The sequence below is a fragment of the Sitodiplosis mosellana genome, unplaced genomic scaffold (assembly GCF_009176505.1).
Source record: "Sitodiplosis mosellana isolate CC-2019 unplaced genomic scaffold, AAFC_SMos_1.0 Smas_scaffold_6257, whole genome shotgun sequence".
Lineage (NCBI taxonomy): Eukaryota > Metazoa > Arthropoda > Insecta > Diptera > Cecidomyiidae > Sitodiplosis > Sitodiplosis mosellana.
The window spans coordinates 46,393-117,126 of record NW_022601498.1 but is presented as its reverse complement, the minus strand read 5'-3'; the positions used below and the strand labels follow the sequence as shown (position 1 = coordinate 117,126).

The following is a 70,734-nucleotide window of genomic DNA, read 5'->3' as shown; positions in this document are numbered from 1 at the left end:
ACAAACAACAACAAAACAAAAGTCACCATTTTTTCGCCAATCGCCCAACAGTTGTAAAACTAAAATAACAAATCTCCCTTGTAATACTAAACCAATATTTGAAGCTGATTTTCTTTCAAATTTCTACGAGAACATTGATGGCATCTCTGAACACAAATGCGATGATATTCTAACATCCTCTTCGTCCTGTGACTACGATACGATTTCTTTCACCGAGACGTGTTTGAATGGTTCAATCAAAAACAATGAATTCATGAGTGACCGTTATCTAGTCTACAGAAAGGATAGAGAACAATCAAAAGTCAAAGAGAAAAAAGGGGGTGGTGTTCTCATCGCCATCCGAGCAAAAATTCACAGCGAACAATACACAAATAGTAAAATGGATGATTTGGAAGCAGTATGTGCGAGAATACCGTTACGTTCGGGTTACGTCTATCTCTACTGTCTCTACATTCAACCAACCGCCACAATCGAAACGTACAAGGCCCATATCGAAGCTGTAGAACAACTTCAAAAAGATTCTGGCGTCAACGATATGCTCTTGATTCTGGGTGATTTTAACTTGGGATCTGCAGCATCGTGGGAAAGTAACGACGATGGTTACGATTTTATTCCTACAATCGGTGAATCAACGTGTAAAAAAGCCAATATAGCAAGAGAAGTAACCTCATCGATGTCGAATTTTTGCCTTTCTCAAATGTCTGACTTCCAAAACAAGTTTTTAAACGTACTCGATCTGATATACTCCAACATGCCCGAATTGACAATCGCCAGTCACCAAGGCCGGTTTTCTGTTGATTCCAAGCGGAAAGAGCGATGTCGCTCATGTGCCACTGATGTGTACCATAGAATGTTCTCCGAAAGTGCTACCACCTGGAAATTCAAACTCAACTTTTTGCTTCAAGAAGGCAAATTTCGAACTAATCGGAGAGCATCTTACTAATTTAGACTTAGTAAATGTGATGAGTCATACAATTGAAGTAAATGAAATGACGTCGATTCTTTATTCAGCCATTTACAATGCATTTGAACTATTCGTTCCCCGAGCAACAATTCGTTCAAGAAACAAACCAATTTGGTACAACAAGGAATTATCCAGACTCAAAAACCTGAGAAATGCAGAGTATAAGAGGCTATGTAAACGTCGTGAATCCTGTTCGGACGCTGACGACCATCAATTCCAAATTGCCAAGGATGAATTCGAGCAATATCGTCGACAGTTACACAACGATTTTATTCGCGAAAAAGCATCCAGTTTAAAATCAGACCCGAAATCATTCTGGAAGTATGTAAACAACAAACGTACCTCAAATGCTCTGCCTAGTATTATTACATACGGTGGTGAAACGGCAACAAATGACGCAGAAAAAGCCAATTTGTTTTCTCAGTTCTTCCAAAACGTGTACATCCAACATGATGCGTCGGATATATTAAGTGATTTCATCGCTAAGAGATCGGAGCAAAATTGCTTTAAAATTCATATTACAAATGAACACGTATACTCAGTCTTATCCGCAATGGACTTAAACAAGGGAAGCGGTCATGATGGTGTCCCATCCATATTTCTCCGTCAATGTGCTGATGTTCTATGCCAACCACTTCGCATGATCTTCTCCAAATCTTTTTCTGACGCATGTTATCCGGATCAATTTAAAATGGGGCAAATCACTCCCATCTTTAAGAACGGCAAAAAATCCGAGGTAACGAACTACAGGGGAGTTAATGTTTTACCAAATTTGGCAAAGGTGTTCGAACGTGTGGTATACTGTCAGTTAAAAATGATCATCACTCCACGTATCTCGAAAACACAACATGGATTCTTGGCGAACAGGAACATTGAATCAAATCTGATGGAGCTTACAACACTAGTTCATGAAGCATTCGAACAGGGTGCTCAACTCAACATCTTTTATGCTGACATCGCAAAGGCGTTTGATTCGGTTGATACATCTTTGCTAATAAAAAAAACTAGCGAACTTCCCTGTATCAAACGACATCCTGAGGTGGTTCACTTCGTATCTACGCGACAGGTCGCAGTATGTTCGTGTCAACTCAGCTAAGTCAAATACGTTCAGTGTTCCATCCGGTGTCGGTCAGGGAACTATTCTTGGCCTTTTGCTTTTTCTCATTTTCTTCAATGATTCCGACACAAATAAAGACGATTTATCGAATATTTTTTACCTGAACTTCGCCGATGATAAAAAGATTGCCGCCATAATCAAAACCAAAGAAGATGCCATAAAACTACAAAAAGCCATTGATAACTTCATGGATTGGTGTGAAAGAAACGGCTTACTCGTCAATACATCTAAATGTAAGGTGATGATCTTCAAACGTGGCTCGAAACCTGAATACACATATACTATGAATAATCAGACCATCGATAATGTCAACGAAATTCGCGACTTAGGAGTATTGATGGATTCAAAATTGAGTTTTTCCCCACACATTGAATACATGACAAACAAGGCGAGAATTGCGTGGCAATTTGTCAAACGTCAAGCGCATCATTTCGATCGTGATACCGTGAAAATACTTTATAGTGCTAACGCACGGTCAGTGCTGGAATTTGCAGCTACAATTTGGTCTCCCAATACTTTCGAATATCGTAAATTGATTGAATCCGTACAAAAGCAAATGATGATTTTCTACAATGGTGATCACCTGAATCGCGACCAAAATAACTATGTCCTAAGACCATACATTGATAGGTGTGACGAAGCAGACATACAAACCCTCATTAGAAGATGAGTGAATGCCTCTGCTCTATTCATTCATAGCCTAGTATGCGGAAAAATTATTGCTCCAAATTTGCGAAATAAAATGACGTTGAATCCAGGGACCAGGTGTCTCAGGAACTCACAATTCATCAAGTTAAAACCATACAAACACGACTATTCATATCTTCAACCCTTCAACGTAGCCTGTCACATATTCCATTTGGCTTCTCTACGTATCGATCCCACACTGCCACACTATGAGTTCAAAAGAAAACTAATAAAATTGCCTAACGAAGCCTTTAGCTCATGGACGAAACTAAAAAGTGATACATAATGCAAAATTAATGCTAATGGTAATTACTAGTCAAGATACCTATCTTTTTATTATTTATCAAATTATTTATTTATTTAACATTTATTTATTGAATTTATTTAACATTTATTTATTGAATCTACAAACCTACAAACTTATATATTTCTATTCAAACCTATTTATGTAACTACTTGACTGCCTCAATCATTTATTGAATTAAACCTACGAATCTAAACAACTGAACTAAACTAGAAACTTAAAACTACACGAAACCAAAAATGTAAACCTATCATACAGCCAGTATTTGGCGGTGTCAATAAATAATAATAATAATAATAAAAATAACCATTGATCCACGAAATAGCGAGTGAAGTCGGCTTCCTTTTTTCCCACTTTTTGATGAAAAGTTCAGCAAGATCATCAAATTGATCCTCAGTAGCTGCTTGGTGCAAAACGCCGATGTCATCAATGATTAATTTTCGGTGGTTTTTAGAGTCGATTAACGGACGTTTATTGACGTTGCGAAGCACATGAACATAACACATTATCATCTTTTCGGTGCTGATAAATGTGTTTTCGAATGCATTTCGAATCGCACGATCTCCATCGGTGATTAACGATTTTGGGCTTAGCTGTTTGTTGTGGATGAGCTTAACCGCATCGATCATGGTTTGAAATGAAAATGAGTAATCCAATGTTGTTTCGTTGGTAACACATGCGTAAGCCAGGACGGGAAATTTACGAGCACGATCAACTGTACCAACCAGAGACTGAAATAAGAAATTTTTAGAAGATCCGAAAACGCGATAAATTGTGTTCAGAAGATCCGAAATTCCGAAAAACAAAACGAAACGCTGAATTCCAGATTAGTTTATTGTATAATAAAGAAAGATTCAATTTGTTTTACGAAAAAAACAAAATGAAATGTTTGATATTTCCCATTGATTTTTATCATTCATCCATAATTTTATTACCGATCTTGGGAATTATTTTTTCAATATGAATGCCTTCTCAGCACATTAGTGCATGCTATTGCAACGATTTCTTCACAATTGATGTTTTAGGATATTCAATTATTCAACTTCGATTTCCAGTCGAAGTCTTCAAACAGTGAATTTATTATGTGAACGCAGAACGGTTCCAAATAACGATTAAAATTTTTCAAATTCATTGAAAAGCTGACGAACTTTAGGATGCAGTTGTACACAAAAAATTCAAAAAATAGTTCAACGGTTTTTGCGATAACGAATTTGATATTTCCCATATCTTGACCAATAATTTTAGTGTTTGTATGGCGAGCGAAGCGAGCCGAATATTTCGCAGATGTGTTTCAGTCTTGCCAAACATCAAATTAAGCGCGAATTTCATGACGTCAGCTCAATTTTGTTTACGTTTTGCTCACAGGGAGTTCGCAATACGCACGTTATGAGGTTTTTGACTTCGATTTCGAGGAGTAAGAGAGATAGATGTATACAACTTGTATTCACCATCTCTTTTGATGGAAGTCCAAAACCTTATAACGTACGTCTTGCTAACTCCCTGTGGTTTTGGTTTTGCTTCCCAAATAAAACCAATTTCATTTTTTTGATATTTTGGGACAGGAAATTTTTGGGACATTTGTCTTTATTTGTTGTGTTTTTTTATGTTTTTTCTGTTTTTGGCGTGATGAAAGTGCGAAATAATTATAGACGCACTCACAGTTTTATGCAAAAATGCAGACTGTTGACATGTTTGTAATTTGAGTAGTCTGGAGCGAAAATGTTATACAGAAAAGTTGAGCGGAAAAATGTCGATGATGAATGAGCGGAAAAGGGATGGCTATATAGTAAACTATAGTGAACTATATAGATATCTCTTTTCATTTGACATTTTTCCTCTCAACTTTTCTGTATAACATTTTCGCTCCAAACTACTCATTTGTAATCATATTATTCATTGTTTTTGGTACTCTTTAGAGCATTTTTGCGTTTTTATAATTATCTATAAAGCTGTTGGACGCTCTGAATACGGCCAATTTATTAAAAGTAGTTTTGTGCACATTTTCTTGCACCTATAATTCTGGTCATTGTTGGTATTGGCTTATGATCGTTAGAATTGGCTAACAATTTGGTTCCATTCTTTAAATATCAGATGGTTTCGTATGCATTTACAATCGCCTTCAGTGGGATTTTTCATCATTTTTCCACGCATGAATCGGAGTACATATGGCATGGCCAATTGGCCGTATTCAGAGCGTCCAACAGCTTTATAGAAGATTGTAAAAACGCAAAAATGCTCTAAAGAGTACCAAAAAATGATATAACTGCAACGATATACGTGTTTATTTCCAAGAAAATTGAAAAAATGAAAGTGCGGCTATAGTTATTTCGGGCACTGTATTTGTCACAATTATGAATTTTAATTTTGAGATATTTTCCAATTTGAGCCAAGCACACTAAAAAGTAAAAAATAGCTCCAAGTCAAATGCCACATATATTTCGGGGGTATTTGTCCCCAGGTCGAGGCGCCTGAAAGTTATAGCACTAGGTAAATGCACAGAAGAACACTGGACATCGAGGTGCGCGAAACGCGCCGAGATGGCTAGTTTGAAATAAACCTCAATTGTATGATATATTTTCGAATAAATAAATCAGATTTTTGTTTATTTTGGAGATATTTGAGATTTTTGGCATTAATTCCAAGTAAATGCATTTGAATATCATTCATAATCACAAATATCCACCATATTTCATCCGACAGATTCTTAGAGATATATTGAATTTTTTTTACGGAGAAACGTTCACAAAGCTCTTATTTTGAAAACAATCATATATTTCAGTTTGTGAATGCGTTGTCCTATGAATTGAGCAACTGGTGTTAAGGTCGGTATACTTTACATAGAAACTAGTTAAAGAAATAGTAGACAAAAATACATGGCAATACTGAACTATTATACAGTATGCACCTGACATTGAACAACAAGCACAATTTTCAGTATTTTTGGGAATATGCCGGGAATAGCCTCCGCATCGGTAACACCGGGTAACCCAATACAGGTAACAGAGGTTTCAATTTTAACTTGAATCATATTCAAAGAAGTCGTATAAAAAACTTTATTCAAATTGATTGTGATTTTTCCTGCAAAAGAAGTGGCTTCAAAAATGTAGATGATACGATATTATGCTAGTGCGCTAGTATCACCTACATTATCTCAAGTCGCTTAATTTCACAAGAACCAATCATGTTACCATTAATGACTGATTCAAGGAAAGATTTTTGCATGAAATTCCCAGCTTGAATAGTTGCTTGGTGACATTTCGAACTTTCATCACATTTCCGATAACATTTTTGTACAGATTTACATTTTCGATATGTTATCAATATGTTATTGCCCGACATATTTATTATTATGTTATGTTGGGATTTTTTTTATCTTAATAACGTTATTAAGATTCAGCATAATAATAACATAATATGTTATGCGTTATATCGGGTGTTATCTTAATAAATCCTAAGATTCGGCGGTAATAACATTTTATTAACTATAATAATAACATATTATTAAGATGGATTTATTAACTCAATTAATAACATATTATTAAGATGCAATCATAATAACGCTTTTTTCGCTTATTCTTTTCCCTAGCTGGAGAGAAAAAAAGCACTGTATGATGTACACACCTATAACAATGCAGACAAAATATGTTAAATTGATTCTTTCAAGGTCGGGACTGGCGATTTCCTAAACTTAATGGTTAAGTTCAATACATGATAATTCCGTTTCAAAGAGTCATTTTAATTTCATTACAACAGTGCAAAAAATTCATGTGTGTACTCCGCAGAGAAAAAACAACTTGTCAGTGCTCCGGCGAAAAAAATGCGCGAAAAAAGCGTTACTAAGATTGTATCTTAATAATATGTTATTAATTAAGTTAATAAATCCATCTTAATAATATGTTATTATTATAGTTGATAAAATATTATTACCGCCGAATCTTAGGATTTATTAAGATAACACCCGATATAACGCATAACATATTATGTTATTATTATGCTGAATCTTAATAACGTTATTATTATGTTATGTTGGACCAATATATCGGCTGTTATTATTATGTTATTAAGTATAGTTAATAATATGTTATTGCCTGTAAATCTGTACATTTTTGCTTCATCATAATTGTTCATTGTTGTTTTCTTCAAAATGTAAATAGCTAAATAGAGTTAAATCATTTATAATTTAGCTCCAACTGAATTTGCGTGATTAAGCTCCACAGCGTCAAGTCAAAGAAATCAAAATTTGGTAAATCCTCCGACGAAAACTTAATTGATGTTACCTTTTGCATTTTTTATACGGTTCGATTTCCTCGAAAAAGATATAAATACTAAAGAATCTCTGGAAATCGTGTTCAAATCAAAACTGAAAACATTTTCAATATTCCAAAAAGAAACGCATATTTTCTTTCATTTGAGATGAATCAAAGAAATATGAGGGCGTTCTATTCGCCCACAAGACTTCCATTTGAATTCATTTCGAATATGAATTTTGAGTGTTTTTGATGATCTTTTTACTGTATTATTCGTCCTCATTCCGTTTTGCTGTAATAATTGCTCCTAATTGCTCAGGACCGTAAAATTATTGATTTTTGCTAAATTATTCCATCAAATGTCAATACATTGTTGATGATTAAGACTCTCAGAAATGTTGAAATTATAGATTGGATATTGATATATTTTATAGCTCCTATATATACTGATTTCATGAAAAGGCGTTGCATTTCAGTTTACCAGAATCGCTGGATAATAGCAAGATGATGGTTTTTTAGGTATGGTTTCAATTTCAGTGCAATTTCATGTTTTCCATATATAGAATTTCCTCAATTTGGCTGCCTGAAACACCATAAACTGCTTAATTTTGTAAAATGATAAGAAACCGAGTAAGAAACACAAATACTCGTTACTATTATGATCAAGAGTTCAATCAGCTGTTTTAAAATTACTTATGCAGAACATACATTGATTAGGGAAAACCATTTGAATGTGAGCAATTTGATGCTCTGAATAAAACTGATAAAGATATCGAGTTGAGTAATTTGATTGTTCATTTCGAGTCCCTTTTCTTCCATTCTAAAACCATTCATTCGATGATTCCCGTTTATTTTCACGATTCGAAGAATGGAATATTCGAAAAATGTGCCATATTATGACGTTATGGGAGAGAAACCATGAGATTTGTCTTTTTTCGACATTTCTCTACCTCTTCTATCTATATTTTGAATCCCTTGAGCAATGCATTAGTATCACCGACGCAATTCCGGTATCGTCCGTTATAATCATTCAATATTCGGAAAATAGAATGTTCGTAATGAAAAATAATCAGCAAAAGCAAAGAAAGAAGGCCATTTCAAAAAAGGATCATCGAAATTTTGTCGCAGTAAATGGGTCAGCTACAAAGACAGCGAGAATAAAAATTAATCTGAAAAATCCTTAAACATTGAAATTTAATTTCTTCCCATTAAATCAATCGATGTTTAGTGCCAATTTTCGTAGATTCAAAAATGAGTGTGAAGTTCACATTGTTACAATCAAACGAAGAAATAAATTGATTTCAGTGAAATGTCAGAGTTATTACTTTAATTTCCATAAGAATTCATCCATAAAATGTTTATCATTGAAGCAGAACAATTGCCTATTCAAATAAGGAAATTCATTTATCAAATGCAAGACTCCGTTCGATGAATTCCGTCGCATTTAAGCGATGATTACAAATGAGGGGAAAAAACCCTTGATAACAAAAGGTTTCAATATTTTGCTTGATTAAATTGCTGAAAATAATTTCGAATTTGAATGGGTGCGCTGCAAACAATTAGTGAAATGAAAGTCAAATAGAAAGCCGATTCAATAAATCATGAGCATTTCAACGAGTTGATTCGGCTTTGGAATTGCAATAAAAGGCCCTCGGCGAAGCCAAACATGAATAGTTTGTGTTTTCTCCCCCGCCGTACGCATTGAATGGCAACCATTAAAATGGAAATCAATGAAACCACAATGACCCTGACTAGGCTGTGTCAGTTTCTCGGTTTTGCACCCTATAAAATTCTGCGAAATAAAGTGAATCAAATTGTTGATTTTAAATTGAATCGCGCCATGTGTATCTATGGCATGATAATAATGATTATTTTCAGTGTGTTGTCGAACTACGCACTTTTCTATGAATTGTATTCAGACCATTCGCTCAGGTAATTCAAGCAAAGTTTAACAATAAAATTGAATTTAATCACACGTTTAAATGAAATCAAGAGTTTTTTTTTGTTCAAAAAAGCTTTTTCTCTTCATTTCTAAATACCGGAGTATCTTCTAACTCACAATGTGAGTGTCACATCAATGTGACTGCAAAACCCGAGTCTCTTTAAAACTCTCTTCCACCGAAACAACAAAATGTCTCTGGGTGGGTTGAGAGGTTTCTGATGATTTTGTAGGGGGGAAAAGTGCCGAAAGCACAAAAATAGATTCCAACTTCAATTTAAAAAAAAGAGCATTAAATACAGTGTGCCATCCGCCGGATGGCGCCTTATCCATTTCAAGAGCCTGTGGCTCTTTCGCTTCATTTCCATAAAATAGTCGAGAGTGTCGGGAAGAGAATGAAAGAAAAATGGGGTGGTTTTTCCTCTGGAATGACAGAATAAAAACAGTGTTTCATTTTGTTTACTAAACCAGTGTGTGATGATGTACTTGTTCTCATTCCTTTCTATAGAATGAATTCATTGACGTCTCGCATTGTGTTCTGGTTGGATATAAATACGGTAAGTGCGTCATCGCTGATAAATATTATAGTTGCCATGATTTCACTGGAAAATACCAGACGCGTCAATTATCTGCTGAACAAGGTAAGAAAATTATTATTAATTCATACCAACCATTCGTTTCGACTCTTTTGTCTACTCCACACATTCACTCACTCGATAAATAACGTATCATTTTTAGATTGATACCGATTTGAGCATGTTTGATAGCAAAAATGTTTTGCATAGTAAAAAGGCCAAACGACGAATCACCATATCCGTGGCATTCGGTTTCTTTGTTCTCACTATATTGTTGGGTAATCTAATTAAAATCTCTCTCTTTTTCTCTCTATTTCGATCTATTTACTGCTCTTTTTGTCCATCTATCTATCTCTCTTCTATTGCTCTCATTCATCCACTCTCTATCTCTCTCTCTCTCTCACTTTCATTCCTCTCTTTCTCTCCCACTCTCATCTCTCTCCTGCTCTCGCTTCTGCATTGATCACATTTTCTCAATTCAAAATTTTCATTTGCCATTTATCCAGCGACTGATTTCAGTGCATGGTTTCGCATTGGCCGTAAGCTACGTTGGAATGAGAAGATCCACGGTCAGCCGGGTAAAATTGTAAAATCGAAATTAATTTTCCGCTTCAATGTCTTTTAATCGCAAAATTTCCGCTTTTTCATCCAACCGAAAAAAAAACACAGTACATGATTTTGATTCGAATGTTTATTATTTGATTCCATTCTACTTCATGTACTTGGCATTTGTGCCGTTGCATGCAAAATTTGCGGTGACAATTTATCGCATTGGCCAACGGTATCGGTCTTTAAATAGCATCATCTCCATTTACGCTGCAGCGCGTAAGTTTACTGAGCTTTCTCTCTCTCTATAAATTCTGATACATAGTACGTTTGTTTGTTCACTTCTTGTTTCCTGTATTTTGCAACAGTCAACAAACACGGATACTTTCGATCCGATTACAAACAAGCCGAGGATGTTGTGCATCGATTTATGAGAATTTATGATTCTCTTGGAACTGCTTTGAATTGTGAATCAAAGTAAGCTGTCCGACACATACACATTTATTTTGATTGACTATATTTCCAATTTATCATAAAGCAGCTTATGTTTAATATGTTACTCACTCCCTTTCTTTCTCTCTCATCTCTCATTTAGCGAATTCGGTGTGACGATCATTATTCTTATGGTATCATGCTTGTTTCACTTGGTTGTTACCCTGTACCATATTTTCGTTGAACTTCTGGGCGAACAAGTAATTAAAAGCATTTACTCGAAATTTTAAATGCTCACGATTTTATAATGATTTTTATTGCAGGACTTTTATTTTTTGATAATGCAGGTTGGATGGGTAATATTCCATGGTGCACGAGTGATATTAATAATTGAACCGTGTCATATGGTGAGTCACCATTAATGACGTATTTTCAGCATGCAATCTTTTTTCCAACGTTTAATGTGCTTTCGTATGTTTTCACAGGTTTCCGTTGAGGTAATTTTAACGATTTAAGACCAATTTATGTTTCGTCAGTGCAAATTGGTACCCATTGAATGGTGTGTACCATCAACGAGCTTTTTCTGAATTCACGTCCTGTTTGTGGTGTCACTCAAATTCAGTGTGGTGGTTGGCCGTAAGCGAAACGCCGGTTGTCATTAAAACAAATTTCGCTATTTTTCCCATTAAATTGCGTTCGCAAAGTGCTATTTCTCATTATGGTGCAAGGCAAAAATGGTGTAGTTACATCATAGCCACCTGAGAGAGAGAGAGAGAAAAGCGGCAGCTTAACAACGTTACCATGGAAAAGAATATTCCACGAGCAAAAATAGCACACTGCAAAGCATTCACAGCTCATATTCACGGGCAAAAAGAAAAAAATAAAAACTTTTATAATTCATTGTCATTTTTATTCCTTTTCTCTCCATACAACCAGGGTAAAAAAACGGTAAAATGCGTTTGTGAATTGATGCAAACAAAGCATGACATGTTCATCGTAAGTCGTTAAAGTGCATTTTATCGAAAAAGTTTATAGTGTGTCATTCTCGTCATACTTTTTTCCTTCGTTCGTTTGTTTTAGTTGAAACATTTTTGGAAGAAACTATTGGCAGATCGTGTAATTTTTTCTGCCTGTGGAATTTGTCACATCGACCGCCAAATGTTGACATCGGTGATAAACGAGAGCAATGAAAAATCGAACCGAAAATTGTGTCGTAAAAAATTAATTTGTTTACTTGTTTTTTTTCTATCGTTCACTCCAGATTGGAGCTGCTATCACAACATATCTGGTGATTTTACTCCAGTTTCAAAAATAAATGGCCCAACAAACGAGAGCCTGCAATTGAATGCGCACGAAAACAATTGAAGGATAATGAATATGCACACAGAAAAATGGAAATCAACTTGTAAACAACAATTTAATAAACTAGAAAAATATTTGGGACATTCATTTATTGTGTTTTATTTATGGCGCCACACATGTTGATGAAGCACAAAAAATGCAGCGCATTAACTCGTTATAACCCAGAGCGAAAGAGGTGAGAGTGCGACAGAATGAGAGAGAGAGTGTGTGTGCAAGAACAGAATCGCCAATAAAAATTAAATGGTCAGTGTTTTCATGCTGCGCGTGCTACATGCATTGATTTTGGCTCATAAAATATAGATGCCGGATTTGTGTACTGGTCACTGTTTGTTCTGTATTTTTATTTGTACGCTTGTTTGCAATTACATTTCGGGTTTCAGCGAGCAAGAGCAAAACAATCACGCAATGTGGCACACTATGCTATTATTTTCTCACTTTAAAATGTTGTTATTACTTTCATTTCCATGGACAACCCAACGCCAGCCACACCACCATGTTCAGCTTGTGTATGATATTTCAGGCTGGTTTCGGTTGCTGTTTCAACACTGAATAGATAAACTACATATATATATATATCGCATTTATCCGGTGAACAGTTTTTTATTCTCTGCCCGGGGGAGGTAGATTAAGGGGTTTTGCATTTAAAACGGTAATTTTCAGAGTTCCAAGCTCTCTCTCTCTCTCTCTCTCTCTCTCTGCAATTGCGAAGCGTTAAACAATTTTTTTTTGTCCGGTGTTGTTCCAACAATGCCCAACATAGACCGAGGCAGACCTCAATGTATACTAGGGTGCAGCGAGACTGACTCTGAAAACGTGTTGAGTGTTTAATAACCAATGGTTATTGTAGAGCTTGACAAGGTCCCACTACTGTTGTAATAATTATCAGAGATTTTTACAATTAAAAAAATCAACAATTTTCAGATGCATCGGTATTTTGTTCCATGGGAATTGAAACTTTTTGTTGATGTCTGAGGCAATGTTTTTCAGTTTTATGTCGGTCACAATTTGTTTCAACATATCAAAGACTTATCTAGCTTTCAAAAAGTACTTATTTCCATCTGTTGATGTTAAGCTTCAAGTTGAGCGCGGGTGTCGCAGCTCCCTGGTGACTTTAATCTGTGCATGGTATATTCTGACCGAAAAATTCCAGAACAAAAGCTATCAGTCTCGTCAAGCTCTACAATAGCCGCTCTAGACAGTTTTTCACCGTCATTCACTCCAAATTCTCGCTGCACCCTAATTGTATACGAAAAACGTTGGTTAGACACGGAGTCGGCTGTTTTCCGAATGTATAACAGTGGCAAATTCCAATTTATTGTCGGCCACCGCAAATTATTTTTAAAAGAGACTAACGAAATGAACAGAAAAAAAAGCGAACACCGAATATAAGCCCGAAATTCCAATCGAGTGAAATGTTTAAGCGTGTTGGGATGGATGTCGAAGTTCGAGAAATTATTATATCACTCTGCTGCAAACGGCATTACAAACAACGAAAGAGAGCCAGCGAGCGTCTGACGGTTTTCGTCCGAAACTTTAACGTTGAGAACCGAATGGGGGAAAAAAGGCGTAGTTCATTTTTATTGAATAAAAAGTCATCAATAACAACGGCAAAGTCGTTGCACAGATGTGCCAAACGACGTAATTTGGTTTGAAATCGATTGTGCATCTCGCTTATGCCGAATTTTTTTTTCTCAATTTCCCTTTTGCCACGCATCCGGCTTGTGTATTTGGGTAAAAGCTATTTATGTCTGCGGATCTTTCAACACACTTTATGGTCAAACCGTAATCAAAATCATTTTGGCTGCAATTGCCTTGCTATGAATGTAATACAGACGTTAACAATTCCTCAACGACACGTATTTAAATCCGGACCGAGGACTTTATATGCATTGTTTTTTTTTATCTGGCGTGGGGGGCAGAGTTTTTCCTTTTCTATCGATTTGAACTGTGTGCGAGTGAAAATTGCTACTAACTGGCCGTTTTCTATCTCGTATATTTATTGAAAATCGACTTTAAAGCGAAATGTGTGACGATTAATCGTCACGTTTTGCAACGAAACCGTTTCTGCAATGAAAACTTGTGTGGTACAAAAGAAAATCGAGACGACAACTTGTGTCGACTGGTGCATGGCATCGTCCCATCGAATAGGGAGAAATAATCGACAACAGCAGTTAGTGCAAATACAGACAGTCGTTCGACGAGTTAAAACGAGTGAAAGTCATATAGATAAGCGTGTATCTGGTGTACGTATCAAGCTGAATGCATGTAATTTGGACCCCACCGAAATTAAAATAAAAAAAAGCAAGCGAAGAGACGAAGACGCCATCCAGCCAGCGTTCATATATTTTCAATCATAAAAATACCAGAGGGATAGAGACGAGATAACGAGGCGTCTGACTTCTGCCTCTTCATTTGCTATTGTTAGTGATTGATGGACCCAAGCAGCCGCTGTACACGCTGGTAACAACAGCTTGTCGATCTACATCGTCGTCGATGTAGTCACCCAATGGGAATTCTACCAGTGCAAAAAAAAATCCTTTGAAAATTACACATCAAACACACGCAGAACGATTCAAAGAATCATCGATACACACAGAGACGCATGAAAGAAATTTCAATCAGGTTTTGGGTGTGCGTTATCAACGGATGAGCGACAAAGAAAAAGAATGACGCGCTTGGTTGTTCTCCTTGGGAATTAATATTGTGAATTTTTTATATTCACTGTGTAAGCCAATGTTTATGTACGATGCAAAATATATTTTCCAAAGCGATAGAAGCGAGACCGAGTGAGAGAATATGTATTCGCTAACGATATTGCAATGAAATCCGGTATTCTGTACGCTTCTGAAACCGAAGCCGAATAGCATTCACTTCCTGAGTGGAATGATGGTTCTTTCTTTCTCGCATCTACACTTACACACACACACATGACACACAGTAAAGTTTTCAAGCGCAATTCCGCTTTTCCCCATCTCATACAATGCCGTTTTTCATTCGAATTTTGTGTCATCATGCGCACGAACGAGTTGGAGCCGTTGTGTGCTGTACGGTTGCTGTTACTGTTACCACCGTGCCGCCTCTGTCGTTGTTATCGGCGCCGCCGTTGCCGTTGCCACTGCTGTGCATGCACGTTCATCATTAACAAGCGACTGTGTGTGGAGCATAGAAAGAACACAAAAGACAACATTGTCGATGTCGACAACGGCATTGTTATGGTTCGGTTTTTGTTGTTGTTGTTGCTGCTGCTGCTGTAAGCGAAGAGACCGACGACGTCATCGTGGCGCATCCAAAATTGCACATTGGAATACTGGATAGAAACACGCTCGATGCTTGGATGGATGATTGGTTGGATGAACAACTGTGAATATTCAGTCGATGGTTGGCTTCTCATTGAACAATACATACATAACGTTCACCATACCGGGCGCCGTTTCGATATTTTATTAGTTCTTTACTGAGTTCTAGCGTGCGTTTCACTTCACACTCAGCGAACAAGACACACGAACCCAGTGTGTGTTGTTGTTTGAAAATTTTGGTCTATTGATTTGGCGAAAGTGGTACCAATTTGCCGAGAATTGAACGCGTTTCCACCATAGAGAATACACATAAACAACGTCTTTTTTTCGAAGTGACGAACACAATATTTACAAAGAATATCGACGAGTTCGACGACACCGATACAGCATAGAGGAAAAATAAAACACAAATCCAGAAAACGTTATGCAAGTGAAGCTCATTACGTAAAATTGACTGTATATTTCGAGTCTATCTACGTGCGAGTGTGTGTCTTTGCAAACAAATAGAGCCGAAATTTGAAAACGGCACAATTATTTATTCAAAATCTAAATGAAGTGCTCCAATCGCCAAGTGAATACTTAGTAAATAATTATTTTCGCTCTCAATCACAGTTGCTATTCCGTGGCTCTCAATCTCTCTCTCACACTCACATCGGTGTCGATGTGTAGATGTTGTGTTTTTCAACTTGAAAACTTGTCGACTTTCAGTTTGCAGACAGAGAAGAAAAGTGTAAACAGACTTGGATTCACATGCATAACACTCACAAAATCGCTGTGGAAAAGGCATGAGAAAACTTTTTTCCACGTCAAAGTAGAATCCTGTCCTGTGTAATTCATTGGAAAATAAACGAGTCGACCGACGAGTGGTTTGGGTTGTTAGTGTTTTCTTTCGCTCGTTTTGTGTAAGTTGTTGTATTCAACATTAGTGGTTCTACCTTTTATATAAGCCTGTATACTTTTGTTCTTCTTGTGTAATTACAATTTTTTTTCTTCTACGTGTGTATTTGTTTCTCCATTGTTTGCACGTGAAAAAGTTTGCAGCCATTTCAAAATCAATAAACAGGTAAATTTGCTATATATTTTATATGTTTTTTGTATGTATTTGTATTTTGGCATCATAAACTTAATAAGAAATCGAAAACGATGAAACGACACGAAATAAAAGAGGACATCACATGACATTGACAAATATCAGCTGTTTCTAAGCACCCAATTTTTCGCAATACACACACTCAGACACACCATATGCTGTTCATTAAACGAGAAAATAACATCGATTCTGCGACAATGAAATGATCAATAAATTTTACTGCCTATTTTCGGGGTGGAGAGAGACAGAAAACGAGAAAGAGAAAGACAGAGAGAAACAGAAACAGAGCGCGCACGGATGATTATTCAAAATGTGAAGGGCCTTTTTTGTGCTAAAAAAACACACACTTCACTCTATTTACGGTTCACTTACTTTGTCATTGATTTTAAAATGGGCATAGTGGATATAAATATGTTCGCTTTAGTTGAAAAGCCTCGTTGTTTTCCTCCTCCCTCTCTCTATTTCTCTCTCTCTCTCTCTCTCTCTCTCTCACACACTCTCCGCCTCTTAACGCGTTCCATTTTATTCATTAAAATCTCATTAAACATGCACGAAAAATTCCACAATTTTCTCTCTTGAAAATTATGCCTGCAAAAGCAATAAAAACGAATTTTAATTTTACCATTCGGAATACAAAGGAGTTTTTGAAATTGGTGCCGAGCAGGCAGCAGCAGCCGCAGCGACCGCGTTATTCGTGACGTTATTCGATAACAATTTAATAGAATTCACACTCAAGAAGAAGAGTCGACTATGGTTTTTAACATGATATGAATATTTCATGGGGACTGAGAATGAGAATGAGAATGTACGAAGTGTCACTGTTGACACCATTTGATTAAGGTTGATTTAATTTTGTTGAACAGAAGAAACTGCACATACAACTCACTAGCGCGCGTACATAAACACACACACACATTCATAGTCCATTTTCCACACAGTCGATGTTCGTCAAGTCGAGGAAATATGATTTCGATACAATGAGGAAATATGAATTAAAAACAATACGGAACATACGCATTTAGTGTCGTTCAACACACTAACGGCGTTTCATTTAGAGAACGACGAGAACACATTAAAATAAATCCGATTTTCGCCATAAATTCATTTTCCTTCGAATGCACGGCGCGGCATGGAATGGCACAATTTTCAGTTTCTTGTGAACATTTGTAACATTTAGGAGGCCGTAGATAAGGAAAAGGGCGCGTATACACAAAGCACAAACCGATTTTGAAAATCATGTTCACCGAAATGACATTGTTTCTACGCGATTTTGGTGCGCCAACGCCACTTTGCCATGGCAAAAATGTTGCTTGACGTGTATGTTTATATGAAGGAAAAAAAATGGAGCGAAATGAAATGTTTTCATTGTAAACTACACGCGGGTCTCCTCCTCCTCCTACCAATCTCAGGCTAAATTTACATTGTACTAGTTGAGATGCAATGGCAAAAATAAAAGCGCCTTTTGGTTGTAAAACAATAAATTCTAAAATTTGCGACAGAAAGCAAACGCTTAAGCATCATGCATGTAGCCCGATGGAATTTCTATTGCCAAACCGCATACACTGTACACAACCCGTTGGTATTCGCAATCTGGTCGATACACTGGGCTTGCATGCTTGCTTGACTTGACGGGTTTTAACTTTTGCTCGCCTATTTGCTTGTCTTTGCTCGCTCATTCATTCGTCGGTTTCGTTCGCCTGTTTGCTCGAACAGCCCACACTTTGTCGACTTATACAACCACCCCGAAAAATGATTTTTAATTTCTTGCACGTAATAAATTCGTATGGATCGAAGGGAGAGCCAGAGCCACAGAGACAGAGAGCACACAGCATGCGTATGTGTGAGTGTGTGGATGATGTTTGCAATGCAAGCTGAAACAAACAAGCACATTACACAACATTGTAAGTAGTTTTAATTAAGTTGTGATTTTCCAGAAATTCTACACGTCCATCACACATTCATTGTGGCGCAACCTACAAATTTTAATTAAAATATCCTCTCTATCGCACGCTGCTCCCTGCTCCGACTTTTCTGGAAAAATTTTCTGGCGAAAATTAGTACGAAGCTCTTCAGAAACGAAAAAAAAAATTAACGTTCTTTTGTCGTTGGGCCAATGATGGTGGTGTTGCTGCTGCTATTGTTGCTGGCGCGTTGACTCTGAGTTTCTCATTGCTACGATCCAAACCGAATGGGCTAACCGTTCATGTTATTTAGAAAGGAAAGCTTAAAAAAAAACTTCATTCGCACTTTTCCGTGGTGATCTCCATCAAGAGCAATTTTACACATTTTGTGGTTTTCTCCATTTCTCTCTCGTGTGGTGAACAAGCCCGTTTGCCTTCGCCTTTCACTTGGAATTGACAGTTTTGGTCATGGAATCATGTCTTGTCACTTACATTTATTTTACTATTGGCTTGACTACTATTCGCTTTCGCCCGTTGCCTCGATGCGGTTCGCTTTGTTTCATGTCACGTTGCCTGCAATGAAACGAAAATTGACAGACCCCATTTTTTCGTTCTCATTCATTCTCTGTGTATTTTTTTTTTCCACTTGTGGTGTTATGAATGCATGACATGCTTTTAAAATCACTCGTTTTTTCCCACGTATAGAGAAAAATCGCTTGGATTTAAATTGAAACGGACATTAGTTGAACACTTCCCAATTGGCAGCGTTGGTTTTAAAACGTCACACAATTTTGTCGACGCGCAATTGCTGTCTGGCATGTTTTTTAGCTCTCTCTTCATCGTCTTGTTTCGCCATTAAATGGGAAAAATGGTTGTAGTAAGTGGAGTAATTTTTTTGTTCCAAATCTTGGAACAATAACCCACCAGCAACAGCAGTAGCAGTTGCGGCGAAAAGAAAAAGGAGTAAGAAAACGTACGATGTCTTTGCCACACTTTGTATTTAATTCACCAGATAATTTACGTATCAAAAACGGAAATCGATAATGTGTCGCTTGAGTGGTAGAATGAGCGACGAAAAACGAAACGCTGGATTTTTTTTCAATACTGATTTTGTTACGCTCGTTTCTTTTTTTTTTTAAGAAGCTCGTTTCGTAACAATGTTGAGGCAGCTTTGTAGAATGAAAGAAAAAACGAAAGAGAGAAAACAAACGCCTTCAACTTTTTCTTCCCGCTGAAGCGAAGTCTATAAATTCAAATCGGTTTCGCAAACTTTTGACTTGTGATATTTTTTCGCATAAAGTTGCCCATTTCCCAGCGTCGTTTCGTAGAATGAGGCGAATAAAAAAGAAAAGCACATTCAAAATAAGTGGAGATATTTTTCGGAGACTTGAAAATGGGAAAGATGATTATGATTCAAGCGACTTCAGTATCCAGCGACGACTCTAACATCGTCAGCATCGTCAGGGACACACATAGACTTTAAAACTCTTTTACAAAATCAATATTTACATCACTCTAATCGCTAAAACAAACACCGAGTCATGGTCCAGTGAGTTTATTCTTTGCACGATTCCTTTGTTGGCACACGATTTTGTTCAAGCCAAAATCGCAGCTGGCACTTTTTTTTCTGGTTCGCTAAACTTTCGATTCGAGATTGTACCGAAGAGTAAATCGCGTGACTTTTGTTTGCATGAAATTCAAGAGGTTTGCGTGAAAATTGTGAACAGTAAATGTAAATTGTCGCACATAAAAGGCAATCAAGGAAATATATATTCCTCGTATATTTTGCACCAATTTTTCGAATCGATTTCAATCAAACTTACAAGTTTACCATTTCGCATTCGAATGAAATTACACTTTGACCTATTGAATTTTACCGAGAAACGAAACATTCATTAGGCTTGATAAGTTTGTTTGTTGCAAAGTTTTGCATCTGATGAACAGAACTCACATTAAACAAATTACAAACTATTTCTTTTTGGCTTACACATTCTTCTTGGATGTAGAACATTCATTTCATGTTCATTTCGTTTGTTTTTTTTTCCTTGTTCGTCACCTTAATCATTTCCGAGAGTGTTTTCGGCTCATTTAACCCTCTAATGCATACAACCGCCTCTAGACGGGCAACATTTGAACGCCTGTAGAACGGATCACATTGCTTCAAAGTAAATTTTTATTCGTCAATGTTTTTTCTTTATTTTTGTCTTTGGCAATATTTGTCTATGTAGTGTGATTGTAAAGTTATAAACAAAAATGTGTGCAGAAACAAAAATTTGACAATACAAATTATTCAAAATTCAAATTAGACACATTTTTGACACTTTTAAACAATGGATTTGATTGTTCTCTGATTTATGTCAATCGCATTTCCTGACTAAACCATGAGGAATCCAGGATTATGAATATTTTTTTTAAATATCTATGGCCAAAAATCAACCAAGTACCAGTACTCCTATCCCTGGGAAAAATTAATGCATTAGCGGGTTAATCTTCCTTGTCGTAATGATGAATAAGTGGTATATGAAGAAACCAAAAGCGTTCCTATCTTTGCCATTCATTTCACGCACATTTGGGTTGGCTAATAGCCAATGGCTATATAAATTCTAAATGTTATTGGTAAACAGCAATGAACAAGTAATAATTCAAAAATTTACGCGCTGATAACAAGTTTTTCGAAAATTTATATTTTTTTCGCTCAAGATGTCTTTGCGTCGTTCATTTTGCGTGATGTTTTTCCTATTACGGAGCGCGATAAGAGGTCGACAATCAACGAGAAATAGTGATAAATACGCTTTGGTTCGCAGAACAAACACTTCATGTGGAAAAAAAATCGCAATTGATATGATTTTTTTTTCTCGAAAAACAAATAATTGCGCGTTGTTGACTAAAAAAATTTCTGGGGAGTTTGTCATTTCTTTTTGAAAACTCATAATGATTTGTGGATGTTATTGTGCGTTATTTTTTTTTTTCTGTTCATGCTTCGAGTCTTTTTTTGGCATTACTTTTCAATGAATGGTATATCGAGTACCATATACATATCCACTCGAGTCGACTGCGTTGCTAATTGTGTCTCGAGCGCCAGATCGTATACTACGAAAATTTCGTAACGAAATGGTTCAACATGCCTTCAAATCTATTTTTAGTAACTCATTCAATTATTTCATTCAAAAATCAATTCAATCACAAGAAAAGTGGAAGAAAAGAAGCAGCAGAAAATAAAAACAATTGAAAAAAAGCAAAACAAACTGATAACAGAGACTTAAATGACAAAATCATAACAGACAATATATCGGGCAGTGTACGCAAAAAAAATTTAGGACGGAACTATCCACTTGAATGCCATATAAAATGATAACGGGGCATTAATTGGTGCGGCAATTTGCGACGGATAATCCTTTATCAGCATTTCAACAGACGCAATTTTCAGCACATGAACTCGACGACAATGATGATGCGACGTGATGATTTCAAATTCATTCGAATGTTGAATGTCGCCTTTTTTTCTGCATTGAACCACAAGAATGCTTTGAATGTCAGATTTATACAAATTAATGAGATTCATTTGCCCTTTTTTTTCTCTTTCTCTCTCTCTCTCTCTCTCTCCTAAGCAATTTCTCACCAGACAAGATTGAGTGCGACTGCATCGTGGCAGCAGAAAAAAATATTTTCCCACGATATCAGCAGTTTTTTTGTGTGTGTGTGTGTGTGTGTGCTTTAATGGTTATTTCCCATTCAACACCCATTCGTGACTTCAAGGGGTTGCGTTTAGATTACGGACGAGAAAAAAAAACAACAAACTATTTTCAATCGACGACCGGAAAAAAAACTGTACAACGCAGCAAAAAGTTTCATCATTCATAAAGAGAAAAAAAGAGAAAGGAAGAGAACGAGAGTGCAGGAGGAGAGTGAGAGAGAAAGTGGGAGAGAGAGAGTGAAAAAAAGCCATAACAAAAATGTGTGCAAAACCATAACAAACAAAAAAAAAACAAGTGGCTATACAGATGACGCTCGGGTGTTTTGAATTATCGCTTCGATGAAATAGGGATTTAGGGTTGATTTTATTTTTGAGCTTTTTGTGCAACGTGGAACGGTTTTTTCCTCTGGTGCACTTCATTGTTTTTATTTACTTTCAATGGAATTTTCATAATTTATTGATTGAGCTTTTATTTTTCATCAATTTTGTACCGAAATTGGGAAAACCACCAAAAATGTTTTTTTTTGTTTTTAAACGTAAAAATTCCATGCAATACAAAATGAAATTTAATCGATCAATTAGTCGAAAGCCCTTTATCTACAAGCGCTTTAAGAAAATCCCAGCATCGAGTGAGCAAAAAAAAGAAGACACATGAAAGCTGAAAAAAATAACAGTCATAATGTAATTTTATGAATGATTTCGTCGTACGCACTTTGCCAAATAACTTACAAGCCGGAAAGAAAAAAACGTGAATCTGAAGCACGCACACAGGCTATATTTTGGCACTGGACGGGGGGAAAAAGAGAGTATATTGTGAACGTGATTATATTGAGAGTGTGACTGTCATCATAGCGGACGTTATCGGCCAAATCAGAAATATTTTTTTGTTTTTCTACAGGCAAAAGCTTATGATTACAAACGTATTTTCAATATATTTAATCCAAAACAACAACAGGAATAACGGAGCCAAAAACGACGAAAAGGTCGAATCAACCGAGAGCGAGACAACAACCACACAAAAAAATGAATCGGCGTGACTATTCGTGTGCTAGCGATAGTATGGCCGTGTTGGTGTGAGGAAAAGGGAAGGAGAAAAGAGAGCAAATGTGCCAAATCGCTATGTCATTTCTTCGTTATGACAACATTTCGTTATTTCATTATTATTATATATCACGAAAGAAAACAAACATAATATGTGAGGCGTCGTCGTCGTTTGTGAATAATATTTAAGGAGATTCCGCGAAAGACCGACTATTCAGTAAAGTGAAATAAGTCAGGGTGCTCGTATCATCATATTTTCGCGAACTCTTTTCCCTCACAAATTTTCAAACAGCTCGTGCATTACAAGTCGAATGAAATAAAGTTAATAAAGTTATATCATATCACAAGGAACACGGGGATTAGAAGTAGTTGTTTGTGAACGACGGAATAAGACGAAGAAAAATATCGGGAAAAAAAGAAGCAAAAACAAATTTGGTTTTGGCTTGAAATATTTCTTGGATAAAGTGTCATAAGAGAAACGACAACGTACGAGAAATAGAGACGGCGTGATGGTGGCTGACAGTATAATGCAATCACGTTTTGACGGTATATCAGGCGGTGATGGAATGGTGCGTGATGGCGGTGTGGATCAATATGCGGACGGGCGAGCTGCCAGCGTTTGGGAGGTGTTCATCGGTGATAAAAGTTCTCGCACGGACAACTATAAGAATTTCTTGTTGGAATTATTGCGAAGCAAAGGCAGCCGTCGAATACTTGATGTGGCCTGTGGCACTGGGTAAATCACAGTTCAAAATACCGAAAATTACTTTTCGACAAAAACCTTTCGTTTCGCAAAGGACGAGACGGAGAGGAAAAGGCTTTGCATAAAATGCTTTCGGTTTATTAATTTCAAATTGTTTGGTTCGTTTTTGGCGTAACCGCATCAAAATGTTTGGATGCTTGGGCGAGAAGAGAGAGAGAGATAGAGAGCGCCCAGAACCGACAGTAATAAAGCCATAAAGTTGCATCAAGTTAAATTACTCGAAAATTCCTCTCTTACTTTTCTCTCCGATTAGAATCGATTCGGCAATGTTGGTGGAGGAGGGTTTTGATGTGGTTTCGGTCGATGCATCCGATAAGATGCTCAAGTATGCACTGAAAGAGCGCTGGAATCGTCGCAAAGAGCCCGGCTTTGATAATTGGAGTAAGGCACATCGTATACACATAACATTTTCACGACCACATTTTCATAGCCATTCGAATTAATTATTCGTTGGCTTGGTCTACTCATTCCACTTTCTCACCCTCACTCACTCATTCACTCTGTGTCTCTTTCCCTTTTCGTTCAGTAATCGAGGAAGCCAATTGGCTCACACTGTACGACGATATTGAACATTTAATTGGTGATGGTTTCGATGCGGTCATCTGTTTGGGCAATTCATTTGCACACATGCTTGACAATTACGGTGATCAACGCGAACAAAAGTTGGCCATTGCAAATTTCGAGCGATGCGTTCGACCTGGTGGCCTTTTGTTGATCGATCATCGAAATTATGATAATATCATGGATACCGGATCAACGCCAGCTAAAAGCATTTATTATAACGTAAGTCATATAACACCGTATATGAAATGACGCCAGAAAATTGTGCGTGTGATTTATTGTCGGTGATTATTGCCAAACATAAAAAAAATTACAGCGCAATTTTTCAAGTGTTTTACTCTCTCACTCGTCGTAACATGATGACGGTGACGGTGTGAACGAAAAAAAAAGGTCAATGAATATAACATTTTACCATTTATTTCGATTTTCGTTTTCCTGCACAGAGCGAGCACATGACAGATATAAAAACGTCTGTTCTCTATGTTGGCGGCAAACCCGCGTTAATTACTTTAGATTATATCATTAATATGAACAATGAAAATAATGAGTTTCGGTTATCATACTATCCGCACAAGCTAAATGTTTTTAGCCAAATGCTACGACATAGCTTTGGGACCCGAATGCGCCACCAAATTTGCGGTGACTTCAAACAGCTCAATGAGAATTCCAATCCAGCCTTTTACATTCATATCGTTGAGAAGTTTTAATGAGGGGTTGAGTCGATGCTGCTGCTGTTGCTGTTGCCTCGGATGCCGGCGGCGCAAAAGGAGATTGAGTTGTTATCTAACAAATTTAATCAAACCTCAACGCATTTCTTAATGTCTCTTTTTGGCTTTCGAAAAAAGGAAGAAACGTTTCATTTAATCGTTTCGAGCTGGACACTAATTTATATTTTTTACGGTTTTTTACTGATATTAGTTTTGTAAAATAGAGATTATTGCGTATTTTATTAGAAGAGATTAATTACGGTTATTTTAACCGTAGCAGATAAGATGTTTAATAAATTAAAATAAATACAGAAATCAAGAGCAAAATATTTGTTTCTATTTTTTTATTTGAAAATTATCATTTTCTAGCTTATCATCTAAATTTCTTTATTCACTTATACAGAATCAAAGTGAAGAAGAAAACAGTTCTGAAGCAAAAAAGTGATGCGCATTTTTTGCGCGATTAGAGTAACTAAACCGTGTTATTGATTCAAATTAGCTTCATTTTTTTCCTCTGAAAATATGAGAGCTGACGCAAATCAAATGCATGATAATTCATGCTTTCGAGGCACACACACACTCAAGTTCACACATAAAAAAAATGGTTGATGTTATCTGTGTAGCGCCTTGCTGTTCTTATAAGAAATCGTTTAAATATAGCAAACTCAGCAGAAATTAAAACATCACGTGCTCGCACACAATTTGGATGTTGAACAAAACATGTACACAAAACGGTCGATTTAATTAGAAATTTACATATCTCCCTAGCTACTTAAGGCACTCTCTCCACAACAACACCGTCACTTTTATTAATAGAGTAAAATGATTTGATTTCGGTAGTGAATCAACAGAAGGCGATAAATACGACGATATGCGAATTGAATTGGAAAATCGGATTTATGTGTGGTTCTATTTTTAATTCGATGTGAGAGTCCTTCTTCTTGTTGCTAACCATTGAAGCAAAATGGTAAGCACTCCGGCTAATTCGCATCATTTGCATTTGGATGAGCATTTTGCGTTCATGTAAATAATTTTATGCACAGAAAACTTTCATTAGCACCCATAATTGTGTTATATATGTACGAGTGTATACGTGTGCTCTTTTACAAGCAATTCTTTCTCTCTCTCTCGTCTTCAAACTGGACGAACGACAGTGCACGCAAGCAAGCAAAACCCACAATAGATTATAGATATGCTTGTGTGCGTGTGTGTGTGTATGTGTGTGAGTGTGGATAAGAAAAGGAAGAGAAAATAAATCAGTTTGGTATCTCCTTTTCGAAGCCATTGAACTGAAATATCGATGTCTATTACGCCCAATTAATTTTCAAATTATGTTTCAAACTCCGTGCGCCTTTCCGAATGCAATTCCATTTCCAAAGAGAATGTGAGAGCACCGTTTCCTTCCTATTAAAAGATTAAATGCAAGCCAAGCAAACAAGCCGCCCATTCGATTTTATGTTCATTTGGTTTGGTGTGACGGACGACGGAGTTCCGGGGTAGAAGGGAGGGTAGAGGGATGTCGAGAAGAAGCCACTGGAAATGATTTGATAATAATAAAATCACGGCTGAATGGGGTGGATTTAGCCTCGTCTTTTATTTTCATCTCGACTTTTCTCATTTCTATAGCCCTTTTGTGTTATAAAATGGAAATAATCCAGGGATTTGAAGTCATTTCCATCGTTTCATTGTTTTCATTTCTCGTGAGTTCAACGCCACCGTATAATTAGTATAATAATTGACCGTATTGCAGTAGTTGCGTTTTTTTTCTCCCACTCGTTATACTTCAAACCCCCTTTTTTTGCAATGGTGTTGACGGTTTGTTTGTTCTTTTTTTTCTATATCGTTGTTAAGGACAACATCAGTGCCTGTTCCGGTGGACGACAATTAAGACAGCGGCGACGAGGACAACAAAAGCACCCAACGAAAGGAGTAGCAACAACAACAACGAGGACAACAACAACAATGGAATATAATAGCAAAATGAACAAGCACGCAAAACTTTGGCACAACATCACCCTGTGGGCGCTTGCAATAACAATAATTAGTGGAACGCATGCGATATCTCTGGTTTCAACATCACCAGTCACTGCAGCCGTGGCCACAGCAAATCCAATATTTCAACTCAATTCAACTGGTAATTTTTGGTTCCGCTTCATAATTACACTCATTTTTCCCGTGATTTTCTTCTTAATTCCGTAATTACAATTCTACTGTTTACTATTTTTATATTCTCTTCTGCAGGAACAAATTCTGAATTTTCGCGTACACCATCCACATGGCCTAGTTCAAGTCAAAAAACAGCCCGTATCAATTTTATGGGTTCAACTGAACCTGGTTCCGTTTCGTATAATACATTAGAAAGCACCTCATCCAATTCGGTATCAATGCAATCGCCCGAATTCCCATCAGACGAATCACCGTTGACGGTAATCGAAATAGAAAATCCATTCGATGAACATGTTTATATTGGCACGAAAGGACCGAATCAACGTGAAAGTGAAGCCATCACTCGTGCATTGGATTGGTTAGGCGAAAAACGGTCCGCTGATTTTGGATGGGGAAATGATACGCACATGGTTATCTTGGCGAAAGAGGTTTGTTTACAAAATTAATTATTCATCACAGTGTATTTAGCACATTCACCACAAAATGAACCTAATTATATTTCCATGTGAATCATTTCGTCACCATCACACCGTCGTCGTCATCGTTCATTTACAATAAACACGCACATAAATACTACAGTTGTCGGGTGAACGAGATTTTGCTGAATCAACCGATGCTCACATTCAAATCATTCAAAATTTGGAAGACCAGCTGTCGATTAAGCAAATGTCCATTGAGATTTTATCGCTAATCGATCATCATCATCATGCTGTAATGCCAAGAAGCTTTGATGTTGCCGAATTAGCTCGTTATACATTAGCCCTAGGTGATTATTATCTCCCCCTACCTTATTCCAATCCAAAACCCTCCGCCTCGCGTTGCTATCCACAACGTGGTATAATTCAATCAAAACCGATTATGGTATACATTTGCCCGAATTTTCCATTTCCACAGGCGCTCTATGCAAAGATCCAAAGCATTTCATGCATCAACATGACCTTTTGACAATGCTTCAACATCATGAATCCAATGATGATCAAATATTTGCAATCTCCACATTGGCTGTGTGCAGCTTGGGGGAACATGTTCGTAAACGCCAAATTCGTCAATTGATCGACATTGCCCTGGAGAGTAATCAGAATATTGGTAAGTCAAAGAATAAATCAAAAAAAAAAGTTTTTTTCCTCTGTCACTAAGAGAAAGTAAAAAAAAAGAGCAAGCATACTAAGTTCAACGCATGATTTTCCTTCCGGCTCAATGATATATGTACAGAAACGACGGCATTTGCCATATTGGCACTGCGCTGTGTAATGAATGACCATCACAATCGTCACTTGGAGCATTTCCTACGTAAATCATCTCTTCGGCTGGCATTGCTTCAAACGACACAAGGGAATGTTGGCTCGTTACGTAGCACAGCACTTTCAATGCAAGCGCTAGAAAATTTGAATGTAATACCGAACGCAGCATGGAGCCGAGCGGCCGCATCCAAATGGATTTTAGATCGTCAACACGAAGACGGAAGTTGGAGCGAAGAGCCGCTTGCCGATGGGCAAGATGCCAACATGGGAATCGGTCTGACAGCTCATATCATACTTGCATTGGGACGAAAAGGACTTAGCGCCGTTCGTATGCTCGAATGTAACAATAACATTTTGAGTGACACAAGCAGCTATCGTCATGGTAAGTAGGAAATACAACATTAACTTTTGCCCGAGAGAGAGAGAAAAAAAGAAGAAAAAAAGATTTCAGTTTTGTCTTTTCTTTATTCGAATCGAAAAATGACTACAAATTCAACACTTTGGTAGAAAATAATCGCTTAAATCGCTCTGTTAAACGCCTATTTCCAAAAGAACGAAACCATTCTAATTCTCGTCCGGTTACAATAATCCCATATGCTTTGAATGATTTGTGTGAAAATGGAACGTTTACTAAGTTTGTTGGCTGCAGTAGCAGCAGCAGCAGCAGCTGACGCTAGCTTACGCTGTTTTTCCATTGCTTTCCAATGTGTTGCCGAACTCAGATGAATGTTATAGTCTAAGTCACCAACGAAACGTCTGTTGCAAACATCGCAAAAATGCGTGACATGCATATTCAAATGGGCAGCCGGATGCTCTTTTTTCTCTGCTGGTCTCACATTCGCTTCAACATTGTCAATGTATGATTGAATGATATTCTCGGCTTTACTAAAAACATTCGTATGCCAATTGGTTTCGGCATCCGTACTATCCAGTTCATAAACGGGCGGTACATAACGTCCCTTTGTCGATACCAAACGATTTCGTATCCATTTGAGTTGACGCTTACTGTAACGCTTTGTTTGTAATCGCAATTCATCCAAACAATCTTCCAGCAGCTTAAGGGCATCCGTGATTCGATTCTTGATTATGAACTTTTTTTGTCCAGTCAAACCACCGTGCTCACGAATGAATTCCGTGATTTCCGTATCAAAAGTTTGGTCGGTGTATTTTTCTAGGTATGGTAAGAATTCTTTGAAACCAATTGCCTGCATGATTCCACGGGTCGGATCGATACCATCATTTTTCAATAAATTATAACATTCGCGAACTTCGAATAACATCCCTTCGTTAACCATACTATCAATGCGTCGGTCGATGCGGGCATTCAGTTTTTCTTGATCCGATTTTATCCAAAGTAGAATAACATGTTCGAAACGCATTGGTCCACCCAAGTAGCTACTGCCTTTTTGAGATTTTTGCTCAGCCAAAATTTCACTCATCGGTCGACCGGTCTCAATATACACCTCTAGAGCTCGACGAACTTTACGAACGTTATTCGGATGCAAACTTTGAGCAGTTACTGGATCCAATTTTGATAGAACGTTATGGAATGCCAATGGATTGTCATAATTTAAATCGTCAATTTTTAATCTTTTTACGATTTCTTCAACTGGCATTGAACGGTATGTGTCACCCAATGTCGTTATCTCTTCACTGTCGGCCCGATCTTTTGACGAAATCAACACGTTCCACAACAATGTTTCAATGTAATACGTTGTCCCACCGACAATTATTGGCTTTGTGTCATCCTTGAGCAATTGTTCAATTTTTGGCAGTGCCGCATCACGAAAGTCAACCACCGTAAATGTTTTGGTTTTCATATCACACACATCCAACATGTGATGCACGGCCTTTGAACGTTCCTTCGGTGTTGCTTTAGCTGTCGATATATCCAATCCTTTGTAAATCTGCATTGAATCAGCACTAATTATTTCGCCATTGAACCGTTTTGCCAATTCAATCGATAATTTCGTTTTACCGGTTGCCGTTGAACCGAGTATCACTATGAGCGGCGTACGGCGCATCATTTTTTACAAGTCTTTATGCAACAAATTTATCACAGCACTGATGTAAATAACACTAACATTCACGTTTGCCCAACAATGTGCGCGATTGACAGATGCGGCCCGATGTGTATACGCATGTGTCAAAACAACAGAGGGGAATGATCAAATTTGCTATTTTCACTGCTAGGTGGCGACACTGTTGAATTATTTTTGTTTTTCAGACAAATCGCAGAATTTTTTTAAAATGTTTTTTTTTTCGAACGTCTTTTGCAGAAGTTACCGAACAAAAACTGGCTTCGCCTGTACCATTGACTCCATCAGCACCTAGCGTGCCGGAAATTAATATCCAAACCGTTTCGTTCACGGTAAGTTTTTAACTTTTGTTGAACAGTTTTTTTTTTTTGAACGATGAATTGTATGGCATTTTTCATGATTTTGCCCATCCTTCTGCAGTATACCATTTGGTTTTCGTTGAAACCACCAGTTGATACTGTTTCATTGGCTATGACATCACCACGAAACACAACATTCTATCAAGCAATGGTTCAAGCAGCTGATATCGATCCACGTTTCGCATTTGAAGCACATGAATGGCCAAATGGCCATTATATTCATACAATCGGTGCACACACCGAAGATCTCACCAAATTCAACTATTGGCTACTGTACAAGCTGCCTGATATGCCAGACCCAAATAAACTGCCGGAGAATAAATTTATCAACTCGGTAAGAAGTTTGGTGTTATTGTATTCTTTCTTGCCAGGAAGACTGACTTTTTTTTTGCAAAAATTTTAATTCTGGTCGAAATATTCAATTTTCATATAGGTCGGAGTGGATGAGATGATCGTTGAAAATAACTATCACTACCTATATTGGTACAAAAAGCTGTAAACATTATCAGCACGTACGGCACATCAGCAGTAGAGCACACAATGGAACGAGTAAATTGTGAATGTATCATATGGAACCAAAAATGAGTGGAACGGATCGAGCATATGATGGAGTTGAGCTAATGACCAGCTCGTTTTAGACTAAGAATTAACCAAAGATACTCAGCAAATAAGAAGAAGAAAAAAAAACACACAGTTAGAAAATAAGTTTCCGAAGCCATTAATTTTGAAACTCGGCCGCCGGATGATTAAATAAACCTATTTAGCTTAGCTTGCAGTTTCGCATTTAAGTAGTGAAAAAAAAACACCAGTGTTGCTTGAGAAACTTGTAGCTTTGTTCCAAGCCGCTCAACTCTATAACAAGTACAATTTTAAGCAAACTTTAACCAGTATATACCTATATGAAAAAAAGAAATCGCATCATGTTACACACACATTTATTTACTATCCGATGAGATATGACTATGGTTTGAATAACGAAAGCGACCAAGCATCTAGTCCGATGGAACAATAAACAAAATGACAATAAGTGAGTCTTGTCTTCACTCTCTCTATCTCTCTTCAAGAAAAAAAAAAGAAACAAATTACGTAAGCTTAACCAACCGTAGTCTGTAGTAGAAAAATAAACAGCCCCTAAAAACTCTATCCTTTGAAAAGAAAATGATTGAAGCAAATTCAAAAAGTTACACTTCGCTTTACACACTCTGTGTGCCGAAAAGTAATGAATCGAAATTCCAATTCTAAATTGTTATTCAGTAGCGTACACCTATTTCGGATTCCATATCATTTGGTCTCACTATATGCTTACAAATAGAACAGAACCCTAGTTGATCCAATGCAAAAAAAGAAACAAGTATATGAACTTTGAGAGTGATTAAAATCGGTTTCGAAAACACAAAACAAAAGAGAATAAAAAGTCGATTTATGGAATGTCAAAAGCAACCAGAGATATGGACCAGGTAGAGAACGGAAGTTTATTTGATTTTTGGAATGAGAGCCGATTGATTTGACTGAACAGAAAACGTAGTGCCAACTAATATTTGCAAAGCCAGTTAGTTGCCTGACTGTTTGGTTCATGTTTCATACATATTCCAAAGTACAATTCAGCTTCGTTAAAAAAAAAATCGCCTCGAATAAACACGAAAAAATTACACATGCAAAATTACTTGGGATATATCTTGTCTTCAAATATATCATCAGCCTATCAAATCTACGAACTTCTTTTTATTTCTGTTTCGTGTTATGCTTCCTTTTTTGTCACGAACCGAGAATACTCTAGAATCGTCTTCATACTATTGAACACCCGGCTGAACAAGTTACTGAACTTTCGAATGAGGGGCAAATTGTATCTATTTTTTCCACCATTAGCATTTAAGAGTGTATTTTATTTGTTTGGAACATTTAATTCCAAATTCTATGGAACACTATAAATACATGGCATTATACAAAATATATCGATCAATAAAAAACACGACGAAAAATATTCATGGACTTTTTTTTCTTTCTTGCAATCAATTCTCTTCTTTATTCGTCGTAACATTGGAAATTGAATGCTGAAATGGTTTGAAATGGACAAAATTCAAGTTTTTTTTTCTTCAAAAAATATTCAAACAGTTTATGAATTTTTTTTTTATTAGATTGATTGACCCCGGTTCAGTGTCTAATGCAATAACATCTGAACCGGGATCTACACAAATTAATATGATTGGAATTGATTTACTTGCATTTGTGCTATTCATGCTTACTATATAATATTGATAAAATGTACAAAAAAAGACAGTTTGTTTTTAAATATGATTTTATATGAAGTCGAATGCACAAATGACACGATCTCTCTGTTCGCGAAAAAAAGCCGAATTTTTTTTATCAATTTTATCCGATTGGTTGTTTGTTTGTTGCTTGGTATTCCTTATTTCGTTCGCCGGGTTCTTTTGTTTGCCGCAAATCCACAAATGGAAATTCGAATGGATGATGATTTACTCTTCCTCCTGGTGGTTGTTGTATTGATTATTTTGATTGCGATTGCGATTGTTGCGGTTACGATGTCCGCCGGCATTATTCCAGTCTCCTCTGTCTTGTTGATGATTGTTTTGGTTACGACGATTGTAGCCACCCTGGTTCTGGTTACGATAATTTCCGCGCTGTTGTTGCTTGTTGAAATTCTGAAATGTTGAATGAAACATCATTTAATGATTGATACGATTGGAATTGAAGAGTTGAAACCAAAAATGGTATCGAAAAAGGAATTGGTGGAAAAATTGCTTTTTTGAACGGATAAAAGTAAAGTATTATAAAAGGTAAAATAATTTTGGAGTAAGAACAAAGCGTGTAGTTTTAGAATTAAAAAAAGGGAAAATGTAAAAAAAACGTCTAAAAAGGACGCTTTTTGATAGAGCCTCCATCATTATTTGCGAAGAAAATACACAAAAAGCCACACTTACGAAGTTCTTATTTTGGTTGCCACGTTGATAGAAGTTTGTGCCCTGTTTAACTTCGAAGATGCGTTCGTTGGCATCAACCAGATTGGTGACTTTGTCGACCAGTTGCATTGAGAGTGCTTGCAGACGTGATGGTTCCGAACGGTGCATGACAACCGTATCGGTTGGATCGTCCAATGATGCCATCAATTCTTCGTTAATGATCATCTTACTAATGACGGAATGCACTTTCGGCAAGGCCAAATCAAACATATCGGCCAAACTTGGCATACTAATCGATGAGTACACATTCGAATAGGTGAACAAATACGTGCGCAATGACTCTTCCTTGATAAATTTCGTCAACATGTCACGAACACGATCGGCTTCATAGAACAGATCCCATACTTTTGTGTTCATCTTTTTGTTGACGATAAATGTAGCACAGGCTGACCAGTTACCGCAACGCATTGCCTTTGCTGCAGCGACAACGTGCTCTCGCATCGATTCGGGTGGTCCGACCAACGATTGACGCTCCGATGATCGCAATTGTTGATAGAATGTTTTACTGAAAAGGACGAAAAACATTGAAATTAGGAGCAAAATTGTAAAAGATTCAATTTCAACTACAGAATTCGATGTGACATTTCAAGAAGTTGAATTTTGTTTATATAAAAACTGGATGAACTTGATGGTTTCGTATTGTAGAAAAACAATCGCAAAGCAATGATAAAATCTCAATCAATACTTCCTCGAGTTTTTGCATTAATGTAGGTCGAATTCATGTTCGAAAATGGCATGATGTCGAACAAATGCTAAACACTGTGACCAAAATCGGAAGAGTTCCCTTAGAAATGTTCCTAATTTTGGATTGAAGACTTCATTTGTTGATAAAGAGATCAATTTACCTGATCATACGGCGTCTGGCATCGAATTCATGAGCGGCCATGTATGGAATTTCGAGAAGCATAGCCGATACCAAGTAGACACATTCCAACAATTCCAAATTGATGTGCATGTGGAAGGGCATTTGACGTTGTTTTTCGACTTTCTCCTGTTCGGGGCTACGCTCATGTTGACGTTGTGGCAATAGACCTTGTGCCAAAAGTTCCTTCGGTTTTCCGGTCATCATCAAATCGACCAGACACTGATGGGCATCCTTGACAGAACCTTGACGGAAAGCGCACAAACCCAAATTGGCCATCATACGATTGTAGAGAATCTGAGTTGGTGGATCCGAATGTTGGATGTTCTCTTGCAAGTGACTCATTAAAAGTAAATCACGCGCTTGGAACCAGTTATCGTGCAATGCATGATGGTAGATGTGCGATAGGATGGCTCTTGTACGCAAACGATCTGTTTGATCTTTAGCATAGATGTAACGGCACAATTTCTCCATGACATTCACACTGGTGACGGTGTTTTCGTCGATTTCCTTGTTCTTCTTTTTCAATACATTTGGATCGAATTTGTAGTACAAATGATCGATTTTACGCAAGTAAACACGGCAAATCTCCGTTTCACCGCCAACACGCTCGATGTACTGCAACACCTGCTCAATAACGGTTGTGACACGTATTTCATCCTTTAAACTGGAGAAGAGATGCGATTAGTGAACAGTTTTATACGATTGAAAATGAAATGTTTTGTAAAATTCGTGTAACAAAAAATATCTATCATTTAAAAACAATTTATTTCTAACTAGCAAAACTGTAATCTGTACAAAAAGTACACATCTCAAGGTTAAGCATTCATTTTCTTCCGAAGAAAGACGAAAAACACGACTCTTGTGATTATAATTCACTGATTAAGAGAACTCTGACTTTGTGCAACACTCACCGATCGACATATTCATTTGAATGTGGGTCACATTCCTTCAGCAACTTCGTGAATTCATCATCAAGCCGCTCAACAGCTGTCAAAACACATCCACGCAATTTGAACGGTGCCTTCTCGTATTCTTCTTGTTCTTCGTTAATTGATTCCGATAAAGTGATGTCTTCCGAGCTCAGGAGAAGTGTCACCAAGTCGTTCATAACGTCCAACAACTTGCTCCAGTATTCCAACTTCATCGGTTCATTCACTTTTGGATTGTAATCGAAAACGGCCGACACAATATTGAAACGAATTTTACATGCAATGGCATCGCCCAAATTGTGTAGCTGAGCAATTTGTTTCAATTCGAACAATAGATCGATTTGCTGACGACGATCGGTACGTTTCTTGCCTCGTGATGCCATGATCTGAAGGGAGAAAGGGAATGATTTCAAATTTTTTTTCAACACCAAACACTTAAATTTGAATTGACTCATGAAAATCATGAGAGATATGCAAAAAATATCCAGATTGCCCAAATTTTTTTGAGAAATAAATGAAAAATGATGATAAAAAACGAACCTCATTGAGCTTGTTGAGCACCAATGGTACATCAATTTCGGCATCCTTGGCGAACATTTTCGGCTTTTCGGCGGTAGTCGAAGAGCCTTTTGTGACTGTTTCCCAACCGCCTTCATCATCACTGCCCTCGTGTTGTTTGCGTGGTTTGACTTCCTTTTCCTTCCTCTTCTTCTTTTTCTCCTCATCATCTTTGTCTTCCTTTTCGGTTGTTTTCTTCAAGAAACGTTCGCGAATGTTAACGTATTGCGTTTCTTCTTCGGATGAATCCGAATCGGATTCGCTGTCCGATCCCCAGAAGCTTGAATCGTCTGAGTCATCAGCTTCTTTCGGTGCCTTTTTCTCTTCCTTCTTGAAAGAGACGGCTTTTGGTGCTTTTCGTTCATCTTCCGAACTTTCGCTTTCCTCTTCAACCTTCTCCTCCTCTGGTTCGTCTTCATCGTCCGGTGATTCACGGAATTTGGCCAAATCGGCTTCAAAATCTTTTACGTACTTACGGAACTTTTGACGCAACGGACCAAACGCTTTAGAATTGTTTTTCGACAAATTTCTACGCCCTTCACGATCTTCCCACACTTCATTGATAAAGTCTTCCAATTCGGCCAATGCACGTACATAGAAACGTGGAGTGACTCCATTCTCTTCCTTCGAAATGACCGGCAATGCTTTCTGATGGGCACGCGTTAAATCTTCGAAATTTTGCAGTATATTTGACATATCCTTGATTTTCCGATAGTTTCGAATGTTTTTGATTATGTTCGTCAAATCTTCATAACGCTTCTCTTTCATTGAACGAACCACACGCTTCACCTCTTCTTCTTCATCGCTGAACTGAAAATCGAAAACGAAAAATTGTTTAACAATTTATTGCAAATTGCAATGCGTGTGTTTGATTGCGAAAATTTACCGTAAATGCAGCTGGTGCTGGACGTGACACAATCTGTTCCTTTTCTGAATCAGTATCCGATTCACTATCGGATCCACCGGTTGCAAAGAAACGCGACATTGTTGTTTTATTAAGTTTTCCTTTTCACGTGGTGTCTGGAAAATTAAAAACGAGCAAATTTATTGTAGACAATCAAGTGGAATTTATGGTAGACTTTTTTTTTATTCTCGCACAAATTGAATAGAAAACGTGGAATTTGAGGTTAGGTGTGCCACAGAACTAGTAGTAGCAGCTTTCACGGACGGTAAGCACCCGTGTATGTGTGTGAGTGTGTGTGAACAACGCACTATAGCAATAAACCGCATTGTGCCACACTGTCACTTTTCCGTGACCATCAATGATATTATTTCCATTAATTTCCATGATTCATCCACTAATTTCATCATTTTCACATAATTTACCACTTGTTTTATGGAATAAATACACTTTTACTCGAAACACTTACAATTTTACAATGAAAAAATGCGATTGATATTGCTGCTGCAATCGCCGCACTATGTACGATGCCAGTGTGAATGGCGTAAAGACTGACATTAAGTTGGCAACGACGGATTTATTCGTGTATTCGTTGTATGTCATGTCATTTTCCACAAAACTGATCCCATCGGATCACTTCATGCACGTACACATTTCGTTTTGATTGATAATTCGTTTTGGTTGTTTTATCTTTTTGAATTTTCATTAAAATTATGGTCTTTGTTTATTTTATGAATTTCTTTTTTTAGACTATGACAAAAAATATTAACAATAAAAAGTATTCAGAAAAATAGCATGTGTTTACATATTCAATGAATGTTATTCATTCAATCACCACAAAAATTGCTTTCATGTGCTTTCGATAGATGGCGCTGGCCATCGATTCCAATCGTTTTGTTCCACATTTATTCAAATTGGAATACTATTTGTAGAAAAATGTTTACAATTTCGATAAAAACAATTTGAATGAATTGTCGTGAATACATTTCATGGAATTTGAAGTCATTCAGCGTTTCAACTGATCATCGTCAAGCCCATATTATAGACGCCACCGAATCGATCGCGTATACAAACTGTATCTTTGATAATAATTACTAAAGAATTCGTCAGTGACAAATTTTGTCACACTCACAATTAGGTTTGAAATGCTAGAAAATTTAGAGAAAAAAAATTGACAAAAATATACGCATTATTGCTATGGGTCAATTAACTTACAAATTGACCACTTGAAATTTTACATAAATTTATTTACATCTAGTATCTTACTTAAAATGGTTTACATTGTGTGTTTCTATTACTCCTTTCAATTTTCAAAGATTTTTGCAATTGAATAAAAAAAATTGTAAAAATGTCGAGTTCTGCCAGAAAAGAGATAATTTTGCCCATTTTCCCTCAATATTGTGTTATTTATCAACATAAAACCATTTTTTTGACCTACTAAAATCTGATGGAGAATTGAAGAAAACAAAAGAAGATAAAACAGTGGGCTCAAGAGCAAATTGAACTCTGATCCGTTTCGCACCAAAAGCGAGAATCATACAACTAGACCATTGAGCCGATTATCTATAGACGTCCCAAAACAATGCCGAACGTACCAACTCCAGACATTTTGCATACTTCCAAAACATAACTCAGCGCACGAAAAGAGACAGGTAGCGAAGAGTGTTTGACAAACGTTTCTACACATTTCATCAGAATTCTTGGAAGATTCAGTAAAAAAAGACGAGCCCTGTCACGTAAGCCACGATTGATGGAAAAAAAAATCAATTAGACCGTGTAAATCAGATGTCCATTTGGAATTGGGATTTGAAATTTAATTCTAGACGAATGACGTTCCATATTATCGAATCTCCTTAGAAATTTTTTTTTGTTTGTGTCAAATATTGACAATGGTCAAATAGTTCTCTTGTAATAAATTCAAAGGGTAAAACTACACACACGGAAGAAAGGTTTAGATATTCGCTACGCCCAATTTTTTATTTCCTTGAAAAAAACCAAAATTTGAGATTTCTCAGACAACATTTATTTTTCGAACCTCCATAATGTATGTAAAATGGAGGCGCCGAAATAAATTTTGTCTGAGAAATCTCAAATTTTGGTTTTTTTCAAGGAAAAAAAAAACTGGGCGTAGCGAATATCTTAACCTTTCTTCCGTGTGTGTAGATAACAAAATTACTTAACTAATAATAAGGAAAAGAAATGATTAAAAAATTGAGTTGGAATGAATCGATTTACAATGCGTATGAAAAATGATGTTTTCGTGAGAGCGTGTGTTCGGTTGAGCGGTCGAAATGAGAAGAAGGAGTTGACACAAGAGAAACAATCAAGTGGCTGTAAGACGGTGACAAGTGTGCTGCTCACTCACACACGAATTTAAGAAATGACAATTTAAATTCTAACGCTAGGATGTGCTCGCCACACTGTTTTTTAGCACTACATGGAATGTAGAATACATGGAATATAGGCTATTGCATTTGTTTTTTTTCCCAAGAAATTTTTAAGACTCTTTAGGCCTTATTTTTGGACCGAAAATTAATTCTTCTTTCTATCCAAAGTTCTAATTTGAAATAAACCAATTACGCCTAATCACAAAAATATAATAATGTCATGTTCATGTAATTCATGTTTGAGATAACTCAAAAAAAAAATTTAATATTATTTTAATTCTCAATGTGATATAATGTACAATCCACGTTCACATTATCGTTCCCAAAACCAAAATAATATAATTAATAATACTATAATTTATTTAATTAATATATATTAATATTTATTTATTTATCTTTATGATTTATAACCAAATTTTTTAATGTTTCTCTTATATATTTAATTTTTTCACAGTACGGCAATTTAGTGAAAGATTTGTCTAATGAACTTTTTGTCCGGGTCGAACATTATTGATTTTGATTAAAATAATTTTCATAAAATACAGAAATGTATACTTCGATTGAAACTACATTCCATGTAGTGCTTGAATGAATAATTTGATGGAAAAATCAAATTAACGTAAAAAAAAACCATTTTAAACAACGCAAAAAGAACGCAGAGAGGAGCGAAGCGACGATCTGCGGTCTTGTTTTATTTTCAAATTAATCAATCATAATGAACTATAATTATATATTTAGATGGAAATTATTCTGTCTACTGAATTAATTTTCCTACTAAATAATTTTCATGATATTTTTTTAATTTTTGCGATCACCATTAATGTCCGCCTCAGCTATGATGGCCCATTGATTTTTCATCAACTTTTTATGTTCTTATGACCGTTCTGCAAATAGGGCATATATTTCCATGCTCAAGTGATGATCTGAGGCAGTTTGCACAAAATTTATGCATGCACGGAGTAAAACTAGGGTTCGCTGAAATATCTTCCAAGCAAATTGGACAGGTATCCTCAGAATTATCGTCCGCTGAAGAGGATGATGTTGATGTTGATTCCAGATCGGCAATTGCATGAGCTATCGCATTGTCATTATTCTGCATCTCTAGCACAGTAATTGCCCGAATAGATTCTTCGTTCCCGTCTAATATATTTCTCCTTAGTAAATCCAGATCGGCAATTGAATGAGCTATTGGTTTGTCAGCAATTGACCGAATAGATTCTTCGCCCCCGTCCAGCATATCTCTACTTGATGATTCCAGATCGGCAATTGAATGAGCTATCGCTTTGTCAGCAATTGACCGAACAAATTCTTCGCCCCCGTTTAGCATATCTAAACTTAGTGATTCCAGATCGGTAATTGTGCGTGCTATCGCCTCGTCCTGCTTCTGCATCTCTCTATGTGCTTCTCTTACCGTACGGCCTCGATTTTATTTATGAAATCAAACAAAAACAAACACAGCTGATGGTACAGAAATGTGCCTTTTGCTTTTCAAATCAATATTCGAAATGGAATACAGAGATAAGTAGCGTTTTTTTAAATTATAGACGTCGTACAAAGTGAATTGAACTGAAACTTTTTTTTAAAAAAAATTATGACGGTTATAGAGAGACGGATTATCGATTTCGTACTGTACTTACTTTTAAAAATAATTTCGTTGAGTTTAAACGAAAGAAAATAAAATAAAACCGTTTGAAATCGATTTGTTCAAACACTTTCGGTTGGTAACTTGTTTCTTTTGTGAAGAACACAGTCGGAATGAAATGAGTGATAGAGATGTTTGATATCTGATTACAATTTACTTAATTATAAATGACATGGTACCAAAATACCTTTGTATGTTTGGTTCCAAATACCTTTTTGAGGCTTCATTTTCGAATTTAACATGCCGTATTGTATTATCTCAACAACTTTTTGGAATCTAAACTTCATTATTATGAACTATGCTCATCGACTCCTGACTTAAAATAATCTCACAGAAAATAAAGAATGACACGCATCCCATTGATGATTGTAAACGGTTTTTCAACGGTATTTGCTGTAATTATCCCTTTTTATAAGCAAAAGTGGCCATTGGCTTGATCTCTCGGTCAGTTATGTGGCCATGCTGGGAAAAAAAGTTCGGACAGCATTGGCTTAAATGTTTCAAAGTGAAATTTCTATTCAATTATTCATTGTTTGATTCTGTTCACGTAGTTGGCTAAAACAATATTCTTCTTCAACGTACTACATTCGAGTGATTTTCTTTAAAAGATAACACCATGATTTGTATAATCAATGAGAAAAATGACTAGAATGACGTTTGGTTTGGCGCCATCTGCAAGGTGGAAGTATTTTGCAATACAAATACGTTCTATTGTTGCTGTCATTGATAGTTGGCAGTATATTTATAAAGAAGTTTCATAGTTCAGCGTGTACCGTCAAGATGTCGCTTAAATATAGCATAAACATGTGCTCCATATAAAAACATAGGCAAATTTTATCACTGGTATAATGTTTCAGTCACTTTGAATGACTGGGCGTCCGCGTATGATGAAGTAATTTAATTGTTGTATTTTCAATTGAAATGTATATGATTGCAAACCAGACATTTTAAACTCAGACATTCATTTTCAATCAAACTTTAATCTGCGTTTTGATTTTTTTTTCTCGTTTTATTATAATGAAAACATTGGCATCTGTACTTAAATAGTTAAGTTAATTCATACGGTCGATTCTATTGAGGGTGATTTGCTTTCGTTAAATCATTTTTAGGCATCATACAACACCAATCAGAGCAAGATGAGCTCTGTTTAGCTATTTTCAACACAGTGGATTCTTTTTGCACGATTTACCAAAAATAATTTTGTCCAAAACGTGTCTAATGAACGATTTCAATAAAATTTGTACGAATTCAATAATAATTTAGTTACTCTCACTATCACTGGTTGAGCATCTTCTGCTTTTGAAACCGACAAAAATACATGTAGAAACTAATTGATTGTTATGGATTTTCAAAATGCATAATTTAAAAATGTCGATGAATAATTTATAAAGAATGTAGAATATGTATCCCTATCCATTTTATTTAAGGCTTAAGAACGAGTTATTTTTTTCAGTGTTTTCTGAAAACTTTTTTCTATAGAGCCGTTAAATAACGCCCAAAAATATTGTTTTTGCTGTTTTCTTGTCAAAATAGGACAAACTATACTAGTAGAAACAAGACCACAGAGCGTCGCTCCGCTCCGCTCTGCGTTCTTGAGTTTATAGATACTTTTTCTATTTTGTTGTTCCACAACAAACTATTTTATTGGCGCACTACATGAAATGTATTTTATTAAAGTAGTCTTTGAATTATATTTGTGATTTGAATGTCAATTCCAATTGTAATTTTAGTTTGGTTAAAATTATTTGTAAATCCACGAAATGAACTTTTCTGATGATGAAAATATTGACGTTGTAATGCGTGAAATTATATCTGTTGAAAACATTAAAATTAAATCAGTATCAAAACGGAAAAAGAAGTCTACCAATTTCAAGAAGTCCAAAAAGATGAAAGTAGAACCAAAAGGGTCTGAGAGAATGGAAAGTGATAGTGCAAATTCATTAAAGCGTAAGAAGAATGTTCTGGATTCATCGTTCGAGAATGTTCTTTCTTTAAAGAAGAAAAAGAAGTAATATCATAAATTGGAAATATGAAAAGCAATAAAAACATCTTGTGTAACCTTATTCAGTTGTTGTTGTTTTTTTTAATTTTTCATTTACATTACTATTTTTGTTATGTTTTGATATATACAAATAACAAAAAAATAATAACGAAATGCATTTGTAGTCATCTCTGTTTTGCGAATATCGATTCGTAAAGTAAAATAAATGATAAAAGTATGATGAAAAGATGTATAATCAAAAAAGGGAATTAATTCTTGATAGTACATATGATATTAAATCAATTTAACTAAACCATTGTTTTATTATACGTTATTGTTCATTAATGTAACTCCTTTAAATCAAATAAATAATATGCGCATAGAATTTATCTCAACCATTACTTATACTAAAGGGTAAAAGAGTACTATACAAAGAAAGGAAAAAGTAATGTAAATTTTAAATAACATTTGATAATAAAAATTTGATTAGCGTTTCGAGATACTATGCACTTATTTGTCGTTACTGCCACTAGTTTGAATTGAATAAAAAATATGAGCATAAAATTGAAAGCCACTCTAATTCTGTTCATGGCTCGAAAAAGTATAAGAAAAAAAAACGCAGATTAGTAGCTCTACATTTCATGTAGTACTAAAATTACGTTGTTTTTTTTATTACCGTTTGCGGTATTTGTCGAAACGTTTGTAAACCCTAATTTTATTTCGTAATATTATAATGTTTTTTTATTACAATTCGAAAATCACCGCCTGGACGCGGGTGCTGATGTGTGCAAGGGGCGAATCACTACTGAAAATATACTGAAAAGACTGAAATCCACTGAAAACAAATGAAAAGTACTGAAAAGAAATGAAATATATTTTCAGTATTTTTCAGTATCAAAACGGGATTTTTGACCGTTGAAATTTGTTTGGCAGATCTGCCATCTATTCATTTTTCTCCTCGAAAGTTATTGCCATTTTCAGTACTTTCATACTAGTATTTATTATTATTGGGCACTGAAAGTACTGGAAACCACTGAAAAGTACTAAATTCAATTTTTCAGTAGTAACTCGCCCCTTGGATGTGTGCTAATTAGCTTTTGTAAAAAGGTTTTGTCTATCGGACAACACGATACAGAGCATCGACTTGGTATACACAATAGGACTTGTCGCTCTTCTCTCTTCCCACAATTCTATTCGGTTGCAATTATTAAAAGCATAGGTTGAATTATAATGAAACGAAAAAAAAAACCAAATCACACGATAAATTGTGATTCAGAATATATTTCTGAATTGAAAACTGTAAGAGAAACTTCAAGCCATTGGTGTTGTCCAAAAAGAAATTTATTAAATATACTAATGAGTGATGCAGTTCGTGGCGAAGGACAGTGTCGGTATTAATGTGGGTAATTCGAGAAAGCGTCTGTATCGATCGGACAACACCAATTCGGTTGCCACGGGAGAAACAGGGTATAAAAGACATAATCATTTCTAGTTTTTATCATTCTGACTGCGTTCTTCGCAAGAGTAACAAGTTAAAAGTGGTGTTCATCCGAAAGTGTTTAAACAAATCAATTTGAGGTAGTTTTAATTTGTTTTCCTTGGTGCACGTTCAACGAAACTATTTACAAAAGTAAGTACGACCAAAAAATATTGATGGTATTCTGTTTTAATGAAAAAAAAAAACAACGTTTTTTTTACAAAATTTAAAAAAAAATATTAATGAATGTTTCTGTTTTTGTGTCCATCCAGATGGCGTTCATTAAGTTGAAATCATCGGACGGAGAGTACTTCGAAACCGATGCTCAAGTAGCCAAGTACTCAGGCACCATCAGAACAATGTTGGAAGATTGTGGTCTGGACGATGAAGGCGAAGAAGGCGTTGTACCCTTACCTAAAGTAAACTCCAACATTTTGAAACACGTTTTGCAATGGGCCAACCACCACAAGGACGATCCAATTCCAACCGATGATGATAAAACGAAGGAAAAACGCACCGTCGACATTTCATCGTGGGACGCTGATTTTCTGAAGGTCGACCAAAGCACTTTGTTTGAGATCATTGAGGCCGCTAACTACTTGGACACCAAAGGATTAATGGATGCGGCATGCAAAACGGTTGCAAACATGATTAAGGGAAAATCACCCAAGGAAATCCGTGAGCATTTCAATATTAAGGACGATTTTACGCCGGAAGAAAAGGAGAAGATTCGCCAGGAAGATGAATGGTGTGAAGAAAAATAAATAAACAGATGATAAAATTAATTAGCGAAAATTGTCAATAAGATTTTGCATTAAAATTCAATAAAAGTAATAAAAAAACAAACGAACATTATTCTCTTATTATTCTTTTTGAATGTAACAGAGAGTAGTTCTAGTAAAATAAGTTGAGGTTTTGTGCTGTTGAAAAAGTCATTTTCCTTAGTCTGCCTCTGTTCCTCCTTCCATCAAATGCATTCAATTAAATAATGATACTGCGATTCCAGTTCCAATTAAGCCAACCAAGAAACTATGAGTTTTTTTTCGTCACACAAATGCTATTCAGTTTGCCCATCTTCTCTACAGTTTTGTTTTATCAGCATACAACAATTCTTTTGAACTATTGAAAAGTGATAAAGAATTGTTGAAAACAAAAAACGATAACACCGGTGAGTTCCAACAGGGAATTGAACCCTGGGCTTCACTCGCATCCAAAGTGAGAAACATACAACTAGACCATTGAGCCGACTATCAATAAACGCTCCTAAACACTGTGAAAGCACCGACTACAAAGATGTTGCATAATTTCCAGAACATAAAAGCGCACGAAAAGTGAATGGCAACAAAGCAAGAGTGTTAAACAAGTTGATGTTCAATGCGCGATTAGCTGATTTGGCAACCTTAATCTTGCATGGTAGTTTCCATTGAATGTGAATAATTTATGTCGAAGTAAATTTCAACGTTTCAAATAATATAGTACCAGAAAAAAGCCGAGACAAGCCATTTAATAACGAATTAAACTATTAAAACATATATATGTACTGTTGAGAAATGTATATGCTCGAAGCATTAAAATGGAATACATGTTGTTTGGAAGAAAAATGCAAACAAATTTCTGACGAATTAGTATCAATTGGTTTTGGTGATTTTGATGGCGAAATTCATTCTGCTTTAACGATTTTTTTTTTTGTGATATCATAGCCAAATTGGCTGGCCAGTTCTTTTGCTAATGGCACAGGCTTAAATACAAGCGTTGCATTATGCCGTATTTACTTGCTAGCTCTGCCATACAATTTTCCATCACTTGACCTACTATTTCTTCGAAGATTGGTTTTGAATTATTGCATAAAAGTGTTGATAGTTTGCTCCTGTTGACTTTTCATATTTCGGTTTCGGTGCCCAGTGAATACATACAGCTAACATAATATCTGTTCCTAAGCGTTATATCCTGAATGGCTGCAGCTATTTTGAATTTGTGACTCATTTTCCAAGAAAAATTCGTGGCCTCTTTAAATTTTTGGCAAGTATTTCAATACTTTTCATAAAAAATCTGTCACAAATTCAAAGAGGCTACGAATTTTTTCGGGAAATGAGTCACAAATTCGAAATAGCTGCAGCTAATTAGGAGATAATGCTTAGAAACAGATATTTTGTTATCTGTATGTATTCACTGTCGATGCCAAATGTGAATAGAAGAAGAAGAGCAAAAGTGCTATTAGCAGATTTATTTATGATTTGACTGCAGCCTCAAAACACCAAACAGACTTGAGAATAAAGAGCAACAATATGTCAAAAAAATGCAATTAGGGATGTGGATGATCAGTATTAGTCAATGGTAATTGAATGATTTGTTCTCAAATTCTTGGACAACTGATGGATTGAAACGGTTGAATACTTCAAATAAATTGGGATTGATAGAAAAAAAATCAATTAGACCGTGTAAATCAGACGTCCATTTGGAATTGGGATTTGAAATTTAATTCTAGACGAATGACGTTCCATATTGTGGAATCTCCTTAGAAATTTTTTTTTGTTTGTGTCAAATATTGAAAATATTTGCTTATGTAAATTTTCCATGGAAATGTATAGGAAGGATACCAATTTTGAATAAAAGGTCACATTTTGCCTCGAACAATCTAAACTTCATTTGAGTTTCAAGGTTTCAGATATCAATTTTCTTCTGATTTCGGTTAAAAAATGTCTAGGCTAGGATTTCTCTGGGCTTTTTTTCAATATTTTTACACATTCCTTCAAAAAATTTGAAAAATTCAGTTGAAAAAAAACGAGTCTTGCCATGAATACCAGGGACGACGCTTTGTTTGGTATTGTCTGATGCATAAAACGGTTTAACAAAAGCAAATAATCCCCGTTAGAATCGACGGTGATGAGTTAATGATAAAATTAGAGCAGATATCAATTTTCCCATTGCAAAAAAATGAGAGCAAAAAAGAAAAAAAAAATTCAACGACAACTGAACCCGTGAGCATAAAAACAACGTATTGACTCTTCGCCGATGAATACGAAACGCAAAAAAATCGCCGAACAAAGTGAAACACCAATCTGTTATTGGATCAATATGAAACATGAAATCGTTGGCCACTATTTTATTTACGTTGCACTTTGTTTCGAAGCGCGGCAAGTGTTTCATTTTGTTCCAGTAACAGAACGTTGTATCACTTTGTTCGGCGACGCGCTCAATGTACTGTTTTGAAAAAATATGCATGATTTGATATAGTTTTGTGCGAGTGCAACATAAATTCTGTTCGCTTGAAAGTGAATCGTGAAATATCGGCTGACTATAGAAATTGTGTTTCACTTTAATTGAAACAAAAATGTTTGATACACTTTTGACTCCATTGGTATGATGATTCATTTTAATGGTGGTTTTGGTCGTGATTTGTCTATGAAGTGAAAATTAACTGATAAAGAGCGCGAATTTCGATGTGCCGATAACACCAATAGAGCAGAAAAAAATACTATATGAAAATCGAAAAAAAATTTAAACTTTTTTTTTCGACTGTTGCCTATTTCGGATCGTCTACATGGGAAGTTTGTATGAAATCCTCAGAACGCGGGTTCACCGCTGTGAATACATTGGTTTATATAGTGAAATCTATACATGGCCAAAACACAGACGCACAACACCCATTCTATTTCGCTCACACTTACGTGCAATTTTTACCCGTATAACAAAGTAGTCTGCTTTACTGTTAAAAAGATGTGCGCAGTAAAGAAACAAGAACGTACATGTTTCAGCAACGTTAAAGTGCACGTAAGTGTGAGCGAAATAGAATGGGTGTTGTGTTAAAATGAATCATCATACCAATGGACTCAAAACTATATCAAATCATGCATATTTTTCCAAAACAGTACATTGAGCGCGTCGCCGAACAAAGTGATACAACGTTCTGTTACTGAAATAAAATGAAACCAGTGCCGCGCTTCGAAACAAAGCGCAACGTAAATAAAATAATAGCCAACGATTTCATGCTTCATATTGATCCAATAACAGATTGGTGTTTCACTTTGTTCGGCGATTTTTTTGCGTTTCGTATTCATCGGCGAAGAGTCAATACGTTGTTTTTATGCTCACGGGTTCAACTTAACTTTGATTCACTCTGCAGCATTTTGTTTCAGTTTCATCGTTCGGAAGACATAATCACTCTACCGCATCGGCAACAGAAACTGCAAGCCATTGGTGTTGCCCTAAAAGAAAATAGTATAAATATACTAAAGAGTGATGCAGTTCGTGGTAAAGGACAGTGTAGCTGTAGGTCCTAATAAGGGGTAATTTTAGAGAGATTCTGTATCGATCGGACAACACCAATCGAATTATCGCCACGAGAGAAACAGGGTATAAAAGAGATGATCATTTCTAGTTTTCATCATTCTGACTGTGTTCTTTGCAAGAGTAACCAGTTAAAAGTGGTGTTCATCTGAAAGTGTTCAATGAATCAACTTTAAAATAGGTTCTATTTTGTTGGTCCACGTTCAACGAGACTATTTACAAAAGTGAGTGTGACACAAGTTTCGAGCGACAACACAAATATTTGTGGAAAATTTGAAAACAAAGAGAAAAAGTTAAATTGAGAAAATAATATCCAGTGATAAATTGAGTGATATCGACGATATAATGGCATTACGAGCAGCTTCTGTAGACGAGAGCATAAGTGACGGTGCAACACCGAGTGTTTTTACCCGTGTGGCTAATCGTGAAGTCACTCATGAATTTATGCGTGGTTGGCGGTACAATTCAAATTTGTTGTATGTGAAAGAAGAGCAACAACTTTATTGCTGGAATGTAGTCCTACCGACTGGTATCAGTTACAGGTGTCAGGAACGTAAATGCAGTTGTCGAGTACGAATTCGTGACGGAAAATGCTTTGTTACCTCATCTGCTAAGCATAATCATGAGAATAAAGTCCAAATGTATACCGATTTACGTGCGCTAAATGAAATGAAATAGATTATGCGAAGCGCCGACAATCTTTTAAGGCCAAGACTGGTGTTCAATGAAGTTATAAAGAGGTATATTTAACTCACGTTTCATCTTGTATGATATGCATTACGCATTTTATTATTCAAAATAAATTTACAAAAGAACATGTACACACTGTAGGGAAGAATCGTGCTTTTTGACAGACGCGCATAAATTGAATATTTTCAATGCTAGTTTTTTTATGTTGTCATAACATAGAACCATAAGATATCACCAACATTGAAAACATTAAATTTATGACATCGGTCAAAAAGCACGAATTTGTGCGAGGTATTTTGATGATATAGAGTAAGAATGAGGGGAATGCGTTTTTAAAGTACTATTCATTAATATTTTCTATTCCTTGCTTTAATAGGCATCCAAATAGCACACTTGAGTATGATAAACATGAACGAAATTTGCAATATAACCATAATAAGCGGGAAGTTTCAAAACAAGTGTCAAAAGAGACAGCTCTTAATATAGCGGAGTCTACAATGGTGAATGGAACAGCCGATTGTAATACAAGTGACAACATTCAATATCAATCGTGTCTAGAAGACGATGACAATGGGACATTGGATATGGATTGCATTGAATCGATTGAACCGACAACAGTAGGCAATGAATCAATTGAACTTCATGATATGAGCCGAGTCGACGTAGAGACAACCATTGCCAACACCAGACGAAAGTCAAAAGAAACATCGTCAACAGGTGTAGAACTTAACTCTGCAGTTTTCAATAAAACTGTCGACCCCATAGCTGAAAGTACAGTCATCACATTGAATTCGACGGAAGCTTCAACCACCTGTGCACGTATCGAGAAGGCACGCAATTTAGTACGAAATGTGCGGATTTCAAATAGTAGGTTTTTAGGCTGAATTTAACCGAAATTTCCTATGAATCAGAAAAGTCAAACTATTCGCCCTGGTCTTCTCTTTTATGTGATCTGCATGTCAGCTAGTCTTCTTATTTCCCCTATTTTTATGCAAATCTCTCAATAATACTCTTCAAACCCTCATTTGTAGAACCGAACAAATCGCCAACACGAGAAGAAACCGATGCAGAACTGACTTTGGTACCGACATTTATCCAACTTACGCCTGACAAGATTAATAAAAATTTGACCTTCACCGCCTCAACAACGAGCCAACAAGAAATACAAACGTACTCTTACTATAGACGACAATACAACTTATGAATCTTGTGACAATACAATAATCAGGCTGGAATCGGATTGGACTTTACCTTCATCGCCTCTAAAACAAGCCAACATGAAATTCAAACGTACTCTTACTATAGACGACAATACAACTGATGAATCTGGTGACAATACAATAATCAGGCTCGAATCGACCCGGTTGCAGACCACCGGTGCACGTTTGGCGAAGACAGCCCACGAACTACGGAATATTTTTGTTTCAAACGGTAAGTTAAGTTGATTGAATTGATTTAAAATCGCCTGAGATGATGACAGAAAAATCCAATTACTTGACGTTGTCTGCTATGAAAACCTAGGGGTTTCACGCAAACTCGAAGGCCGAAGATTTTACTAAATAGCTGGAAATAAAACCATCTTATGTGTAAACTATAGATATTGCTTCTTTTTATTCATAAACTCGAATTTTTTAGAATTTTTTGAATCTAAAAATTCTGGAAGTGGGTTTCAGGATTGTTCAAAACCGCTCCTGGTTCTGGAAGTGGAACCTCAGGATGGACCAGGGCATTGTCAAACGCAGTCTGATCCATCCTGAAGATCCACCAAAACCCACTTCCAGAACCGGGAGCAGTTTTGAACGATCCTGGGGATCCACCAAAACCCACTTCCAGAACATATTGTTCAAGGTGAATGTTGAAATATTTCGAAATAATACGGATTTTGGTGAATCCCAGAGAATTTTAGAGAAAAGAGAGAAATATTGAAATTTTAGATGAATTTTAAGTTGCGTGAAACCCCTAGATGAAAACAAACTCTTTCATACCATTGCACACAGAACATATCTTCTTTTTTTTTCAATTTGCAGAAAAAAATGAACAACCAGCGCAGAAGGAAATCGATGCAGACTCAATCTTGGACGTGCAATTCATAGGCGAACAGAATGACAAAATTTCGACATTACGTCCAGCATCTCAACGAGCAAATGGGAGACTCGATTCCGAAATTCCATCGACATCAGAGGAAGGATTCCAGTTGGTGCGCATGAGTGACGCAGATATTGTTCGACTAATTAAAAGAGGACACCTTCGTTGTGTTGAAGGCCAATTTCAATACAACGAGCCCAATTAACATTAAATTGACATCTCGTCATTTGATACACTTATTTGACACGTTTTAACGGAATGATTTTTTATTGTATTCAATCATGTTGTTTTTATTCATTTTTAAGAGAAAAATCCATTTTGTACAATTGTGAACACAATAACTTCAATTCAACTAAATGAAAGAGCGCTTTGTATAAACTGTGGGAAGTTGTAGATTTCCAAATATGGAGGCAGCACATCAAACCTAACAACAAATAAAAAGTGATTAAAAATTGCAAGAAAAAATTCAAAAGTTCATATATTCATTCGAACCATTGCCACTTTTTGGGTAAATTATAGTCGACTTCGTAGGCCATGCATCTGTTCAAGCCGAATCCTCTGGAAATAGAAGCGATACGGATTTAGATTGAATCTTCTGAGAATTGCATATTTAAAAAGCTTACGAATAATATTCGGAGCATCTTATAATCGGATGTTCAAATTCGAAGCAGTAACGCTGAAAAATGCCATAGCCAATACCAATGGAATAAGCGTAGGTTTTGTCAATGGTTTGCAGACATTGGTAAAACTCTGCATCACAGCTGCACTTCAGTCTGAACAAAAAAAGGACAAATCAATCAAAATCAATTTCGAACGAATTTCGCATTTCGACTTATTAATTTAAGCGAACAAACCGTGAGAAAAACTGTGGTCTCACATCTAGCTCTGGATATCGTTCATAGTCATGCGGTTGTAGAACATAATCGGGGCATTCATCGTGTAATCTGCAGCATGTATCAATGTTTGAATAAGTGCGTTCATCGGTTTTAAAAATTTTATTCAAAAGCCTAGCTCCTGGTCCACAGTATCGTGTGAAGAGAAAAACACCAATTCGACTGTTTATCATAGCATCACGGCTCTCAATCAATCCATTTCCACTTTGAAATTCATTGAATTTTTGCATCGTAACATTCAGTGCATTCAAAGCATTCCATACATCTAAATCGTAACCTTTTGATAGAGACTTTTCAAAGCGATGCAAAATCTCATTTTCAACGAATTCCGATACATTTCCACCAACTTGGTACGTCACAATTATCAAAACACTTAGAATCACGCGATACATTCTTAACGGAACGATTCAGTGAAAACATTTAAAAACGAAAGTTCACTCACGATTCTGACATAATTTTCAGTCCATGCGACACTTTTGAAACTCAAGCAATTACTAAAATTGACACAGAAACACGTATCGCATTGAAGCGTACTTTTTTCGGTGCCAAGTTGAATTTTGTTGTTGTTTCAGGTGAAATCTCTTTCTTTTGTCACTCGATTCGGCTGACTTTTTTATGTGTTACACTTTTTTGCGACCGCCGTATCACACGAGGCGATAACAGACAAACAGCGAAGAAGAAGAAAGAAATCTAAATGAAATCAGAGTATTTACACCGTCATAAAGCTATTGGCCCATTACCACGACTAAGCGTACACCAATGTGCTAAATGTCAACGTACAAAGTCATTTGTTTACATTTTTTATGTTCGCTAAGTACATATGTTCGATTTTGAAAGTTTTTTTTTCGGTCTTTTCGCTTTCATTTTTTTCTTCTTGAAGTGAACTCATCGATTTACTGACGTCTTTTTGAGTCTGAATGTACATCTCTTGTAATTGGACATATGAATAAGTTTGTAACGTTTTTTTTTTCTTCAAATTTTAGTAATGGAATTCTTTAAGTAAATACTATTATACTACGACAGCTCTAGTAACTGAACGTTGAAGATCATGATCATTGCAATGATCATATTAGACCAAGTAAGAAACAATTTTGGTGTAGAAAATGCAGTTTGCATTCCTTGACTTTAGTAAATGAAAGAAAAGGTTCGTTTCGAATAAAAAAATAAGAAGAATTACATTTGTAATTCCGAACTTTTCCGTACTGTTGCCCATACTTCTGGTGTTTTTTCCCATTTTCTTGAGATAAAGGCAATTTTTTAGTGAAAAATCGATCATTTTTGTCGATATTTCTACAATTTCATACGTACTCTTTCGATCGGCTTGACAAAATGGCAAAAGCAGAAAATAATGTTCTCAAGGAAGTTTCCGAAACTGCAAAAGAATCTGAAACCATTTCAGATGGTTTAGCCGAACATTTTTCAAGCTAAGTGAACCATCAATTCATCATAGTTGTAAAAAGAATGTGACACGATGCATAATTGTTTGCATTTTGAATGTGTTGTGAAACCTAACGACGTACGATGCGTATTGGGAAGTAACACGAGTGAAATTCTGATTGATCAAAACAATACAACACAGAATGACACATTGTAAGCATGCATCTTATGAACAAACGAAACTGAACAGGCGTAGTTTTTGTATTTATTTGAAAGAAAAAGAAAGACATTATGTTATGAGTGTTGAAAGTTTTATTGTTTTTCTATGGTTTGTATTTAGATTGTTACATTCTGTCGGTAATGATGGAAGATGGTAGTTTAATGAATTTAAGTATTTTAACAAGAAGATAAAGTTCATTCTGTTTTATTTTCAAACTTTTATACTCGAGATCAAAGAAGAATGTTTTTATTTGTCAAATGATATAAACTTATTTTCACCATTGAAGACGTTCTTCTCTTCGATAGCATTGAATTTGTCACAATGTTCAACCGTAATTCCTTCGTTACATTCATTTCTGGTGAATTTCATTGAAGTTTCATCGAAGAAATTGAATTTGGCGACCTTATCAAAAATGCACTTACCAATATTTGCATTGGCCTCTCCGAATCCTTTGAGACATATTTCATCATGGTATTGATTGCTCTCAAATACAAATGATACATCGTCACGGAAAATTATTTCTTCTTTGTTAAAATAGCATCTTCTGATTTCGGTATTCGATTTTCCACAGACATCCAAACAAAAATCGTTGTAAAAATCGCATCCTTCGAATTTAACCAATGCATTAGCATTGAACACAAACTTGCCTTTGTCTCTGAAACAACACCGGTCAATATCTACGTTGGCTATACCTCGAATTTCAAAGTATGCTACTTGGAAGCACCTATTCCTTATGAATTTCACAATTGTATCATCAACACTTTTGATATCGAGTCGTTTATGGAATGTACAACTTTCTATGTCCGATGTCGATTTTTTGTTTCCTTGCAAAACAAAGTTTTCTTGATATTCATTTTTTTCCAATCTAAGCGAAGTGGCATCATGCAAAATGAGTGAATGTTTCCCAAAGAATGTACTCTTTTCAATTTTTACATCAACTTTTCCATAACATTCGAGAAAAAAATCCTCTGAAAAATCACATCCAACGAAATTAACCGTAGCATCTTTGTAAATGATACATTGAAACCCTTTTCTGAACGTACATCCTTCAATAGTTAAATTAGTTTTATCGCGAAACCTGAAATCTTTCATTTCTTGAAACTCTTCACCGATAATAGTTTGGCTGCTGATCTCTGGGATGCTTTTTTCTGTTTCGATGCTTGAGTCCATTGTTTTAGTTAAATGTTGCTCACGATGCTCATTAACTTTCATTTCGCTCAGCATCGTCAATAGTTTTTCGGCCGCCATATTAGTTTGGACTTCTTTTTCAACCTTATCACTTTCAGGTGCTGTTTAAAGAGAAGAAAAGAAATGTTTTTTTTAAATTCTACTCCATTTCAACACTTTTCAATTTCTTACGCTTTTCACCAAATAAACATGAAAAATACTTACGATTTTTAGCTCCGTCATTCAAATTCATTTTGGTTTTGGTTTTCGTTTTCACTATTCCACTGAAGCAATTTCATACGGAAATTTATTTCAAACAATTTATTTCGATGTGCACTCTCGAACCGCCGATAGTAAACTGTTTGATTTGTGTATTTCGTTGAATATATATCAATGCACCCGTCAAACTTTCTACGATCCTTGACACTTCCTCTAATAGTTCCTGCGTTTGTAGTTGTGTTGCGCCACCGTCAAAACTTTCACTTTCATATATTGACGGAAACGGAATATGCTTTTTTGCATTCACCAACACAACGTCATAGATAGTCCCACATTGTGAATCCACACAGGTAGTTCATGATATTACAGGATGGAGAAACAAAGCACACGATTTTGCTTAAACTTGGTAAACAGAATATGAAAATGTAGGAAAAGATGCAACTTAGTTAACAAAAAAAAAACACCCTTCGTACATAACGACATGTTCACAATCTGACATACCCTCAGACAGCATATGACAGGTTTTTTATGCTATTTACCAAAAAGACGTCTTGTCAAAGCAAAGAAATTCTATTGTCTTAATATGGAGATATCAATGCAAAGCCATTCAATGGAAATTTTCTGTGGATGACTTTGAAAATGTCCCAAATTCAAACAATTCGTCGAAAAATGCTGTTTTATAAAACGTGGTTAACAATTAGTACCTATGCATTGAGATAATACTAACACATTTCTGGTACTAACACCGGAACATAACCGTAGGTTAGGAGACTGAGAATCATGAAAAACGTTAAGAAAACGTAGTTAAAAGCGAAGGGCTTGTGACGAACAAATATACGTGAAATATTTCCAAATATATTCAAATACGTCAAATATTTCAAATATTGAAGCGTTATTTGATCACAAAATGCATCTTGATATTTCGTATATTTTTTCGTAGCCAAATATGTCAGCTATATTTGAAATATGACGGAATATGACTGAAATATAGAAATATATGAAAATATTGCCGTATTTCAGGCGTCGCAAGCCCTTCGGTTAAAAGAGAATGAAGATCAAAATAAAACCAATTATACCTTCAAACCACTAACAAAATGCAAATAATTCCAATTCATTAAAATGAATATTTAAAAAAATGACCACAAATTCATGAGAATTCTCATTTTACTCCTTTTGATCAGCTTCACGATCATTTTTCAATCTAGCACTAAGTGCATGAAAACCTCATCGATGTGAAAAATGTACAACGTCCTGCATAAATATTTGCATTTTCAAAGACGTGTGAAGGTAAAAAGCCGCTCAGATCCAAAAAGGTTAAAAAAAGCCGATTGAAATAATTTCAATATGAGGTTGTTTTAAACAACTTGTTTATGATGTTGTTGGTCGTCTAAATATGGTAAGGTTGGTGCGATTCTTGTCACAAGTAGAGAAATCATACGTCGTCCAATACGCGAATCTTATAATGACAAATTGAGTGGAAGGCACATAAGCCAAGTTTGATCGTCAGTAGTATTGACTAAATACTACAATACAATAGAGAACAACACATTGCAAGCATACACCTTATGAACAAATGAAACTGAACAGGCATAGTTTTTGTATTTATTTGAAAGTAAAAGAAAGACTGTAACTTTTATCTGCGGGATCAAAGAAGAATGTTTTTATTTGGCACATGATATAAACTTATTCTCACCATTGAAGACGTTCTTCTCTTCGATAGCATTGAATTTGTCACAATGTTCAACCGTAATTCCTTCGTTACATTCATTTCTGGTGAATTTCATTGAAGTTTCTCGTAGAAATTGAATTTGACGGCCTTATCAAAAGTGCACTTTTCAATAATTGCATTGGCCTCTCCGAATCCTTTGAGACATATTTTTTTGTGACATTGATTACTCTCAAATGCCAAAGTGACGTCGTCACGAAAACTTAGATCTCCCTCATTGAAGTAGCAGCATCTTTTGATTTTTGTATCCGATTTTCCACGGACATCCAAAAAAAATCGTTATAAAAATCGCATCCTTCGAATTTAACCGATGCATCAGAATTGAACACAAACCTGCTTTTTTCTATGAAAGAACACCGGTCGATATCTACTTCGGCTATACTTCGAACTTCAAAGTATGAACCTTGATAGCACTTATTCCCTGTGAATCTTATATTCATATCATCAACACTTTTGATATTGTATCGTTCATGGAATGTACAGTACTAGTCAAGAAATGCTCATCAAATTTTCACAATTTAGATGAAAACACCGTTTCCACTCGCATTTAGTTTCCATTACATTGCGGCTCTTATTCAAAATATTCGACCGTTTTAGCCTATGTTGTTTTTTCATTTTAAGTACAATGTACATTGTACGTTCAATGTGAACGGTCATCGTACATTATTTCACATTGGCAACGAAAAAAGTGTAAATTTTTTTTTTTTGAGTTATCTCAAAATTGAATTACATGAACATGATATTATTTCATTTTTGCAATTAGGCGTAATTGCTTCATTTGAAATAGAAAATATGGATATTAAAATGAATTAGTTTACGGTCCAAAAAAATGGCATAAAGAGTCTTAAAATTTTCTCGTAAAAAATCAATACAGTAGCCTACATTCCATGTAGTGCTAAAAAGCCACCTCAATCTAAAACACTTAAGTGGGTCAATCTAAATTCCTTAATATCCTGACAATGTGTCATATGAGTTGTTTATATTTCTCACTCTCACTAAATGCGGAACAATACAAAACAATACATCGAAAGCATGCATCCCGTGCAGAAATATAGTCAGGCTTATTTTCTTGTATGATTGAGAGTAAAAAAGATATTATATTGTGGATTATGAATGTTTAGACTTTTATTCTTTTCTCGATTTGTACATTCTTAAATGGTCAATTATTTGATTAGTAATTTTTCAAATACAAGTTATCTTGTTCTTGTTGTAATAAGTTGATTTTTCTGGAATTGCCATGTATGGAGATCGAGGCAGTGTGTTCATACTTGTCATGTGAGAATTGTCACACAACACTTATTGGTGACAAAATAGTAACTTTTTCGTAAAAAATAACAGAAAATAGTAAAAAAAACGGAAGATCAAGAGAAATTAAAATGATTTGGATAATTTATCAACGATATGTAAAAATGTACAGAGCCAATGCATTGGGATGGGTAAATTTGTTCACAAACAAATAAACATATTCAAAACAAAACTCACTACCCTTGATACATTGGATCTGTACCGTGTACACTCTGTAACGACAGATTATTCTCGAGAGCTGCGTTTACTAAGGTGAACTACATGCTACTAGTGCCACACTGAAACACATTTAATTTGCATTATACACGTAAGCGTTGGGAGTTCGAATTATCAAATTACACAGATGAGCGTATCCCTCGATTATTAAGCAGGAGATAACAACTGCGTAATAAAACGGCGAAAAAAAGCAACATTATTAGAAAGAAAATCCAAATCATGCATGTCACCGGAAAATCAAAACAACTTGAATTTCTGACTTTCTTCATGCATTTTTCTTGTGATATAAAGTTCTTCTTGCCATCAAAGATGTTATTCTTTTCGATTATATTGAATTTGTCACTAGACTCAAATGTGGTTCCATCGTTACATTCATTCTTGATAAATTTCATTGAAGTTTCATCGCGAAAAGAAAATTTGGTGGTTTTGTTAAAGAGACATTTCTCAATAATGGCATTAGCCTGTCCAAACGCTTTCAAACATATTTCTTTGCAAAAGCGGTTGCTCTCAAATACAAATGAAACATCGTCATGGAAAATTAATTCTCCTTTGTTGAAATTGCATCTTTTGATTTTTGTATCGGTTTTTCTATGCACTTCCAAACTAGCATTTTCGAGAAAATCATTTTCTTCGATTGTAATGGATGCATCGTTATGGAAATCCAAGTCATTCATTCCTTTGAAATAACACTGGCAAATATCTACTTTGGCTTTACCTAGAATTTTAAAATGTGATTTTTCCTCGTGATGATTCTTTATATATCTCAGCATGGTATTCTCAAGGCATACAACTTCATTATATTTACAGAATGTACAACCTTCAATGTCAAATGTCATTTTTTTGTTTCCTTGAAAAGACGTTACTTCGTGATATTCATTATCTTTGAATCTAAATGAAGACTCGTCATACGAAAAGATTAAATGTTTCCCAATGAATTTACTCTTTTCAACTTTTACATCGACTTTTCCATAACATTCTACCGAAGATTCCTCTGCAAAATGACATCCTACGATATTAACCGTTGCACCTTCGTAAAATATGCATTCGATGTTTTTCCTGAACGTACATCCTTTGATAGTCAAATTAACATTTTCGCGCAACCGAAAAATTTTCTTCTCTTCAAAATCCTCACCGATAATAGTATGGCTGCTGATTTCCGGGATGCTTTTTTCGGTGTCGATGCTTGAATCCATTGTTTTAGTTTCATGTTGCTTGCGATGTCCATTGACTTTCATTTCGCTTAGCATCATTAACAGCTTTTCAGTCGCCATATTAGTTTGGTCTTCCTTTTCAATCGCACCACTCTCAGGTGCTGTTTACAAAAATAAATGAAGAAATAAATTTAAAAATTCTACTCCATTTCAACATTTTTCAATTTCATTTGCTTTTCACCAAATAAACATGAAAAATACTTACGAATTTTAGCTCCGTCACTCGAACACATTTTGGTTCTAGTTTTCGTTTTTACTCTGAAGTAATTTCACACGGAAGTTTTTTCCACGTAATTTCTTTCGATGTGCACTCTCTGGCCGTCGGATGTAAACTATTTGATTTGCGTTTTTTGTTGGATCTCAATAACTTCATCGAGCTTTCTCCGATCCTTGACACTTCACCTAATAGTTTGGACGTTGGTAGTTGTACTGCGCCACTGTGACATATTGACGGAAATCGAATATGCTTTTTTGCTAATTACCAAAAAGCCGCTTTGTCAAAGCAAAGAAATTCTATTGTCGTCATTTGTAGATGTCAATGCAAAGCCATTCAGTGAATTTTCTGTGGAAGAATTTGAAAATCTATCAAATTCTTCCAAAATTATTGTTTCATCATGTTTACTTTACCTATTAACTACTTCTTGTAAAATATAGTTCGAAATGTGTACTCTCCAATGAGAATAATGAAAGCGGTTCGTGAGATGTCAAAGTAAATTTAGGCGAATACAGCGCCCCCAATATCAAGGGGCACATCAATGTAATTTACAATTTCAAATCAAAACTAAATAGCGTGCCAATTTTGGCTATTTCCGCCCCATGAGCTAATACAAAATCATTGAAAAAATTCAAATTATTCAGATCCAGCAGCGAATAAAAACAGAAAAATTGATAGAAAAAAGAAATCCGTGCAACACGCACACACAGGAGCTATATGTTTGTTATGTATATGCAACCGAATAGCCCTGTTTCCGTATCCGTGTTTATGTGTTTCAGACTTCTCTGAACACTTATAATGAACACTGTTCGAAAATAAACGTCAAATGATTCGAGAATTTGCATCAAACCCTCATAGTTTGTGAAAAAATATAGCAGGTCATTTAACTATTTCCATTTTGAAAGTGGTGTGAAGATAAAAAAAGCCACTCCAATCTAGAGCACTTGAATGAAACAATCTAAATTTCTTAATATTTTGACAATGAGATGTATATTTTTCTTGTGTGATTGGGGCCAAGACTACATTATGCTGTGGATTGTGAATGCTTGACCTTTATTATTTTCTTGGATTTGTACAATTTTTGGATAATGATAAAACATGTTAATTTGATTAGGAACTTAGTTTGATATAAAATTAAATTCCTTGAGTTGATTTTTCCGAGATTTCTCTGTTCGGAGATTAGGGAAGAATATACATGGATGAGAGCAAGGGGCAAATCACTACTGAAAATACTGAAAGCACTGAAATCCACTGAAAAGTACTGAAAAGAAATGAAAAATATTTTCAGTACTTTTCAGTGTTTTTCAGTATCAAAATAGATCGTGATTTTTGACAGTGGAAATTTGTTTTGACCGATCTATTCATTTTCCTCCTCGAATGTTAATGCTATTCTCAGTACTTTCATATACTAAAACATTGGGCACTGAAAGTACTGAAAACCACTGAAAAGTACTGAATTCAATTTTTCAGTAGTAATTCGACCCTTGGGTGAGAGTGTGAGTAGTGTATATTTTTTGACGACTTATGTATTGATAAAGTAGTAATATTAGTAATAAGTTTCACTCATGGTTTTTGCGATTTTCATTTTAATGACGAGAAACATGGAATTGGTGTCTTTGCAAAAATGTTTGGTCTTATTAAACTACAGCTTACAACTTTGTAAAAAATAATTATCGTATATCCGTAAATAAACTATTCCAAAATTTGCTCACCGCTTGAAAACATACTCTACTTATTCTGTGAAACATACACCATTCTCAATCTCAGATTTGTCATGTGGATATTGTCACACAACACATGTTGGTTTCCTTACAAAAAAATGGTGAAAAAATGACAGATCAATGGAAAATGAAAATTACCATTCAAAATGCATTGGATAATGATATGTGAAATAAACGACGACTTGTGCTGCCTTAAGAATGTACAGAGCCAATGCATTTGAAATTGGTTTAGTACCAAAACTTACTATCATTGATGCATTGACTCTGTACACTTCGTAATGACAGAGTAATGGCCTAATAGCACTAAAAACAACACATAAAATAATTAATATTAAATAATAATCATGAAAAATAAAAAGGCAACAAAAACTATGAAGATGGTTTTAAGAAGATCCGAACAACATGAGTTTGCGATTTTCTCCATGCATTTGTCATGTGATATAAGATTCTTCTGGCTCCTAAATATATTATTCGCTTCGATTATATTGAATTTGTCACTGGACTCAAATGTGATTCCACCATTACATTCATTCCTAGTGAATTTCATTGAAGTTTCATGGTAGAAAAAAAATTTGGTGGTTTTATCAAACACGCACTTCTCAATAATGGCGTTAGCCTCTCCGAATGCTTTGAGATGGATTTCTTTGTAACATCGGTTACTCTCAAATGTAAATGTGACATCGTTACGAAAAATTACATTTTCTTTGTTAAAATAACATTTTTTAACTGTCATATGACAGATATATATCAGCTTTACCGGCGACTTCCAAACTAGAATATTCGTAAAAATCGCTCTCTTCGATTATAATGGATGCATCGTTATGAAATTCCAAGTTGTTTATTCCTTTGAAACAACACCGGTTAATATCTACTTTGGCTTTACCTCGAATTTCAATGTATGAAACTTGGATGCAGGCATTCCTTATAAATTCGACCATTGTGTCCTCAAAACATCTGATATCATTACCTTTCAGGAATCTACAACCTTCAATACGCAATGTCAACTTTTTATTTCCTCGCAATTCAAAGTTTCCTTGATATTCATTTTTTTCCAATCTAAGCGAAGTGGCATCATGCAAAATGAGTGAATGTTTCCCAAATAATGTACTCTTTTCAATTTTTACATCAACTTTTCCATAACATTCAAGTAAAAATCCCTCGGAAAAATCACATCCAATGAAATTTACCGTAGCATCTTTGTAAAAGACACATTGAAACCCTTTGCTGAACGTACATCCTTCGATAGTTAAATTAACGTTATCGCGAAACCAAAAATCTTTCATTTCTTCAAAATCCTCGCCGATAATAGTCCGGCTGCTGATCTCCGGGATGTTTCTTTCAGATTCAATGTTTGAGTCCAATGTTTTAGTTGGATGTTGCTCACGATGCTCATTGACTTTCATTTCGCTCAACATCAACAATAGCTTTTCAGCCGCCATATTAGTTTGGTCTTTCTTTTCAACCTTACCACTCTCGGATGCTGTTTATAAAAAAAAAAACGAAATGTTCTTTTAAAATACACTCTATCTAAACATTTTTCAATTTCTTTCGCTTATCACCAAATAAATATGAAAACTACTTACGATTTTTGGTTCTATCATACAAACACATGTCGGTTTTCTCTGAAGTAATTTCAAACGGAAATAGCATGTTGCAAAAGTGCCTCACTGTCATTTTGTATGAAAATTCTACAAAACGATTTGAGCGCTGTTCGTATGATTACATGACGGCTTTCATTTGAACTAATGTGAGGTACATTTCAAAAGTAAATTGCAACATGCTATTTATTCCAAACAATTTCTTTCGATGTGCACTCTGGAATCGCCGATAGTAAATTGTTCGATTTGTGTTTTTGGTTAAAATACGTTCGTCTAGCTTTTTACGATCCTTGACACTTCCTCTAATAGTTTAAACGTTTGTAGCTATGCTGCACCATTGTAATTCCTGTGTACACTATACACAACTGTCATTTTGATTGAGTTCCATTCCCAAAAACACACAATTTTGCTAAAAAGAATATGAAAATAAATGAAAAGATGCAACTTAACAAAAAGGCACCCTTCACACGTAACGACTTGTTCACAATCTAACAAACCTTCACTGACATTGACGGAAATCGAATATGCTTTTTTGCTAACTATGTACCGAAAACATGCTTTGTCAAAGCAAAGAAATTCTATTGTCGTCATTTGTAGACGTCAATGCAAAGCCATTTAGTGAATGACCTTGAAAATATATGAAATTCGATCCATTCGTCGAAAATTGCCATGCAAATATGGTAATTTGCTAAACAACTACCTGTGCGTTGAAATAAAACTAACACATTCCTGATACCAACATCGGATCATAGCAGTCGTTTCAGAGAACAAGAATTATGAAAAATGTAGTTAATAGATTGATACTCTGTAATCAAAATAAAATCATTTATACCTTCAACCCATTCAAAATACAAACAGTTATTCTGTTCCGTAAACAAAAATATTGCAAAAAATACCCTTAAATGCATAAGAATTCGCTGTTTACTCCTTTTGATCGGCTTCACATATTTTATGAGGCCAAAAACTAACCGAACCAACATGGATCTGAATGTGCCAGTCGATCATAAGCATCATAGTTGTGAAAAAAAATTGCAACGTGCTGCATAAATGTTTGCATTTTGAAAGACAAGTGAAGGAGCGCAGATCCAAAAAGGTTAAATAAGCCGATTGCAAAAGTTTGTGAATGTGATTGTTCATAATTGTTGTTCGTGTAAATACGGCAAGGTTGTTGTTGTATTTGTGTCAGGTAAAAAAACTAAACGTCGTTCATTGTACGAATCTTGTAATGACAAATTGAGAGGCAAGGATGGTACATAAGTTAACTTTGCTTTTCAATACAATAGAAAACAATACTTTAATATGTACTGTGCAGTGCAAAGTCCATGCAACCTATGAAAAAATGAAAATGAACATATGTGTACTTTTTATTGAGAATAAAAGAGAGACATTGTGTTGTGAGTGTTGAAAGTTTTATTGTTTTCTATTTTTTATTTGAATTGTTACATTTTCTTGATGATGGTGATTTAATTTCTTGTGATTTGTTGAAAAAGTTGTTTTTGATAATGTTATAAAAGATTCATTTTATTAAGTTGCTTTTTGATAAAATGTTTATGCTTGCAGATCAGATATGGAAGGAGAGTTTTATCATTTCCATTTGATACAACTTTTTTCTTGCCATTAAACATGTTCTTCTCTTCGATTACACTGAATTTATCACGATATTCAACTTCCACTCTTTGCATACATTCATTCCTGGTGAATTTCATTGAAGTTTCATCGTAAAATTTGGATTTGGCTGCTTTACCAAAACAACACTTTTCAATAATGGCGTTAGCCTTCCCAAATCCTTTGAGATATATTTCTTTGTGGTTGAGAGCAGTGGTTGCTCTCGAATTCAAAATTGATATTATTATGAAAAGTTAGATTTCCTTTGTTAAAAAAGCATCTTTTGATTTTTGTATCGGCTTTTCCGCTTACTACCAAAAAAGCATATGTGAAAAAAGCGCTTTCCTCGATTGTAATAAATGCATCATTCATAAACATAAACTGGCCTCGGTCGAAAGAACACCGACAAACATCCACTTTTGCTATGCCTCGAATTTCAACGTATGATTTTTTGATACTTCTAAATCGATTAACTTTGGTGAAATTACAACCTTCAATACCCAATGTCAATTTTTTGTTTCCTCGAATATGAGAGTAGTTCAGATAATCATTATCTTTCAATTCAAGTGCAGACTCATCATGCAAAATGATTGAATGTCTCCCAAAGAATTGACTCTTTTCAATTTTTACATCGACTTTTCCATAACATCTGAGATAAAACTTCGCTGAAAAAGTACATCCTACGATATTAACCGTTGCACCTTCGTTTAAAATGCATTGGATTCTTTTCCTGAACGTACATCCTTAGATAGTCAAATTAACGTTATCGTGAAAATAAAAATCTTTCATTTCTTTAAACTCCCTGCCGATAATAGTTTGGCTGCTGATCTCCGAGATGCTTTTGTCAGATTCGATGCTTGAATCCATTGTTTTAGTTAGATGTTGCTCACGATGCTCATTAACTTTCATTTCGCTCAGCATCGTCAACAACTTTTCAGCCGCCATATTAGTTTGGTCTTCTTTTTCAACCTTATCACTCTCAGGTGCTGTTTGCAAAAATAAATGAAGAAATATATTTGTAATTTTACTCCATTTCAACATTTTTCAATTCCTTTCACTTTTCACCAAATAAACATGAAAAATACTTACGATTCTTAGCTTCGTCACTCAAACACATGTTGGTTGTTGTTTTCCTCTTTTCTCTGAAGAAAATTCACAAGAATTTTTTTTTTCAAACAATTTATTTCGATGTGCACACTCGGACAGCCGATTGTAAACTGTTTGATTTGCGTTTTCTATTAGGTTTTAATATGGTCATTTAACTTTCTATGATCACACTTGACACTTCATCTAATAGTTCCTGCGTTTGTAGTTGTGCTGCGCCACCGACAAAACATCCGCAAATGTTTAAGGTAGTGGAATATGCTTTTTTGCTAATTATAAAAAAGGCGCTGTGTCGAAATAAAGAAATCACAATTTTCATTCTGGATGTTACACATTTTATAGTGTCGTAATTTATAGATGTTGATGCAAATGATTGTCCAATGGATTTCAGTCTCTGTGTGGAAAATATGACCAGTCGGCAAATTAGTCGAAAATTACTGTTTCATCTTGTTCGCTTAACTACTGATTGTTAAACTTTTTGATCAATTTGACAAAATATCATTGGCAAAAATGAATATTTAATTCCCCTATTTTGACAATAAAGTTCCCTCATCGAAACAGAGTAACAGGATGGTTCAGTTCCTGTGTCAGGAAAAGGAACTAATCGTCTTAATGTGAACTATTGTGTGCACCCAGTAATAATAATGGTATGAAAGTAACATAAGTTAGGCTTTTTTGATAAAAACAATATATTCAATGCATGGGTACTACATTGTAGTACACTACATAGTATAAACGAATAGATATGCTGATTTTTTGTACGATTGAAAGTAAAAGATATTATGTTGTGTGTGTTGAGATGTTTATTTTTTTCTATGTTTCGATTTCGAATTTTTTTTACATTTTTTTTCGATAATTATAGGATATGACAGTTTGATGCGTAAGTATTTCAATAAATCAGTTCGGTTAAATAAGCTGATTTTTGTTAAATGTTTTTGCCTTCACATAAATATGTGGTTATGCATATAAAACATTTGGATAGTTCCATCCATGTTTATGCTCATAGATTGAAGAAAAGTTTTCTCATTTATCATGTGCTATTAACTTCTTCTCACCATTAAAGATGTTCTTCTCTTCGATTACATTGAATTGGTCACAATGTTCAAATGTGATATCCTCGTCACATTGATTTTTGATAAATTTCATTGAAGTTTCATCGCGAAAATAAAACTTGGTGGTTTTGTTAAAGTAACACTTCTCAATGATTGCGTTAGCCTCTTCAAATGCTTTCAGACATATTTCTTTGCGAAAGCGGTTGCTTTCAAGTAAAAATGAGACGTCGTCATGGAAAATTATTTCTCCTTTGTTAAAAAGAGCATCTTTTGATTTTTGCATCGGCTTTTTTACGCACTTCCAAACTAGTATCGTCCGAAAATTCGTTTTCTTCAAGTGTAATGGATGCATCATTTAGAAATCCAAAGCGGTTTATTTCTTTGAAATAACATCGGTCAATATCTAGCGTAGTATCCTCAAGACATTTAATTATATTATCTTTAAGGAATCTACAATATTTAATGTCCAATGTCATTTTTTTGATTCCTCGAAAGCTACAATTTTCTGCAAATAAATTTTTTTCCAATCTAAGTGAAGACTCATCATGTAAATTGATAAAATTCTTTCCGTAGAATATGCATTTTTCAATTTTTACATTAACTTAGTCAAAACATTCGAGTAACAAATTCTCGAAAAGGCAATTTACGATGTTAATCGTAGCACCTTTGTAAAAGGAATTTTTGTGAAATTACATCCTTCAATAGTCAAATTAACGTTTTCGCGAAACCAAGAAGTTTTCATTTCTCTAAAGTTTTCTCCGATAATATTCTGGATCTGGCTACTTATCTCTGGGATGTGTTTTTCAGATTCCATGCTTGAGTCTATTGTTTTAGTTTCATGTTGTTCGCGATGCTCATTAACCTTCATTTCGCTCAGCATCGTCAATAGCATTTCAGCCGCCATATTAGTTTGATCTTCCTTTTCAACCTTATCAATCTCGGATGCTGTTTATAAAAAAAAAACGAAATTTTTTTAAAATACACTTCATCTCAACATTTTTCAATTTTTTTTTCTTTTTCACCAAATAAACATGGAAAATACTTACGATTTTTAGCTCCGTCACTCAAACACATTTTGGTTGTTGTTTTCGTTTTTTTCCTTCTGAAGTTATTTCAAATGGAAATTTATTTCACTCGATGTGCACTCTCGGACCGCCGACTCTAAAATATTTGATTTGTGTTTTCGGTTAAGTTACATCCGTCTAGCGTTCCTTGACATTTCCTCTATTGGTTCGAACATTTGTCATTATGCTGCGCCACCAACAAAGAGCCTGTACTGAGATATGTTTTCGGATTTACGAAAACGCTTTTTTGCTAACTACCGAAAAAACACATGTTGATAATATAATGCCATGATCCTAAACGTCAATGCAAAACCATGCATTAAATTTTCTGTGACTTTGAAACCAGATTTGACCAATTTTTCGAAATAAGCTGCTTTATAGCGTTTAATTAACGTAGTTAACAGAGTATGAAAATCAAAATAAAACCATTTATACCCTCAAACCAATATCAAAATGCAAACAGTTATTCTGTTCCATCAATTAATATTTTAAAATATGTCCACAAATGCATAGGAATTCCCATTTTACTCCTTTTGATCAGCTTCACAAAATATGAATGAGAAAAAACGAATACGGACAATCTAAAGTGCCACTCGATCGTTTTTCAAGCTCACACTTCATGCACTAAGTTGTAAAAAAAGTACGACGAGCTGCATAAATGTTTGCATTTTGAGAGTCGTGTGAAGTTAAGAAGCAGCGCAGATCCAAAAAGGTTAAATAAGCCGATTGCAATAGTCTCAAAATTGGGTTGTTCATGATTGTTGCTCGTTTAAATACGGCAAGCTTGGTGCGGTTCTTTTATCAGGTAAAAAAACTACACGGCGTTCATTGTGCGCGTCTTGAAATGACAAATTGAGTGGCAAGAATGGCACATAAGCCATAATGTTAGTACTAAAATACAATAGAAAACAATACTTCAATGTGCACTGTGCAGTGCAAAGTGCATGCAACCTACGAACAAATGAGAATGAACACATGTATTTTTTGTATGATCGAAAATAAAAGAAGAAAGACAATATGTTGTGAGTGTTGAACGTTTTATTGTTTTGTATTTGGATTGATATATTTTTCTCTGTTAAGGTTTAAAGGTTAAATATTGTAATTAAAAATGTATAAAATATTGAATAAGCTGATTTGTCTGAAATGTTCATGCTTGAAGTTTGGAAAAGAGTGATTTCATTTGTCACGCGAGATAAATTTCTTCTCGCCATTGAAGACGTTCTTCTCTTCGATTGCATTGAATTTGTCACAAGATTCAACCGAAACTCCTTCGTTACATTCATTCCTAATGAATTTCATTGCAGATTCATCGTAGAAATACAATTTAGGTGTCTTATCAAAAACACACTTTTCAATAATAGCGTTAGTCTCTCCGAATGCTTTAAGACATATTTCTTTGCGAAAGCGGTTGCTCTCAAATATAAATGAGGCACAGTCATGAAAAATTACTTCATCTTCATTAAAATAACATTTTTTAACTGTCGTATCAGCTTTACCACCGACTTCCAAATCAAAATATTCGTAAAAATCGCTCTCTTCGATTATAATGGAGGCATCGTTTAAAAACGCGCAGCCGTTTTTGTGTTTGAAAGAACACCGATAAATGTCCACTTTTGCTACACCCCGAATTTCAAGGTGTGAATCTAGAAAGCAGATATTCTTTACACATTTCAACGTGGTATCTTCGAAACAATGAATTTCTTGACGTTTAGAGAATTGACAACCTTCAATGTTCAATGTCATTTTTTTGATTCCTCGAAAAGCAAATAGTTCGCGATATTCATTGTCTTTCAATTCAAGTGAAGATTCATCATGCAAAAGGATTGAATGTTTCCCAGTGAATACACTCTTTTCAATTTTTACATCGACTTTTTCATAACAATCGAATAAAAATCCCTCTTCAAAAGTACATCCGACGATATTAACCGTAGCACCGTTGTAAGTGATACATTTAAAATCTTTTCTGAACGTACATCCTTCGATTGTTAAATTAGCGTTTTCGCGAAACCAAAAAGATTTCTCTTCTTTAAACTCTTCTCTGATAATAGTCTGGCTCCTGATCTCCGGCATAATTTTTTCAGTTTCGATGCTTGAATCCATTGTTTTAGTCAGACTTTGTTCGTGATGTTCATTAACCTTCATTTCGCTCAGCATCGTCAACAACTTTTCGGCCGCCATATTAGTTTGGTCTTCCTTTTCAATTTTATCACTTTCAGGTGCTGTTTATAAAA

The 70,734-nt window shown here is 35.4% G+C and overlaps 6 protein-coding genes across 7 annotated transcripts; 3 read left to right on the top strand and 3 right to left on the bottom strand.

Annotated features, from left to right (window-relative positions):
- The first annotated feature begins 15,561 nt into the window (after window positions 1–15,561).
- Window positions 15,562–33,012, top strand: LOC129579583 (uncharacterized protein CG3556). Its single transcript, XM_055469734.1, has 11 exons — window positions 15,562–15,890; window positions 16,178–16,371; window positions 16,504–16,532; window positions 27,078–27,360; window positions 27,468–27,820; window positions 27,972–28,158; window positions 28,287–28,478; window positions 28,605–29,015; window positions 30,913–31,004; window positions 31,093–31,365; window positions 31,465–33,012. Exons 4-11 carry the CDS (start codon window positions 27,189–27,191, stop codon window positions 31,528–31,530), a joined length of 1,746 nt encoding a protein of 581 aa, XP_055325709.1. The 5' UTR covers window positions 15,562–15,890; window positions 16,178–16,371; window positions 16,504–16,532; window positions 27,078–27,188; the 3' UTR covers window positions 31,531–33,012.
- LOC129579585 (glycine N-methyltransferase) lies at window positions 23,116–25,553 on the top strand. Its single transcript, XM_055469738.1, has 4 exons — window positions 23,116–23,931; window positions 24,212–24,339; window positions 24,485–24,741; window positions 24,963–25,553. The coding sequence occupies exons 1-4, from the start codon at window positions 23,705–23,707 to the stop codon at window positions 25,224–25,226; spliced, it is 876 nt and encodes a 291-aa protein (XP_055325713.1). The 5' UTR covers window positions 23,116–23,704; the 3' UTR covers window positions 25,227–25,553.
- LOC129579584 (tRNA dimethylallyltransferase) lies at window positions 29,079–30,749 on the bottom strand. The gene has a single exon (XM_055469737.1). The coding sequence runs from the start codon at window positions 30,658–30,660 to the stop codon at window positions 29,173–29,175; it is 1,488 nt and encodes a 495-aa protein (XP_055325712.1). The 5' UTR covers window positions 30,661–30,749; the 3' UTR covers window positions 29,079–29,172.
- Window positions 33,013–33,309: 297 nt separating the features above from the next.
- LOC129579582 (eukaryotic translation initiation factor 3 subunit C) lies at window positions 33,310–37,832 on the bottom strand. Its single transcript, XM_055469733.1, has 7 exons — window positions 37,732–37,832; window positions 37,248–37,381; window positions 36,344–37,171; window positions 35,786–36,189; window positions 34,855–35,538; window positions 33,971–34,514; window positions 33,310–33,691 (listed from the first exon to the last, which is right to left on the bottom strand). The coding sequence occupies exons 2-7, from the start codon at window positions 37,344–37,346 to the stop codon at window positions 33,506–33,508; spliced, it is 2,745 nt and encodes a 914-aa protein (XP_055325708.1). The 5' UTR covers window positions 37,347–37,381; window positions 37,732–37,832; the 3' UTR covers window positions 33,310–33,505.
- Window positions 37,833–44,888: 7,056 nt separating this feature from the next.
- On the top strand, window positions 44,889–45,513 carry LOC129579579 (S-phase kinase-associated protein 1-like). The gene is made up of 2 exons (XM_055469730.1): window positions 44,889–44,902; window positions 45,022–45,513. The coding sequence occupies exon 2, from the start codon at window positions 45,022–45,024 to the stop codon at window positions 45,511–45,513; it is 492 nt and encodes a 163-aa protein (XP_055325705.1). The 5' UTR covers window positions 44,889–44,902.
- A 6,584-nt stretch (window positions 45,514–52,097) lies between these two features.
- LOC129579580 (phospholipase A2-like) lies at window positions 52,098–53,177 on the bottom strand. 2 transcript variants are annotated; one of them, XM_055469731.1, is made up of 4 exons: window positions 52,666–53,177; window positions 52,435–52,584; window positions 52,304–52,369; window positions 52,098–52,235 (listed from the first exon to the last, which is right to left on the bottom strand). In XM_055469731.1, the coding sequence occupies exons 1-4, from the start codon at window positions 53,094–53,096 to the stop codon at window positions 52,160–52,162; spliced, it is 723 nt and encodes a 240-aa protein (XP_055325706.1). In that variant the 5' UTR covers window positions 53,097–53,177; the 3' UTR covers window positions 52,098–52,159. The 2 variants fall into 2 exon arrangements, with proteins under 2 accessions (XP_055325706.1, XP_055325707.1); XM_055469732.1 differs by lacking the exon at window positions 52,435–52,584.
- Between the last annotated feature and the right edge of the window lie 17,557 nt (window positions 53,178–70,734).

Excerpts from the sequence above, each read along its gene's own strand:
- LOC129579579 (XM_055469730.1), top strand. The coding sequence starts at position 45,022 with ATGGCGTTCATTAAGTTGAAATCATCGGACGGAGAGTACTTCGAAACC.
- LOC129579582 (XM_055469733.1), bottom strand. The coding sequence starts at position 37,346 with ATGTCGCGTTTCTTTGCAACCGGTGGATCCGATAGTGAATCGGATACT. Across the intron at positions 37,172-37,247 it reads CAGCACCAGCTGCATTTACG|TTCAGCGATGAAGAAGAAGA; the intron begins GTAAATTTTCGC and ends TTCGATTTTCAG. Across the intron at positions 33,692-33,970 it reads GCAACCAAAATAAGAACTTC|AATTTCAACAAGCAACAACA; the intron begins GTAAGTGTGGCT and ends TCAACATTTCAG.
- LOC129579580 (XM_055469731.1), bottom strand. The coding sequence starts at position 53,096 with ATGTATCGCGTGATTCTAAGTGTTTTGATAATTGTGACGTACCAAGTT. Across the intron at positions 52,585-52,665 it reads AGACCACAGTTTTTCTCACG|ACTGAAGTGCAGCTGTGATG; the intron begins GTTTGTTCGCTT and ends TTTTTTGTTCAG. Across the intron at positions 52,370-52,434 it reads AGATGCTCCGAATATTATTC|AGGATTCGGCTTGAACAGAT; the intron begins GTAAGCTTTTTA and ends TTCTATTTCCAG.
- LOC129579585 (XM_055469738.1), top strand. The coding sequence starts at position 23,705 with ATGGTGGCTGACAGTATAATGCAATCACGTTTTGACGGTATATCAGGC. Across the intron at positions 24,340-24,484 it reads GCCCGGCTTTGATAATTGGA|TAATCGAGGAAGCCAATTGG; the intron begins GTAAGGCACATC and ends CTTTTCGTTCAG. Across the intron at positions 24,742-24,962 it reads CTAAAAGCATTTATTATAAC|AGCGAGCACATGACAGATAT; the intron begins GTAAGTCATATA and ends TTTCCTGCACAG.
- LOC129579584 (XM_055469737.1), bottom strand. The coding sequence starts at position 30,660 with ATGATGCGCCGTACGCCGCTCATAGTGATACTCGGTTCAACGGCAACC.
- LOC129579583 (XM_055469734.1), top strand. The coding sequence starts at position 27,189 with ATGGAATATAATAGCAAAATGAACAAGCACGCAAAACTTTGGCACAAC. Across the intron at positions 28,479-28,604 it reads GGAGAGTAATCAGAATATTG|AAACGACGGCATTTGCCATA; the intron begins GTAAGTCAAAGA and ends ATATATGTACAG. Across the intron at positions 29,016-30,912 it reads CACAAGCAGCTATCGTCATG|AAGTTACCGAACAAAAACTG; the intron begins GTAAGTAGGAAA and ends CGTCTTTTGCAG.